Genomic DNA, 60948 nt, shown 5'->3' with positions numbered 1-60948 from the left:
GGGGCAGGACGTTCGCCCACTTACACACATAGACACACAGACACACCCACTCACTCCTGGAGTGGTTCCAGTGAGGCTCTGGCATCTGCTCTGCCAGGGAGATGTCAAGGATGTGCTTCATTAGTTACAAGGTGGATGGTGATGGTTTTCTGTTCGCTTTACTGAGGTGCCATTATGGTGGAGACATGCTGCGGCGAGGAGGCAGTGCTTCTGCATCCTCTCCTTGGGGCCTGGGGCTGCACAGGGGCTGATTTGCCCCAAGCTAGCATCTGGGGGTCTTGAGTTGATTTCTAGCTGAATTAGGGGACAGACCTGGCTGGCACAAGGGTGGGAGTAGGAAGATAAGGCCAGCAACCTCACAGCATGGTCACTGCCCCTCTCTGCCTGGAGCTTCGGTGGGGAAGGGTCCAGCCTCAGGAAAAACAGCACCTCAGGGTGGGAAGTCCTGCCTGACTCAGGTGTCCTTGCAAACATGGCCTCCAGGGACAGCGGAAGAGAAATGCCAGCTCCTCACATCCTTGCAGTATGACAGGCTGTGTCCTGCTCATCCCCATGATGCTGTACCAGCATGAGGTGCCCTGGTACTTACCCATCCCAGCAGATGCAGAGCCAGCTTACCCAGGGTGCAGAGTCCCATGCTGTAGTGGTTTTAGGCTGATCCAGCAACTAACACTCACACAGTCTCTCCTTCTCCAGTAAAGTAGAGAGGAGAGGAAAAAAAAACCAAAGGGACTGAGGGCTGAGACAAGAACAGAGGGAGCACCCACCAACCATGGTCCTGGGCAAAACAGGCAGAGCTTTTCTCAAAGCAAACAGTTTATTAATGATTACTTAGAAGGACAAAGGGAAACAAAAAACAATTACTTGAGAGGACAGAAAGAAACAAAACCAGATCTTAAAACCGACACCTCCCCCCCCACCCCCTTTCCTTTTCCTCCCGGCTCTACCTCCTCCCCCCAGCAGCACAGGGGGCAGGGACTGGGGGAGTGCAGGTCAGTTCATTCCGTGCTGTTACTGCTGCCTCTTTCTTAAAGGAGAAGGAGTCCTTACACCCTTTTCCCCTGCTCCAATGGATCCCCTACCCACGAGGAAAAATCCACAAACTTCTCCAGCGTGAGTCCAGCCCACTGGAAACAATCCTTCCCCACAGATTGCTCCGGTGTGGGCTTTACCACAGTCTCGGGTACTTAGGGAGCTGTAGCCACTCGCTCCGGCGTGGGTCGTCACTCAGACTCCAGATGCCTCTCCACCTTGTCGTGCGTCCCAACACGACCATCCTCAGGCTCAGGCATCTTCTCCCCACGGGCTGCGAGTGGGTCGCTGCTCCACCGAGGCCGTCCTGGTTGCAGGGGGGCCGCCTGCTATCTCACCATCAGCCGCAGGGGAAACTCGGCTCCGGCACACCTCCTCCCGCTCCATCCTCACTGACCTGGTGTCGATGCGGCTGTTTCTCTCAGATCTCAGTCCTCTCCAGGTGAACTCAGCCCAGTGGGCACCCCGGGAGTGGGGTGCCCCCGAGTTCCCCAGCTGGCTCCACCGCCGCCATCCTCCGTGGGCAGCGCCGGCCCGACGCAGGCAGCTGCCCGGCCGGGAGCCAGGGAGCGGGGGCAGTGCCCTCCTCCCTTCTCTGCTCGATCCTGGGCGAAGCACCTTTTCCGGTCCCTTTGTCCTGACTTAAATAGGGCAATTCGCAGAGGCGCCCTATTGGCTCAATCCCGAGGGGGATGACAGTCTGATCTGGTGGCTGGAACCAAACCTAACCCGGTTCCAAAACCGGGGAGGTCGCAGGGAGCAAAACCCCTCTCCTGCCACCAGAACCACCCCCCCCTCCACATCAAACCATGACACATGCACACGTGATACGTGGCCCCAGTACCTTGGGAGCCTCACGAGGAGCATGAACAGATGGGGTGAAGGGACTGTGCTGTTGAGGTGAAGGCATCTAGAGCCCAGAGCAGAGGGCAGGTGCTGGACTCCATGCTGGGCACAGCTCTGACTTCATTAGCTGTCAGACTTAAGTGCTGGGATGTCTTGACTGTCCCAGAGCAGATGGGCAACCTCTCCCAGGACACAGCCTGGGCTCCTCAAAGTAAACCTTAGCATGCCTCAGTTTCCCCTCATAACTCCATCACTGTTCACTCTGACATCAATACTGGCCTGCAGAGCTGGGGTTCCCCTGTGGGTCCCATGCCTGCTTCGGGCTGGGAGATGCTTTTTCCTGCTGAGCCAGAGGCTCCTTTTGTCCCTGGGCCACATAGGCTTTGCCTGCACTGCCAGCATAGGGCAGCACGTCCGTCTGGCATCAGCCCCAGCAATGTGGAGGCAACTGACAGGAAAGCCAGGACAGGACTCTTTCAGCTGCTCGGTGCCTGCCTGTTCCCAGTCCTGCTGCCTGATGGGCCCTGGATATCTCCCCCTCGCTAGCCTCCTGAGACCAGCTCATAGGATGGAGCCAGTCACCCTGCGGGCACCATCCTCTGCTGTATGGGTGTCCAGCTTGCTGCTTGGCCCCCACAGCCACACAGTACAGACTGGGCATGCTGGAGTGCTGTGTTGGCACCTGAGCATTGTCCTGTCATGCCCATGCCATCAGCCTAACCCCCCCCCGTCCTCTTGGGATGGGCTTTTGCCATGGCCATAGGCAACCCTGGGGTGTCACCATCCCTTCAGTCCCAGTGGCCCTGCCAGGAGCACCCAGTTCACCACTGCACTGCACTGGCTCAGGCTGCTCAGTGGTGTCATCGCGCCACACTGCAGAGCTCTGGGATGGAACCAGATGAAGCCATGGAGGTGTCTGAGTGATGCCAGCCATGTGGGAAGGAAAACCCTGGAGGTAGTCATTCATCTCTGTCCTTCTCCAGGCACTGCTGTTCGCAGGGGTAGGGACCTGCAGGGTTCCAGTCTCTGTTCTCTGTCCCAAACCAAGTCACTGCACCCCACAGCAGGCTGGAAACATCCTTTATCAGCACCATGGGGCTGGAGGGTTTCATCTGGAGGCCACGTGGGGCTGTCATTAACGCCTTTGCAGGGAGGTGTTTCCCTCCTCTGTGCCTAGCATAACATGGCCTCATTGGTGGTGGGTGGCTGGTGACAGCATGCGGGCTGATGGCTGTGCTCAGCACCCCTGCTTCTGCATGTGTGCACACCCAGCAGCACCTGCACCCTAGGCGACATGCAGCGGTCTCTTGCAGGCTGCCCAGCTCCTGCTGCTGCCGACGAGCCGCCTTTGCTGGCCCCTTGCTGCAACGCCCTGTGCTTGTCTGCGAGTGGGGAGCTGGGAGCCACCTGGAGGGCTGCATCCCAGCAATGGTGGGAATGGGCTGGAACATCATGTCCCCTCCTTGTGTCCCACTCGTGCAGGAGTAGAGAGAATCCCAGTGTCCACCTACATCAGCACTGAAGCCACTGTGGCTGGTTGGGAGCCGCTCCCATTTATGCCTGGGGACAGAGGAGCTGGGTGACAGGCAGAGGCTTAGGAAGAGGACAGAGCAGGAGGGCAGAGGGAATGAGATCCTGTGTGGGACTCGGGTGCTCCCGGGGCTGCTAAGGGAGTCGGGTGTGGACCAGAGCTATGCTGGGACACACTAGGCAGCACCTGTCTGCACTGGGATGCACTGGGCTGAACTGGGCTACACTGGACTGACCCAGCCTGCACTGGAGTGGCACTGGGCTGATAGGGAGCTGATGGCCTCCCTAGGCCCTCCCAGCCCCCTGGAGTCCTTCCGGACTAAGATCTGCGGGGGCCCCGCTCCTTCCTGAGGATGGGCAGCACCCACCTCGCAGGGCCCTGAGCTGCTCTCCCACCAGCCCTGGGCGATACTGGCTGGGGGACGCCCCGTACAGCACCGGTACAGTGCTGAACAACCCCAGTACAGACCCGAACAGCCCCAGTACAGCCCTGAACAGCCCGGAACAGCCCGGAACAGCCCCGGTACAGCATGGAACAGCCCCGAACAGCCCGGAACAGCCCCGGTGCAGTGCGGAACAGCCTCGTACAGCCCGGAGCAGCCCCGGTACGGCGCGGAACAGCCTCGTACAGCCCGGAGCAGCCCCGGTACGGCGCGGAACAGCCCTGTACAGCCCGGAGCAGCCGTGCGCAGGAGGAAGTGGGGCCGTTGGCCCGGCGGGGGGCAGCAGGGACCGGCGGGGGGGGGGCTGGATGCATTTGTGTGATGTGTGAGGGTGACTCGGGGGGGGGGGGGGGGGGGTACCAGTGTGTCAGTGTGTGTGTGTGTGAGTGCGCGTGTGTGTGTGAGAGTGTGTGTGTGTGAGGCGGGGGGTGGCGGGGAGCGTTCGTGTGGAGTGTGTGCGGGTGAGTGAGTGGGGATGTGTGGGGCGGGGCGCACATCGCAGCCGTGCGCGTCTCCTTGTGCACATCCGCGCCCTTTCCCCGCGTGTCGACACTGCGGCTGCGGGGGCGTGTCCCGCCCGCCCCGCCCCGCCCTGCCCGGCACCTGGAGCCGCCCGCCCCCGCCCCGCCCCCTCCCTCCCCGCTTTCCGCCGCCCGCGGATGCTGTCGGGCAGCGCGGGCCGCGGTGCCCGGGCGGCGGGGGCATGGCGGCCCCGGACAGCTGTGTCAAGGTGGCCGTGAGGTGAGTGCCGGAGGTGGGCTGGGGGGAGGGGCCTCGGTGCTTCCGGCGGGGAGGGAGACGCGCGTCCCCGGGGGGCGCTGGGAGCTCGGTGCACCCCTCTGGGGCACGGGGGAACTCGATGCACGCGGGGGGCCCGATGCCCACTGGCGGGTTAGGGGCTGCAGCTGCGTGTGCGCGGTGAGGGGCTTGTGGATGCTGAGCTTAGCGCTGCCCATCGCCGGGGCAGTGAGTCCCTGTCGACTCCGGTTTGCTGCCGCCGCCCCCCCACCCCCCGCTCCACTGCTGCCGCAATCCTCCCCGCCCCCCCCCCTCCCCCCGCATCGATTCGGGGCTGCTTCCCCCCCCACCCCACAGGCTTCCCCGCTGCGCAGCCCCGCGATGCCCACTTCCCCTCCCTTCCCCTCGGCCGGGAGCGGGGGGCGAGGCTGGGAACCTCTGGCCCCTCACTCGGAGGCTCTCGCACAGCCTTTGCGGCTCGGCAGCTGCTGGCTGCGTCGCGGGTGGGTTTGGCTGCCCGGTGGTGTCAAGCGAGATGCCGGGGGGGCTGTGTGCGGGGTCCCTGCCTGGCCCGCCCTTCCCCGCTAGGTGGTAGGGAACGATGCGGCATCTCGGTGTTCTTTGTGCTAACTCAGGGCCGGGAACAATGCGCCCTACAGATCGTGCACCTTGATAGAGGAGCTGCCGGCGGCATCTAATTCATGCAGGGGCTGCGGGAGCTCAGGGGGCGCGGTGGTTGGGCGGCAGCCGGCGAGGCAGAGCCACGCATCGCCTGCAGAGCCCCCGGGGTTTGGGTGAAGCCGGGGGGCTCTTTGTCAGCGCCGTGCCAGGCCGGGTGTGTTCCGCGCGCAGCCGCTGCGGTCCCGCAGACCGGCGTCGTTTTGCTTCTCTCTGCCCCGAGAGGAGGATGGAGCCCCCGGAGGAGGGGGGGTACAAGCCCCGCCGAGCGCCCTCCCGGCTGCCGCGGCCGGAGCCGCTGTTCCGCGCCTGAGGAAGGGCCCGGGCGCGCGACTTCCCCCTGCCCGCCGGCTCAGCCCGCGCGTTCCGGACGAGCATGAGCCCGGCCGGGCCCTCGGCGCCCCGAGCTGCCGTGCGGGATGTTGGAGTGCAGCCGGGCGAGGGGACGACCGGGCCCCCGTGGGGACGCGGCGCGACGGGCCCAGCCACGTGCGGTTGCACCGATCTGCCCGTCCGGCCGTGCGGGCCTCGGCTCCCCCCGGGAGTTGTGGGGTCGCCCTGGGGAGGGCAGAGCATGCCATGCCCCCCTGTCCACCCCCTGAACGGCATGCGACAGATAGGGTGCTGATGGCAGTCTGCAGGGTGGCTGTGTTAGTCCTCAGAGGAGGACTTGCAGATTGGCTGGTCCTGGCCTGCCTGGGCAGAGCAAGAGCACAAAGGCTGCTGGTGCGGTGTCAGTGATGGAGGGAGAGAGGATGAACGTGGGGCTGTGCGTGCTTCGGCGTGTGTACACCAGGACACCTCCCAGTGCTGCCTGCCTGTCCAGTCGTCCTGTCTTGGGAGCAGGCGGTGGTGATTTTCTGCCTTGCTCCATTCGAGAGGCTGAGAATCGGGGCCAGGCTGTGGTTTTAAAGGATAGGGAGCTGCAAGGGAGGTGACAGCATCCCTTTCGTGCGGGTGGTGCTGGAGTGCCTGCGCAGTGGCTTGGCTGGGCTGTGCCAAGGCCAGGATGTCTGTGCCAGGACACTGACCTGGGAACTGAGTGATGCTGGTGGCTAGGGGTGGAGATTTCCTGCTGGCCAACTCTTCCCATCCTCCATCCTGCATTTCTCTCGGGATGATGCCTTTTAACAAAGGCCCGGCTCAATGCCAGAGTCCCTTTTGCCCAGGAGATAGAGTGGGTGCTGCTGAGGATGGCAACTGTGGAGTTGTTTCTGCTGGGCTCTTCCCACCTAATCCCTTTGGTCCCTGCCAGCGATGGGGTCGGGGACTGTACAGTGCACAGGGAAGGAATCCCAGTTGGGAAGTGACTTGAATATGCAGCAGTGCAGTGGGGCCGGGGTGTCCATGGTGAGAATCCGGGAGTGGGGGGAGGTTCAACTATCTTCCACCCCCCTCCTTGAGGGAGTGAGCTGGCATCCCACTTGGTACAGCCGGTGGGTGCCAGCCAGCGGGGGCGATGCAGTGGTGAAGGTGGGCCGGCAGGATAAAGGAGGAGAGCTGGGAGCGAGGAGGCTGCGAGACAAAGCAGGCAGGTCGCAGCACCTTGTGGGAAGGTGGCTTCTGGGGCTGAGCCCCAAGTGCACAAGGGCTGAGCCACTCTCCCGGCGGACAACCTGACTTTTCTGCCAAAGCAGCCCCAGGAGCCTGGTGGTGAGTCCCCTCCTGCCCTAGGCTGAGAACAGAGAGAGCTTTTCCTTTGTGAGTGCTTGTGACACCCTGCCAGTGGAGCAGCCAAGCTGCGAGAGTCTCCAAGACCCTTCACCCTCTGAGCAAACCTGCCTACAGATCCCACCTCCCTTGGCCATCAGAGCATGGAGAAGATCAAATGCCTCTGGGGTGCGGCAGAACACAGATCAAAGCTTCCCTTTTGTCCCTTTATAATAACATGAATGTGCCAGCTGTGCCATTTCTTTGAGGTCTCTGTGTTGCTGGTGGGAACGAGGTGGGACCTGGGGAAAGGCTGGGGGCATCGGGAAATGATGGGGGCTTTGGAGAAAGGTGCTGTGTGCTGCTGGGCTTAAACGGCTGTGTCATGGGGATAGTGCAGCCGATGCCAACAGGTGCTGCAGCCACTTGGGCCCATTTGTGGGGCCTCACAGAGCCCTCTGCTTGGGAGGTACGGGAACAGAAGAGCAGGGGTTGTGGGGCTATGCTGTCCTTAGGGGAGACCCTGGTTCTTGCTGGTTCTCCTGGCCTGGCCAGAGGAGGCTGGAGGTGTGACATTTCATTATCAACTTCACAGGCTACCGTCTTCCCCTCGGGAGAACTCCAGCTTCCCCGTTAGCACTGGGGGTCCAAAGGACCTGAGTGCCGGTTCACTGATTGGAGCATGGGGGCATTATTTAGGCTTCCTGCGTGCCAGGAGTGAAATGGCTGGTACCTGGCTGGCAGAGGGAAATGTGGGCCCAGTGGCTGCTCCTGGCCTGGGGGCTGATTTGTACCTGCACCTTGTACCTGCAACTCAGACCTACATCATCTGCAAGGGCAGGGCTGAAGCCTGTCCTGATTCCCATCCTCCCTGCAGGCAGGGTCTGTCTTCGCTTGCCCATTAGCATTAAGCCTGGCGTGTCTTGACGGGCACGTCTGAGCTTGCCCTTGCCGGCTCTGGCAGACTCCACTGGGGAGGAAGTTACAGGGCTAAGCTGCCATCAGCGGTCGGACTGGGTGCCTGCACGCCCTGCAACGGTGTAACGGTCTCAGCCAGGAAGCTGCCACTCGCCGCAGGGTGAGCGGGGCGGCCCGGGAGCCCTGGCTCTGGGCTGCCGAGGCGGGTTTCCTCCGAGACTGGGGGAGGCAACAACTGCGGTTTCCTTCTGTAGGTGACCTTCAAATGGGCGGCTGCAATGCAGCCAGCTTGGCAGCTCCTTGCTTGTGCCCTCCATCTGGGAGCACAGCCATCGACTTGAGGCTTGTGCCTCCCCTTGAGCTCCCGCGGCACCCCTCCCCGCGGCACCCCTCCCCGCTGCCAGGTGCTGTGGGCTCTTGCAGCCGCAGCAAGCAGTGGTGCGGGGCAGTGGGCCTTGCTGCGCTGGGGCAGGAGGTGGGCACTGGCCCCGCTGTACATGAGTGATTCTGCTGTGTCAGGGAGGGGCTGACGGCGTGTTGAGCTCCTTGACTGGGGCAGCTCTGAGGAGCCAGCCTGGCTGCACAAAACGCTCCCTGAGGGTACTTCCAAGCTGCACAGCTCCTCAGAGAGAAAGTGGCACCCCCGTCCCCACCCGTGGTGCCAGAGCTGCCCGCGGCACCCAAGCATGCCTGGCTGGCTATGGAGACACAGGAAATGGAGCTTGTGAAATTGGGGAAGGAAGTTGAGTCGGATTTCAAGTTTATTTAAACCCCGCAACCTCCAGTGCTCTGCTGCTGTCATAAACACTCCTGCCGCGATGCTCTGCGCTCCATGTGAGCAGCCTGGTGCGGGCTGTGTCCTGCCTTCTTCTTGGGAAGAAGGGCGGGATGTGCTGCTCGGGACGGGACAGGCTCACGTGCCTATTGCCATGTGCCCCGGAGGGCCTTGGTTCAGTGGGAGCATGCTAGCAAAGGTCAGGTGCCAGGATCAGCTGGCTCCCAGCCCTGCCAGCGTTCTGGCATCTTTGCTGCCATGTGGCTGGGGCTCCTCTGCCTACTGGGATGGTTTCTGCGAACCTAAAGCCTATGGGACCAGCTGGGGTCAGTTCCTGAGGAGGTGGAATTGTTGTAGCCCTTCCAAACCAGCTCCCCTGGGGCAGTTTTGGGTCCAGATGGAGAGGTGGTGTGAGCCCAATGCGTGCCATGCCAGTGCACGTGCTGCCCGAGGTCTCCAGCGTGGAGAGGAGTGGTGCAGCCCAATACCCACTGCCCACCGTCACCACAGTGTTGCTGCAGCTCCAAGCCCCTTCGGTGTGCTCTTGAGCAGACACTGTGGGCCATGGGAGCGGCTCATGGGACAGTGCCTTCTGCCAGGTCTAGCTAGTGTTGGGCTGGTTTTGCTTGGATGTCACAGGGCCGTGCAGGGGAGAGATGAGGCAAACTTACTCCACTGCATGGGGTGTGTCCAGCTCCCGTGGTGTTGGGAGGGACTGCCGACCTGGTGTGACGGCACAGCCTAGCCTTGGAGTGCCCCATCTCCCACCTGTGGGGGCTGGGAGGCTCCCTGGCAAGCAGCTCTGATCCCAGGAAGGAAATACCTAAGGAGGCTACTACAGCCTGTGAGTACTGGCCAGGCAGAGCACTGGCGTGGGCACCCCAACTGCTTTCCCCGTCCTTTGCCTGCACTGAGAGCAGCTCAGCCCTGGCAGGGGGAGCCTCCTGTGCCTTGTGGCTGTTCACTGCCATGCTGAGCCCATCCGGGCAAGCTGCTGCTCTTCGGTTTCACTTTGGGGCTTGTCATCCCTGGTGCTACACAGGGTGCGTGTGCTCTCTGCTCCTGGCGAGCAGGGTTAAATTGACCTCCCCAGTCTGGAGAGGGATGTTGGAGGTTGTGGCGGCTAGGGGGCCCCCAGGGTCTCGGAGGGAGGTGCTGAGCCCAGGTGTGTGGGCGCAGGGGTTTTCCTGCGCCTGGCTTCAATCATGCACGTGCTCACTGGTTTTTACAGCAGAAATGTTAGAAAGGGGATGGAGATGGTGCCGGTTTGAGGGGGCAGCACCACACAGACACGCCGTAGCCTGCGGCATCACTTGAAGCAAAGCAGATTTTGGTGCCTGCACCCATCACCCATCAGCAAGGGATTTAAACATGTAATGCCCTGAAGTCTCAGGAATTTGGGAGATTGGGGCTGTCTGAGCCAGTTGTGGCTTTCCTGCACGAGCAGTGAAATTGGGGTCAGGAGAAAATTGCAGGAGATGAAGCCCTAAACAAAGCTGTCAGGAACACGGCTCCTGGGCCCCAGAGAGGGAAGGCGATACCCCCGCCGAGCCTGGCGCTAACTCGAGGAGCCAGCCCTGGCCGGGTGGCTGTCATACTCTTCCCGCTGGTTTGGTCCTGTGGGGCTGTTTTCTGCCAGAGGCTGTTAAAACAGTCCCTGCGTTGGTTAAACAGCCGGCAGGTTTGTGATGTGTGGGACTGTGAAGGCAGCTGCCGCCGGGCTCTGCTGCAAGAGATCAGCACGTGGTGGGGTGACTCCCCACCCTGTTCAGATGCTGATGGATTTCTGCTTTGGCTTGGTGGGAGGGAAGGTGACCAGCCTCCTGCCATGGCTTCCTCTACGGGAAGGCTGGGAGCTGGTCCAGTGATGCCCTGGCATGTTGCCGCATCCCCATTGGCTCTGCACAGCGGTGAGGCCAGGGGCAGCTGGCAGCCTCGTCCCACTTGGCGTCTGCCTCTCTGCCCTGCTCCGTGTGGATACAATGCAGTCGTCGTGCCCGTTTCCAAGTGAGGGTTCAAGGCTGAGCCCGAGGTCCCAGGGATTCTCGCAAAATCCCTTTGCCTTCTCTGCAGCTCCCTGGGGCCAGGACATGCGCAGGGAGGTTTTTGGTCACGGCTTGCTGTAGTGGAGCCCGAGATCCCGTGGTCCCCTCAGCCCACATAAGCCCTCAGGGCTGTGAACATTTCCTGCCCATCCGCCCATGCCTGGTGTTTGTTCTCGGTGGGTACCCCTGTGCGGTCCTGGGGGTGTGCCTCAGCAGCCCCCCCTCCAAGCCATGCGTCTCTTCTAGTGTTGCCAGCACCGAGGGCAAAGCTTTGGAGACTGGCACTGGGGCAGCCCAAAGGGCATTCCTGCACCGGCCCTGCTCGAGGCTGAAGGGTTTAATGGAGGTCCTTCTGCCCGCCTGCCCCTGGGCTTCGCTGCAGCCACAGCCCCATAGGCTCTCAGCCCCCACCCCGGAGAGCGGTGCAGCCTGACCTTTAGCACCAGGGACAAAACTGCCTCCTCCTTCTTCCCCAGCCTCAGCCTGCGGTGCATCTGCATGCTGGAGCCCAAGGACCCAGGCAGGGGTGCTCAGAGGAGAGGGACAGAGGTGCCAGGGGCAGGAGGCTGACTGGGGCAGGGTGGGATGTGGCGGGTCTGTTTGGCACACGCTTCCCCAGAAGTTGCAAGGGTCTCGTGAGCTTCATGCGACCTTCTGCACTGCTGAATATAACTGCAATATCCTGTTGGCAGAGACCTTTGGGTGTGCTGGGGGTATGTGGCTTGGGTGGCAGGAGTGGGATGTCTCCATCCCTGCACTGCTCTGGGAGGAGATGAGCAATGCTGGCAAAAGATGAAGGGTGGCATGTTGGAGGAGAAAGGCAGGAGCTGGACTCCTGGTGCTTGTGTTCCTCTCTGCCCTCCAAACGTTGAGCAAGGGCGCTTCCTTGGCCCAGTGTTGCAGGGCCAAGAGGCATGACCCAGCCCCTGCCCACGTTAGGAGGGGAGGTCTCTCCAGTCATTTCACTGTGGTCTCTCTCTGCTCATTTATGATTTCATGCTACATCTGCCTGAGGAGGATGGTAGGGCAAAATGGGCCTGTTCCCTTCCCAGCTGTGGGACCAGGTTTGCTCCTGGGTGCCCCATACTGCTGGGCAAGGGCTTGGGATTTTTGGTTTTTGGGGGGTGGCGAGTGTACAGACACCTCTTTTGTGCCACCTGCTCTCCTGTCTTGTGGGCAAGTTGCTCCAGATGTGCCCTGTGGGCTCTGGGGTTGCAGTGTCTCTTGCCAAGATCAGGTTGTTTTTCCAGTGGCAGTCAGACTGTGCTGGGGGGGCTACAGGTGTGCCTGCTTTCGGGGCACCAGGAAAGCCTAATCTCCAGTATGGGCATACCAATACTGGTGTCGGACTAGGACATGGGGATCTCACAGGGCACCTGAGAGAGGGAGAGACCCTATGGGTGTGATTCACTGGCTTGGGAGGAAATGGGAGCCTCAGTACTGGGGTGCAGAATTGGGAGGAGGAGCATGTCCGTCTGTCTCTGTCAGACCAGTGGCATCTCTGTGCCCCTGCAGGGTCAGGCTGATGGCTCGGCAGGCCCTGGGTTTCCTGGCAGACGATGGTTTCCTGTCACTCTCCAGTAATTGCCAAAGCTGCTGCCGAGCTGGTGCTTGCGTGCCGTTCCCATGCAGTCCGAGGGGCACGAGGGCCCTGCCGGGATATGCGCCCAGTTATGTGTCTCCTTGAGCTGCCCACCCTGCCTGGGCTCTGCGCCCCTTGGCGGGTGACTGTCCTGGGTCTTCCGTTTGCAGACACCCTCGTGGTGTATTCCAGCCACTTCTCTTGAGCAGGTCTGGCACGGAGCTGACGGCGTTGCCAGTTGCTTATGGGAGTGAAGGAGTCCAGGGGGATCCTGAACTCGCTCCGCTCATGCTCCCCTCTGGGCTGGGTAGAGCATGATCCCATTGCTGGGTGTCCCCGGGTGCTGGGTCCCTCTGCAGGCGTGTCCCTCCTCCCCAGCCCGCAGTGGGTTGTGGTGCGGAGCAGATGGCGTGGCTCAGCGCCGGTGTGCTCCTGCTAGAGCTAATGAGCAGCACATGGCAGCTGCCAAGGCCTGATTTAAAGGTTTCCCTAAGCCTGGGAAAGCCTAGAGCAGGAGGATTAGGGGGCACCCCAGGGGTTCTAGGGTTCAAGGCAGCGGAGTTTGCCCCGCAGGGGAGCAGGCTGGGCAGCCAGGAGCTGGACACAGCTGGCACATCCATGCGGAGGATCTGTATTGAGGCTGCTTCCTCCGGGTGGAGGCACGTCCTTCCAATGAGCTGTGTCCAGCATGCCCCTGTGCACGCCCTAGCTCCGCGGGGACCTGCCCAGTGCTGCAAGGGGTGGGGAGCCAGCAGCCAGGGAGCTTTGTCTTGCCCCCAGCGCTGGTCCAGCCGTGCCGGCCGTGGCACCCGCTGCTTTGGTGGTCTTTGGCTGGAGCACAGTAGCACTGGCAATGCGCAAATGGCTCTGCAGGCAGGCTGAGCCTGGTACTTCCCCGCGTTGTGCTTGCTCCTGCTAGGAGGTGGCTTGCTGTATCTCTTAATTGGAGCATTTGACCAGACCTGGCAGTCCCCAGGGGGGCTGATTCAATTTTCGCTGATTGCTGAGCTGCTTCTCTGCCGTGGTAATTAAATGCTTAACTTTGTCTTGATTTGAGTCCAGAGCAACCTGTGTGCAAACAGCCAGCCCTTGGCAGCCAGCCCTCTCCTGGGACGCTGCACTCAGGGGGAAAAGGGCCGGGGGCATCCTTTCTAGGCAAGGGGGCAGATCCTCCCGTGGGATCAAGCCCCGCTGAGCCGAGGTCTGAGGAGCTGTCATCCATTGGTGAGGGTGGGAAGCCCCATGCTTGCTGTGTTGGCCTGGAGCTATGGGAAAACCTGGAGCGCTTTGCTCTTGCTTTACCCTGGGGATGCTGGCAGGACCCAGCTGCTTGGCCAGGCTGAGTGCCCCATACACCACCACGCTGCACCCCATCTGCCACACGCTGTCTCGCCTGTTGGGTTTGCAGTGCCCTGGGTGTCCCTGACCCATAGGTTGTCTGAGAGGAGAGCAGGACAATGTTAGAGCTGCTCTCCTCCTTGCTTTCCTGTGCTGCTGGATGGGATCTCATGGAAGCAGCAAAGCATGGAGGGCAGATTTGGGACAGAGGAGAGCAGAGCATGGGGGAGCAGAGCGGATAGCGAGGCTGGCAGACAGGCTACGTGTGAGTCTGGGCTGTCTGGCGGATGCTGCTGCAGCTCCGGTGCTGGGGAGGCTGGAGGGAGCGTGAGCAGGGCGAACGTGGGTGATGCAGGGAGCAGGGATGGGGCAATGGGGTGAGTGGGGAGGGGAGTGGGGCGAACACAGGTGATGCGAGGATGGGAGCAGGGCAAACATGGGTGAGGTGGTGGTGGGAGTGGGGTGAATGCAAGGTCCTGTGGGGAGGGGAAATAGGGTGAACACAGGCAATGTGGTGAGTGGGTAAATGGAGGTGATGCAGGGAGCAGGGATGGTAGCAGCATGAATGTGGGCAATGTGGGGAGCAGAGCCAGGCACTGCCTGGGCTTGCCGAGCCCGCCTGTCTTGGCAGGCACATCGTCAGCAGCCGGGCTGTGCAGCTGGTCAGGGTCTGCCAGCTCCAACCTCTGCCAGCCCACGCCGGCAGAGATGCCCGTGGCCAGGTGGGGTCAGTGCCCCAGCCCCTCACATTGCAGCATGCAGCCTTGCCCCTCTGGAGACAGGGTGGAGGAGAGCAAGTGACTCTGAGCCCCCGGGACCTGGCACAGAGAGGGGAAACACCGTGGAGCTCTTCCGCCTGCTGCTCTCTGGCTCAACTGCCTGGGAAGCCAGCCCTGCCTGGCTGGGCAGCCTTCTCCGCTCCAGCCTCGGGAGGGGAGAGGAACAGCCTCTTGCAGGGGGTCTGCAGGCGACTGGCCTCCCTCCCAGAGCAGTCTCAGAGGGACAAGCTCGCTGCTGCAGCCGGGGCAGGCTCTGCCCACCACAGTGGCCAGATTGCAAAAGGCAGAGAAAGGCAGCAGTGGGCGGGGGCCTGCCTGCACCCTCAGCCTGGAGCGGCTGTACTGCAGCCCCCTGCCAGCACTGAGAAACCCTGGTGAGTGGGTGTGTGCTTGGCCTCCCCGGGAGCAGGGACAGCCCCTGTTTGAGGTGGACGGTGCTGGGTGACTGGTCTCAGAGGGGCTGGATCCCCCCGTGCCCATGCTGTCCTGCTGGGCAGTGCCGGTGGGACGGCTGCCCTGCCCCAGGGTGACTGTCTCAGCAGGGTGGTGTGGCCCCGGGGAGAGCTCGGCATGTGCCTGACTGTGGGTGCAGGCAGTTGTGGGGGTGTGGGGGGCTCTCACCATGGGCTATGGGAGTGTGCTGCCACAGCTTTGGCAAAGTACTGGGGGCCAAAGGATGCTCTGGAGTCCCTTGGGATTGCCATAGTGGTGAGCTGGAACGGGTCAGGTGAGCAGGCAGGAGGACACGAGGACATGAACTCAGCAGCCCATGTCAGCTGAATTTTGCCTTCCTGTGCAAGGAAACAGCCTCCCTTCAGCGCTCAGGGTGGGGTGGTGTTGGGTGGGTCGCTGGCAGGTGCAGCCCCAACGTGGGGATACTGGCTGTGCCCGGCATGGTGAACCCCGTCCCCTCCACCAGTTGCAGGGCTTATGCTGGGATGGGCAGGTCTCTCCCAGGGCCCTGCTCCTGCTGGGGTGGAGGGACCCCCGAGCCCACCCTACAAGGGCTGCCTGTGGGAGCCGCTGCTCCGCGGTGCCTGTCCATCGCTTGGCTCCCAGCCTCAGTCGTCTCCCACCTCCCCTGCCCCCGCCCGTGCCTGAACGCTGGCGTAGGGCAGCGGCACCGAACAACTCAGCCTTTGTGCTGGCTGCCGAGCACGCCCGTGTGCCCGCTGAAGCTCCCTGCCCCTTGGGGTGCAAGACCCGCTCCCCCCTTCCTCCCAGATGCTCGGTCGCCCTGGCAGCCCAGCCATGGAGACGGCGCTTTCACAGCCTGCCAGCACAGCAGGGAAGAGAAGGGGAACGACGGAGACTCTCGGCCGAGGTCCCCTTTGTGAGCCTAGAAGGCTCTCCCTGGCACACACGCTGCTGGGTTTGGATTCTGATGCTGGAGCAGGCAGGCTCCTGCCACACCACCTGTCATCGCCCCAGCAAGAGCTGCAGGTTTGGGAAGGAGCGGACTCCACCCCTGCCTGCACCTCTGTCTCTATCTGTGTGTCCGTCTGCCTGCCAGCCCCGAGTGTCAGCCACTCAGGGCTGGGAAGCGGCCAGGATTGCTTGGCAGGAGCACTCGGCCGCAACCATGCAGCTCCGTCCTAGGCATGTGCTCCCTCGTCACTGTCCCTTCACAGAGAGCCGAGTGTGGCGGGACTGGAGGTAGTGGCTGGGCTCATGGTGCTGTCGTGGTCCTGCCGGCTCTCTCCTCCCTGGGTCCGTTGCCTGTGCTGGTTTATCAGCACAGGCAGAAGGGAGATAGGGCTGGCGCTGATCGTTTTGCTGGCCCCAGGACAGCGTGTGTCCTCCCCACACTGGCTTTGAGCAGAAGAAGCAGTTCCCTGTGCCAGCTTGGGGGCAGCTGGGTGCAGGCTGCCCGGTGGAGCTGGCATTCTGGTCTGTTCCTGCCTGAGCTGGGGGGGTGGCGAGGCAGCACCCCACTGGCTAAGCACTGGTTTATTTTGGTTGCTGCTTAGCAGGTAAGTCCCCAGTTGCCACATAGCCATAGGAGCATATGCCGTGGGCTCCCAGGGGATCAGCTGGGCTCTCTGTGGATGTCCCAGCCCTTCAGGACAGGGCACCTTGGTGTGTTTGTCTCTGCAATGGGTCCTGGTGCTGGGCATAAGCTGCCCTTCTGGCTAGTGGCCCATGACCAGGTGCAGAGCAGGTTGTCTGGCTGTGTCCAGATGCAGGTGAGGGAGGAGCTCCACTGTCCCACAGGTTGAACCCTGACAGTATCACACCCAGCTCTTGTGGACCCGTGGACAGACAGGACGTGGTCAGCGCCTTTTTTAGTAGAGGTAGGGACAAGGAGTGCTAGAACACACTCAGATGTGACTTTATGACCACCAAAGTTGTTATCTCTATTGCAGGGCAGGGAAACTGAGGCAGAGCATGGCAGGCACTGCCAACTCTCCCAGCATCACTTTGTGGAGTCAAGGACAGGGTCAAGGAGAGAGTCTGTGCTGACTCTACACATGCTTATATCATGTTTGGAGGAGGTATCATAGTGCCTGGGCATGACTTGAATTACATGTGAACACCTATCTGGCCCAACCAGGATCTTGCGTTGCCCAGTGCCTGGTATGGTGATGTTCCTCCTGGGAGGGCAGGGATGGAACCCTCCAGTGTGGGAGAACTAGGACAGTCAGATGCTGGGGAGATGGAGGAGCAGCTGCACTGGCCTAGAGAAACCCTCTGTGATGGCTCTTGGTGACCATGTAAATCTCCTGAGATGCCATCCAGCATCACTGCACCGTCCCATGTGAGGCTGTGGCTGCTGGCGCTCCTCGCTGCCCTCACCCATGTGCACATATTTAATTGCCTGGGGGGAGTGGGAGCTAAAAAAGAAAGAAATCTTTTGCTGAAAACCCTGTTCTTATTTTTCTTGAGAGGACAAAAATTTTCAAAAAATACCATGGTTCCAGTTTGTTTCTCTGCCTGTTCCCTGGGGATGCTGTCACTGTGCATGTCTGGGGTGGGGAGGTGCATCATGTTGGTCAAAAAGTAATTAAAGCTGGGGTTAATTTTCCTGGAGGAGGGTGGGACCCTGGGAAGGCGACAGGAGCAAGTTTCGGGCTGAGCACATCAAAAGCTGCTTTCTATTGTGGCTGCTGAGCTAAATATACCCACGGATGCACGTAGCTGTTCCCACCTGTCTGCGCGGTGAGCAGGGTGCTGGTGCTGCCTCCCGTCTCGCTGGGGATGCCCTGTCCCCGCAAATGCAGCGGGCTTTGGCCCTCCGTGGCTTTGCCCGCCGCCGCTGGGGCTGGCCCGGAGCAGCAGCTCGTGCAGAGCCCCAACTCGCACAGCAGCTGCTGCGGTTGCGGCACCAGTTTGCCAGCGATGCGGCTTTGGAGGAATTAATAGCTGTGTTTATGAAGCACCCAGAGAGGGGAGATGTGCAGTCATTAGGCTGTAATGAGAGCTGTTTGCCATGGCGCTTGGCTCCACGTTCCCTCTTTCTCCATGAGTCCCCCGACACCAGCCAGCTTCCTACAGCTGACATGTCCGCAAAAAAATGGAGCTGCTGCAGCTCTAACGTGCGCCAGTGCCCATGCCGTAGCAGAGCCTGCACAGGTCTGGCTTCTGTACCCCAGTGTCTTGGGGAGGGGTTGAATGCAGTGGGTGTGATGTGGCAGGTGGGTTGTGCATGCTGTGAAAGCCAGAAGCCCTGCAAGGCCTTGCCTGACCTGTTCCCATTTGCCGAGTCCGTGGCTGGGGACAGCCATCGAGCTGGGAGGTGGTTTGGTTTAGGCGGTTGTTTTGGCGCTGGAACTGTCTTGTCGTGTTTTTACATTTTGCATTTCAAGCCTTTGCAACTGTGGTTTGATCTCGCTGCCTCTCGAGCGAGCGTGGCTGGCAGCAGCACATCCCAGCTGGTGGCAGCACGTCCGGCTGCTTGCCCATACCCTGGCAGTCCTCATCAGGGCTGCTTCCCTGTATTGATCAGTGTCTACGCACAGCCCAGAATTCGCTGCCTGGCCAGGGGCGTAACAGCGAATGAGCAAGCACAGGCAGGGGAGGCTGGCTGGCCCCTATGGGCCGTGCTGGGCCGTATTCAGCTGTTGGTGCAAGGGCGGTTTTAAGTGTAGGCTGTGTCGTTACCGGGTCCTGCCTGTGCCATGGTACTCAGCCCTGCCTGTCCCCTCGGCTGCAGAGGTGGCTGGTGGCATTGTTGGAATGCACTGACCTTGTTTCTCAGTCGCAAAGAGATCAGGTTATCGCTGGGTGCAGGAGTTGAAGCATCCCCTGCACTGTTCGTGTTGCACCGCAGGCAGTTGCCGGTCCCCTGCCTGGAGCAGCAATGGTTCCAGCACGGGCCATGCTGACATCCTCAGGACCAGGCTCACGTCCCCCAGCACCAGAGTGAGCCCCGAGGTTGCCCTCAGCCCACTTCTCTTCCTGCAGGATCCGTCCCCAACTACCCAAAGAGAAAATAGAGGGATGTCACATCTGCACCTCGGTGACGCCTGGCGAGCCCCAGGTGCTGCTGGGGAAGGACAAGGCTTTCACCTACGACTTTGTCTTTGACCTGGACACATGGCAGGAGCACATCTACACGACGTGCGTGGGCAAGCTCATTGAAGGCTGCTTCGAGGGCTACAATGCCACCGTGCTTGCGTATGGCCAGGTACCTGCTCTGTCTGCTCCTTGGGCTCTGTCGTGGGTGTTGGGCTGTCCTGCTCCGCTGGGTGCTGGGGATGCTGACATGGCACCTGCAGAGGTTAGGGAAGGTGGGAGGTGTACAAGTTCCTGGGTGTGGAGGGGACAGAGAGTTGTCCCTCAGCTGGGTAGGAGCTGGGGCAGACAGTGTCCTTGGGTGGGAGGAGAGGGAGGCAGAGCTGAGGTGGGAGCATGGGAGCCAATGTGACAGTGAGGCTCAGAGGGGCTCAGCAGAGGTGTTTGGGGAGCCTGGGGTGGCAGGGGGAGGTGTGGGGCGCCATGGGCAGAGCTGAGCCTGGGAGGGCCCCACCAGCTACCCACCCACTGCCTCTCTGCAGACTGGTGCTGGGAAGACGTACACCATGGGCACCGGCTTCGACATGAACATCTCCGAGGATGAGCAGGGCATCATTCCACGGGCAATTGGCCACCTCTTCAGCGGCATTGAGGAGCGCAAGCAGGCGGCACAGAGTCAGGGTGTGGCAGCACCCGAGTTCAAAGTCAGTGCCCAGTTCCTGGAGGTGGGTGACAGCAGGTCTGGATGACACTGTGGCCTTGCCCTGTCCTTTGCTCACTTCCCACGTCCTGGGCTCCTCCAATTCTCCATGTCCTGGCTGCTCCCTGGCTGAGCTGGACCCCAGAGCAGGCGTGTGGCCAGGGCCAGAGCAGAGGAGGCTTAAAGCACTGAATGTTGTTGGCCTCATGATGGCCACAAACTGGGGTGGCACTTTCTTGCCTGCAAGGAGCCGCACCATTGGGAAGGGGTGTGCGCCTTGGTCCCCTGGAGATTCAGGAGACTCTGGGCTTGCGTACTCCTGTTTGAGGTTGAGGATGGCGACATACCTGCTTCCCTGTGTCTGGACCAGCGTTTGCACTGAAACAAGGGGAGGAAAAACTGCCCTTTTTGGGGAGATTAGAGGAAGGGCTGTGTTATTTCCCATGTCCTTTGCTGCTTCATTGCATCCTCTCCCGCCTCTGCTTTGGCCTCTCCGTTTCAAAAGCCTCTTCTTTTAACTGCTTCTTTGCCTGGAGAAGTTTGTCCCGGAAAGCCTATGGACCTTGTGTGTCTGCAGCAGTTTCCCTGGGGGCTGGTCCTGGGACGAGGGTGCAAAGTTCGAGATGAGAACTGGTTTACGGTCCTGGTGAGAAAACACAGGGTGGTGTTGAGCAAAGCTGAGCTCCTGAACATACTTCATCTGTCTTCTGTCCCAATCTGGGCTACAGCCCAGAGGAGACAGGCAGGCAGTGAGAGAGGCCCTGTGCTGTGATCTTGCCTCCACATAGGTTTGGTGGCCAACACCTCCAGATGTTAGTGGCCTGGAGAGGGGAAGCAGTGCCCAAAGTCACCTCCTAGCCTGGAAAGCTGACCTCCCTACTGAAAAAATCTTTCCCAATCAGCTTTCCATCTGCAGAGCCCTTGTTAGCTCCCACGATGCTATTGTGCCTGGCCACATCCTTCCCTCCCTACCACTCGGCCTGTCCGAGCTCCTGGCTGCCTTCCCACACATCCTTAGCCTCGTGGAGCTGCACTCTGGGGAACCTGTGGGCTGGGATGGAAATAGGGACAATTTCCTGCCTGTTCTGAAGTCCTTAATGGAGGATGAAGCTTGTCATGCTTTCTCCCTGCTGCAGAGTCCCCTAATCCTGTTGGGGCTAGGGCATAGACCCGCCTTCCCTGGGCGGTAGGAGCAGATACTGGCCCTCAGCACAGTGTGCATCACCTTACCCTATGTGACACACTCTCCCTTCCCTCTCAGCCCCCTCTATCTGCCCTCTAGGAGATCCTCTGCTGCCCAGCTATAGTTTCTCTTGTTTTTCCCCCTCACTTTGGGATGACCTCCACTGCCCTAAGGAGGTGGGTGACCTGAGGTTGGTCATGTGAAGGATAAACACTGGGGAGGGGACGCCTCTGCTCCCTCTTTCCCAGGCCATCCTAGGAAGCATGTTCACAGACCAAAAGGTCCAGTGCAACCCCAGAAGGGTGATGGAGCAGTGGCCCGGCATGGGATCACACCAGCTGCCATTGGGATTTCCTGTAGCCTTTCTCTCTCTTTACCACCTCTGGTGGTTTTAGCTTGGAAAATCGTAGAATCACAGAATGGTTTGGATTGGAAAGGACCATAAAGATCATCTAGTTCCAACCCCTCTGCCATGGGCAGGGACACATTCCCCTAGATCAGGTTGCTCAAAGCCTCATCCGGCCTGGCCTTGAACACTTCCAGGGATGGGGCATCTACAACTTCTCTGGGTAACCTGTTCCAGTGCCTCACCACACTCAAAGTAAAGAATTTCTTCCTTAGATCTCATAGAAATCTCCCCTTTCAGTTTAAAGCCATTGCCCCTTGTCTTATCACTACACGCCTTTGTAAAAAGTTCCTCTCCAGCTTTCTCATGGCCCCTTTACGTACTGGAAGGCTGCTAGAAGGTCTGCCTGGAGCCTTCTCTTCTCCAGGCTGAACAGCCCCAACTCTCTCAGCCTGTCTTCATAGGAGAGGTGCTCCAGCCCTTGGATCATCTTCATGGCCTCCTCTGGACCCGCTCCAACAGCTCTATGTCCTTCTTAGGCTGGGAGCCCCAGAGCTCAACACAGTACTCCTGATGGGGTATCATGAGAGCAGAGTAGAGGGGCAGAATCCCCTCCCTCCATCTGCTGGCCATGCTTCTTTTGGTGCAGCCCAGGATACGATTTGCTTTCTGGGCTGCCAGTGCACATTGCTGGCTCATGTTGAGCTTCTTATCTGGATGGCATCCCTTTCCTCCAGTCTGTTGATCACACCACACAGCTTGGTGTCGTCAGCAAATTTGCTGAGAGTGCAGTGGATCCCACTGTCCATGTCGCTAACACAGATATTCAACAGCACTGGCCCCGATACTGACCCCTCAGGAATGCCACTCGTCATTGGTCTCCACTTGGACATTGAGCCATTGACCACAACTCTTCAAGTGTGACCATCCAGCCAATTCCTTATCCACTGTGTGGTCCATCTGTCAAATCCATGTCTCTCCAATTTAGACACAAGGATGTCATGTGGGACAGTGTCAAATGCTTTGGGCAAGCCCAGATAGATGATACAGGCTCTTCCCTTATTCACCAATGCTGTAACCCCATCATAGAAGGCCACCAAATTTGTCAGGCAGGATTTGCCCTTAGTGAAGCCAGCTGGCTGTCACCAGTCACCTCCTTTTTTACCATGTGCCTTAGTATAGTCTCCAGGAGGATTTACTCCATGATCTTGCCAGGCACAGAGGTGAGACTGACTGGCCTGTAGTTCCCTGGGTCTTCCTTTTTTCCCTTTCTAAAAATGGGGGCTATGTTTTCTCTTTTCCAGTCAGTGGGAACTTCACAATACTGCCATGACTTCTCAGACATGATGGATAGTGGCTTGGCAACTTCACCCGCTAGTTCCCTCAGGACCTGCGCATGCACCTCATCAGGTCCCATGGACTTGTGCACCTTCATGGTCTCGAACCTGATCTTCTCCTACAGTGGGCGGTCTTCATTCTCCCAGTCCCTGCCTTTGCCTTCTGTAACTTGGGCTGTGCAGCTGGAGCTCTTGCCAGTGAAGACTGAGGCAAAGAAGTCTTTGAGAACCTCAGCCTTCTCCATATCCTGGGTAGCCAAGTCTCCTGTTTCCTTCTAGAGAGGGCCCACATTTTCCCTAGTCCTTTTATCAACAACATACAACAGTTTTTCTTGTTGCCCTTGATGTCCCTGGCCAGATTTAATTCTATCAGGGCTTTAGCTTTCCTAATCTGGTCCCTGGCTGCTCCGATGATTTTTTCTGTATTCCTGCCAAGTTACCTGTCCTTGCTTCCACCCTCTCTAGGCTTCCCTTTTGTGCTTGAGCTTGGTCCAGGAGCTCCTTGTTCATCCATGCAGGCCTCCTGGAATTTCTGACCAACTTTCTCTTTCGTAGAATTATAGAATCATAGACTGGCATAGGCTGGAAGGGACCTCAGAGATCATCTAATCCAACCTCCCTGTCATGGGCAGGGACGCCTCTCAACTAGACCAGGCTACTCAAGGCTCCATCCAACCTGGCCTTGAACACCTCCAGGGAGGGGGCATCTACAACTTCTCTGGGCAATTTATTCCAAAGTCTTACCACCCTTGTACTGAAGAATTTCTTCCTAAGATCTAATCTAAATCTGTTCTCCTTCAACTTAAACCCATTTCCCCTTGTCCTATCAGTGGACACTCTTGTAAAAAGTCCCTCCCCAGCCTTCTTTTAAGTTCCCTTCAGGTATTGGAAGGCAGCTATTATGTCCCCCCAAAGTCTTCTCTTTTCAAGGCTGAACAATCCCAGCTCCCGCAACCTGTCCTCGTAACAGGGGATGCACTACTCCTGAGCTTGAAGGAAGTGATCCTCGAATATTATCCAGCTTTCTTGGGCTCCCCTTCCCACCAGGGCTTTATCCCATGGAACTCTACCAAGCAGATTCCTGAAGAGGCCGAAGTCTGCTCTTCTGAAATCCAGGATAGTGAGCTTGCAGAGCACCCTCCTTGCCGCCCTAAGGATCCTGAACTCCACCATTTCATGGTCACTGCAGCCAAGGCTGCCCTTGAGCGTCACATTCCCCACCAGCCCCTCCTTGTTGGTGAGAACAAGGTCCAGCAAAGCACCTCTCCTCGTTGGTCCCTCTACCACTTGGAGAAGGAAGTTATCATCAATGCATTCCAGGAACCTCCTGGATTGCCTATGCCTTGCTGTGTTGTCCCTCCAACAGATAACGGTGTGGTAGAAGTCCCCCATGAGGACCAGGGCTTGTGAATGTGAGGCTGCTTCTGTCTGTCTATAGAGATCCACTCGGTCTCTTCCTGGTCAGGTGGTCTGACCCCCACTACTATGTCCCCTGTTCCTGCCCTCCCTTTAATCCTGACCCATAGCTCTTGGTAAGCTCCTCATCCATCCCCAGGTGCAGCTCCATGCACTCCAGCTGGTCTTTGCCAGAGCCTCAGAGATGTTTGTCCAGTGGCTGTGGTGGAGGCTGGGAGCAAGGCTTCCTCTGCTGTGTTCCAGGGGCACCCGTGGTCACGCCCCTAGGCCAGCTGTGCCCTGTGGGACACTGGCAGCTGTGGCGTGGGGGTGGGTGGGGTGCATCTGCCAGCTGGGTGCAGGCTTGAAGGCTTTCTAAGGGCCTCATAACATGTAGGTAGAGTAAAAAGCTGTTGCCTGATGGCCTGGTGACCAAGGCTGTTGGAGCCTGTCTAGGGCTTTGCCCACTGGTGCACCCTGCGGGCATGGACATCAAACCAGGAGCTCTTGTGCCGCTGCACCGAGGCCTGTCCTACAGCCACCCTTGTCCTGGTATCCCACAGAGGGTTTTATGGCCATAACGGCTCTCCGGTGCCGGTGTGGGCAGCAGCCGTACCACATGCTGGTTGCCAGCCCTGCTGTCACTGGTACAGGACTTGGCCCTGCTGAGCCGCGTCCTGTGACTGCCCTCCAGGGAGCAGGCTGCCGGAGCAGGGCTTAACCCTGGGGAGCCCCTTTGCACCTGGGGCGGCCAGGGACGGATTAGGCTGATCCACTCCGCTGGCCAGGAGCCTGCGGTCCGTAGGTGACCCTGCTCTGCCTTGTGCCGCAGGCGCAGGAGCGTGACATGTAGCGCTGAGCAGTGGAGGTGGGGGGACAGATGGGCAGGGGTGTCCCAAGAGAATGCTGCAGGGTCAAGATATGGATGGGGGCATCCTCTGTCAGCTCTGGGTCCTCAGGGTTTTCTCTGGTTGTCCCGCCCTCCCTGGTCTTCCTTGTCCCCTTCCCACCTGACAGAGGTGACCGCAGGGAGCAGTGGTTTTGCTGTCTTGTGTGGCCAGGGGCTGCCTGGGCAAGCAGGGAAGGCCAGAGGGATGTGTTGCTCCCAGGTGTCCACTCAGGCCAGAGACAGGACAGCTGGAACCAACCCAGTCTGCAGCGCAGAGCTTCACGGGGCAGACGTATACAAACAGGCACACATGCACCGTTCCTTCTGGGCATCCTGTCCCAGCTGGGCACCCGTGCCGAGGGGTCATCATCATCTATCTGCACACACGTGCTTCTGCATCCTCTCCTGCCCTCGCACACACACCAGCTCTCCTGGTCACCCTGGCCTAAGCACATGTGTGCATGTATGTGCGAACACACGCACACCCCCAGTTGTGTCCCCTGTCCTCCTGGTTGCCAGGACTGTGGCAGCAGGATGGCAGAGGGCAGCTCTGTGCTGGGCTCCAGCAGCCTCCTGCTTGCAACTGCTACTCACTCCGCACCCGCTTCTGTCCCACTCAGCTCTACAATGAGGAGATATTAGACCTGTTTGACAGCACCCGTGACCTTGATGCACGCCACCGCAAATCCAACATCAAAATCCATGAGGATGCCAGTGGGAGCATCTACACCACGGGGGTCACGTCGCGCCTCATACGCTCGCAGGATGAGGTGGGTGCGGGATGGGGCACGCATGGAGAAGGGATGGCAGCTGGGTGCCTACTGGCCAGGGATGTGCTACATAGGGACAGCCAGGCAAGGGGGGGATCTCACCTGGGATGGGACAAAGCAGCCCTGGAGTAATGCAGGGGAGAGGTTGGTGTGCCACTGGGCTGTGGCAGGATGCTGTCCTAATGCCCTAGAAGGATGCTTCAGAGTTTTGTTCTTCCCTGCCCCATGTCATTGTAGCTGATCCAGTGCCTAAAACAGGGGGCTCTTTCCCGCACCACCGCCAGCACCCAGATGAACGTGCAGAGCTCCCGATCCCATGCCATCTTCACCATTCACCTCTGCCAGATGAGAGTGTGTACCCGCCCGGAGCTGGTGAGATGTGCTCCTGCCTCATAACTGGGCTGTTCCTGGATCTGGTACCCAGGCGATGTGGGAGGGTCCCTTGGAAAGAGGAGAGGGTTTGAAGTCCTGCAAAGAGAGGCAAGGCTTTGTCTGTCTTCTTTCCAGTGATAGGCAGCATTAGCATTTAATGAGGGCTGAGGTCTGCCCTGAAGAAGCCCCATCCAAGGCAGGGATGGTCTGGCCCATGGGATGGCCCAGAGCACACTGCTGTTGGGATCCTCTCCCCCATCCTTGAGGGGCTGGATGTAGAGGGTGAATGCTCAGGCTTTTGCTGACGTCCAAGCGCAGCCAGGGGAGCTCCTGCCTGCTCTGGGTCTGTGGTGGTGACCATCTCCATGTGTGCCTGGCTGCAGGTGAACGGGGAGGTGACCAGCCTTCCGGACGGAGCCCAGCCCACCACCGAGTACGAGACCCTCACGGCCAAGTTTCACTTCGTAGACCTGGCTGGCTCAGAGAGGCTGAAGCGAACGGGTGCTACTGGCGAGAGAGCAAAGGAGGGCATCTCCATCAACTGTGGGCTGGTACAGCCCTGGGCACCAGCATGCAACGGGAGGGGGGAGGCAGGGCCTGCCTGGGGGTGCCTAGGACACCTTTGGGTCCTGCTGTGGGCTGTTGGGGCTGCCGCCGTCTCTGCTGGAGTTTGTGCTTCCTGTCCCTGTAGGCAGGAATATGCACAATCCAAAATACCAGTGGTGAGGGCGCAGCTCTGCTGCTAAGGGTTGCACTGTGGGGAGGGGTGCAGCTGGGCACAAGGGTGCAAGTCCCCAAAAGGTGGAGGTCTGCTAACTTGAGCTTAAAAAAAACTCCAGAGCTCGATGCTGCTCGTCAGTGCATGTGGGGAGGGAGGCACAGTCCAGGGAAGAGGGGCGAATGCTGAGACTGGCTCCATGCTTCCGCCTCTTGCGCCCCAAAGCTGCAGCACGCGCCCCAGGCCTGTCGTGCTGGCTACGTGACAGCTGTGCTCTCAGCAGAGGCTGACTTTGGGCGGTCCTTTCCTTTGTGTTGGTAGCTGGCCTTGGGGAATGTCATCAGTGCCCTTGGAGACCAGAGCAAGAAAGTGGTGCACGTGCCCTACCGTGACTCCAAGCTTACCCGCCTGCTGCAGGATTCCCTTGGGGGCAACAGGTAAGGGGGTCCCAGGCCAAAGCTCAGCCCTGGGACTGGGCTGCAGGGGCTGTGCCCCTGCAAACAGGGCCGAGGGTCTCTGGAGCCGTGTAGTAGCTATTTCAGGACTCCAATAACTCATGGGTGCCTGGTGGGGAGGGGGTGTCTCCTGGCAGGCAGTGCGTAACTTTGCAGATATAAAGACCTTGGCTCTTTATAAGTCCCAGGCACAATTAGCCAGCTTTCGCAGAATTAGCTGGTGCAAAACACCCTGGAGCCTTTGCAGATCTGGGACTTGGCAGGTGGCTGTGCCCATTATGGGATGGATTGAATTCCCTGCCTGCTCTGGGGGTACTTCTCTGAAGAGCCCATTCTTCCCCAGCAGTACCAGCGTGTGTGGGCTGGTGGAGATTGGCTTTGCTCAGTGCTGTGTGATGTGTTGCTCATGAGGTCCTGCCAGTGCTCTGGCGGGAACCGAACCCAGTTTATACCTTGGTTATAAAACACAGAAAGGCCAAGGATGGGTGTCTGGCGGCATATCGCCTGTGCTGGATCCCAGGTTTCCAGGTGCCCAGTTTGGCGCAGGGTGGAGGAAACTGTACTTTCATCCTGACCTTCACCTCCCCAAGCCAAACCATCATGATTGCCTGTGTGAGCCCATCTGACCGGGACTTCATGGAGACCCTGAACACGCTCAAGTATGCCAACCGGGCTCGCAACATCAAGAACAAGGTGGTGATGAACCAGGACAAGACAAGTCAGCAGATCAGTGCCCTGCGGGCTGAGATAGCGCGCCTGCAGATGGAGCTGATGGAGTACAAGGCGGTGAGTGGCCGAGCGAGCCTGCAGCAGAGGTGGGGTGGAGGCATGAGCAGAAAGCCCCCTCCTCGAGTTGGAGTTGGGGCAGTTTTAGCGGAAAAGACCCTCCTGCCTACCATGCTCTGTCCCTATTGGTTGAGGTGATTGCTAGGAGAGGCCAGGAGGCTTAAGAGAGAGGGGCTCATCTCTTGCCTTGCCACAGGCAGGACTTTGGACCAGCTAAGGCAGGGAGAAGCCTTGAAGCATCTCTTGCCCTCTGCCTGTTGAGCTCAGGCCTTCCTAGCCCTTAGAGTTGTCCCTGCCAATGCTTTGGTGGCTGAGGCTGCCCCCAGGAATCCAGTGGTGGGCCCCCATGTCCCAGCTCACCCTGCACCCAGGGACTCCCCTTCTGTCCCCACAGGGCAAGCGGGTCATTGGAGAGGACGGTTCAGAGGGCTACAGCGACCTTTTCCGCGAGAATGCCATGCTGCAGAAGGAGAACAGCGCCCTGCGCATGCGGGTGAAGGCCATGCAGGAGGCCATCGATGCTATCAACATCAGGGTCACCCACCTCATGAGCCAGGAGGCCAATATGATGCTGGCCAAGACAGGTGAGGCTGGGCTACTGCATGGCGTGGTGGGTCAGCCCAGCAGCACAGCCTGTATCTTGCCTTGATCCACCTGTACCTCTGCTCCTCCAGGTGACAGCAATGAAGCCATTGGTGCCCTCATCCAGAACTACATCCGGGAGATTGAAGAGCTGAGGTGAGTGGGGCACAGGGGCTGGTGAGTCATCTGGGTCTCCGGGCCGGTGTGTGCCGTGGTGGGGTCTGAGCCCAGGTGTGGCCACAGCTCCGTGCCTTCATTGTTACTGGGGTGAGTTGTGAGCCCTAATGGAGTAGCAGCTGACTGCAGTGCTGCTGCACTGGGGCTGTAAGTGTCCAAGCCTTGGTGCTGGGCAGTGCTGTGGCCATTGTCATTCTTTGCATGGCCGTTGATGAAGGGGGCGATCTTGACTGGAGTGCCTGCTGTCTCCCTGGGAGTGCTAGCCCCCTGAAATCTGATCCATCTCAGTCTCTTGTGCAATCCTGGGACCCTGTCTTGCAGCATCCTGACCTTGTGACTCAATATGAGTGGGAATGGCTTTGTGGTGACTCTGCCCCTGGCTCACTCTATTCTAAAACCAGGCAAGATCCCCTCCTCTGGGGACAGTTGGGATGTCCCCTCTTTGACCGCATCCTGTCTCCACTCCCTAGGACGAAGCTCCTTGAGAGCGAGTCCATGAACGAGTCTCTGCGTCGCAGCCTCTCGCGTGTCTCTTCCCGGCCCACCTATCCCATGGGCTCATCTCCAGCATCTGGCTTGGCTGGCCTGTGCAGCCCCCCTGCTCCGGTGGAGATGGAGGCCTCTGATGTTCTCCAGCGGGCCAAGCAGGACCTGGAGCGCCTGAAAAAGAAAGAGAGGAGGCAGCAGAGGAAAAGGTAAGGCAGATGCTGTGTGATGTTGGGAAGGGGGAGGCTGTGTGTTGGTCCTTGTCTGTCCTCATGGGGTTGGGCATCCTGCTCCCCTGATCTGTGCTAAAGCCAGAGCACCAAGACAGAGCCCAGATGCCTGGGGCTCCCCTCCCAGTGCTGCCTCACTCTTGGTCTCCTTTTCACCCACCGCATGATCCTGGAGGCTATTTTCCCCAAAGGGTCCAAAAGCAGGACCTGTCTCCAGGCTCCCTCACACTGAGACTCACCAGCACCCCTCGTCTCTTCCCCAGCCCAGAGAAGGAAGCGTTTAAGAAGCGCCAGAAATTGCAGCAAGGCAACGGGGAAGAGACGGATGAGAATGAGGTGGAAGAGGTGAGCAGGCTTTGTGCTCGAACTGAGCGGAGTTCTTGGGTGGGAAGCATTGTCATCACTCCACGTGGGAGGGGGACCAAGCCCAGCCTGGCCCTGTAAGCAGGCTGAAGGACTCCATGCTGGAATAGCAGGGAGCTGGATGCTCCTGCCTGCCTGCCCTGCTGTGGAGTGAGGAGCCCATATCTTTTGGGTTTGGTTTCAATAAGTGTAGATGAAGGCAGGATTGGGTGATGTGGTGCTACTCAGCTGGGAGGGGATGGGTGCAAGAATGGATGGGGCACAGAGCTGCTTCTCTCAACAGTGTACGCTGAAGGTCCAGAAATCATGCTGCAGCCCCTGGGCGTCCTGTGTGGGAGGCTGAGTCCCGTTGCAGGGGCTGCAGCCCATCTCTGTGGGCTGAGCTCAGGTTCAGAGGACAAAGAGCTGCAGAGAGAAGGGCAAGACCATGCTGCAAGCTGAGGTTAGGCACTTGTCTCTTAGGAGGAGGAGGAACAGGATGAGAGTGGCTGTGAGGAAGAGGATGGACTGAGGATGAAGATGAAGACCTCGGCAGTGAAGACAGCCTGGTGGACTCGGACTCGATGCAGAGGAGAAGGGTAAAGTGCAGAGCCACACATGCAGCCCAGTGTGTAGGGAGGCATTTGCTGGTGCTCCTGGCACTGAGCTCTGGTCCTGGGAAGGGAGAGTCTACAGGAAAACCCTGACCACGTCTCCTCTGGGGGGCTTGGGAAGAACCAGAGTTGCTGCAGGGAGGGTCCAATGCTCTTTGCAATGCTGCTGCTCTGCAGCAATGTGGGTTCCCATCAGCTCCCTCTGCCTCTCCCTGTGCTGTGGCTCAGTGGGGCCATGGGAGTGATTCTCCCCCATCACTCCCAGCCTGACTGTCTCCTACTGGCCTCCAGCCGTGAATTTCCAGGCCGACCTGGCAGATCTGACTTGTGAGATAGAGATCAAGCAGAAGCTGATTGATGAGCTGGAGAACAGCCAGCGGCGCCTGCAGACCCTCAAGCACCAATACGAGGGAGAAGCTGATCCTGCTGCAGAACAAGATTCGGGACACACAGCTGGAGCGCGATCGGGTCCTGCAGAACCTCAGTGAGAACCACCTCGCCTGTGGGATCCCATCCCACAGTGTTGGGCCCCCATCCCGGCTCCTGCCACTTGACTCAGAGCCACAGCACCCATCCCCTGCATGCAACACTGGCTCTGGTAGAGCTTTGCCATCTGCCTGCCTCTGCCTGAGCCCTGGAACCCCTCAAGGCCTGCTTGTCTTGCCATGAGAACAGGACTAGTCAGCTGAAGAGCTCCTGACCCCATGGTGCTGGACAGGTGGCTGGAAAGGATGGCAAGGCAAAGCCTCTTCTAGCCTTGAATGCTGCTTCACGATGTTCCTGAGGTGTGGGAACATTTTGGGGAACTGAGGTGCTGAGAGGCACAGGAAGACCCCAGAGACCCAGCAGTGTGGCTGATGGCGAGGCTCAGCAAGGCAGGATCACCTGTGCACAAGGCTGTAGGTCTTGGCCTGCAGCTCCCCTCAGCCCAGCGGCTGTGCTGCGGCCCACTGTGCCCACCCTGTGCTGAGCCCTAACCCATCTCTTTGGGCAGGTAGCAGGTGCCCCCAGGCAGAACCCTGCCTCTAATGGGGCCAGAGCAGAGGAGTCAGGGAGGGGTCTGGCGCAACGGGGAGGGAGCAGTTGCTGGTGTCTTCAGGCAGGGTGTGTAGGTGCAGGAGGGGCCCCAGTCATGGCTATCGTAAGCTGTCTCCTCACTCCTCCAGGCACCATGGAGTGCTACACGGAGGAGAAAGCCAACAAGATCAAAGCAGACTACGAGAAGCGGCTGAAGGAGATGAACCGGGACCTGCAGAAGCTCAGGCTGCCCAGAAGGAACACGCTCGCCTGCTCAAGAAACCAGTCCCGCTACGAGCGGGAGCTGAGGAAGCTGCAGACAGAGGTGGCTGAGATGAAGAAGGCAAGGTACGTGGACATGCCAGGTAAGGGAGGGCATTCCCTGGCCAAGTCTGGCTCCCTGCTCAGAAGTGATACTTTCCACTCATGGTGGCAAGTGCAGGACATCGGTCTGTCTGGTGAGTGGGTGCCCTGGGACAGTTGGGTGCCTGCTCTGACATGCGGTACCTTCCTGTTTCAGGTTGCACTGATGAAGCAGATGCGGGAGGAGCAGCAGCGGAGGCGGCTGGTGGAGACGAAGAGGAATCGGGAGATTGCACAGCTCAAGAAGGAGCAGCGCCGGCAGGAGGTGAGCACCAGTACTACCCGTGTGCCACTGGGCCTCCCTGTGCAGGGGGAACTGGGCTGGCACGGGGATGGGCGCTTGTGCTGCTCTGGTACTTTAAGGCGCTCATAAATATCAGCCAGTGAAGTTCAGGGCCCGGCTGCACCCGTGGCCTCACCAGGGCCGTGCAGCCCCGGCAGAGCACACCTGGCCAAACGGCTCCCAAGGGCTTCCCACAGCTCCTGGGGTGGTTGAGGGAGATGCTGGGAGACCCCCACCATGCTCAGGGGGGTGGTCAGGGCCAGCCACAAGGCTGGAAGCCTGCTTGCCATTAAAATCAGAAGTGAAACTGTTCATGCCAAAATACCTGCTCCAGGCTTTGGTGGTGGGAGCCCTGGGACTGCAGCCATTGCCGGGCTGTCTGGGCAGGACCCCAGGGATCTCTCTCTCTCGTGCAGTTTCAGATCCGGGCTCTGGAGTCTCAGAGCGGCAGCAGGAAATAGTGCTGCGGAGGAAAACCCAGGAGGTGAGGGACAGGGGCGGTTTGGCCTCCACACAGCTTCCGGTCCCCACGGACTCCCGGCCCCAGTGCTTGGCTTGGAGACACTGCGTGCTTCAGGCAGTGCTAACTCCAGGAGCAAGTTTCCCAAAAGGTGGGAGGGTTTTTATGGCTCGTAACCAGGTGGGAGGTGGTTGCAGGCAGTGGAGGAATTGCCCCTTTCCCAGGGCAGCTGAGCCTGGTGACTGGGGATGGACTGCCAGGGAGAAAGGGGAAACCCATGGAGCACAAATGGCCCCCGGGCTCTGGCTCTCCAGAGCTGCCGCTCTTGGTTCCGTGGGGACCTGGGGATGATGTGACAGGTTTGGGCTGGGGCCGCTGCCTTACTGCCACCTCCTCTGGGCAGGTCTCTGCACTGCGCCGTCTCGCCAAGCCCATGTCAGGACCGGGTCGCGGGCAGGACAAGCAGAAGCCAGCCATGCGGGACTCGGGCGCAGAGGTCTCGGCCAGCACCACCTCCTCTGAGCTGAGTCCGGTGCTCGCTCCGTCTCCAGCATCGTACGCCAGTGGAACAGGAAAATCAACAACTTCCTGGGAGACCCTCATCCTCAGTGAATGGGCTCGGACTGCCAGGTCAGGGCGGGACTGCTGTGGACGGGTGATTGAGGCAGCCCAGGACTCCCACGTCTGGCTTTGGGTGGTGGTGAAGGTTGAACACCAGCTTCTTATGTGTGGTTTGACCGGTGTTACACCACTGATCCAGTCACAGGCTGTGCTGGCAGCGGGTGACAGATTGTCACCTGGCCTTGAGCACAGCGCTGGAATTCCATGAGTATTAAACGCCATGGCACACACCTTCTGGGCTCGTCCCTTGTCCCTGTCTTTGCTAAGGGGCGATGGAAGAGTTGGGCAATCCAGAAATGATGCAGATGCCTTCTCCGCTTCTGGCCAGCCAGAGCCCAGGTGTCCTTTTGGGATAAGCACAGCTTTCCAGGCTGGTTGCCCACGTGCCTTCTTCTCCTCTCCGGCCATAGGAAGAAGTTCCCCAAGAAGGGGGCGAGCCATACCTTCAGCAAAGCCGCCCGCCTCAAGTGGCAGTCGCTGGAGCGGCGCATCTTTGACATCGTCATGCAGAGGATGACCATTGTCAACCTGGAGGCCGACATGGAGAGGCTCATCAAGGTGATGGTGGCATCGGGGACAGAGAGGGCTGGGTGGTGGGTGCAGGGAAGGGAACAGCCGTGCTGACGATGCGATCTCCCTCCCTTTTCCCCCAGAAACGTGAGGAGCTGGCACTGCTGCAGGAAGCATTGCTGGGCAAGAGGGCAAAACTGCAGGCAGAGAACCCCAAGGAGCAGAAGGGGCTGCAGGAGCTGAACGAGGAGATTGAGGTGCTGGGGGCCAACATTGACTACATCAACGATAGCATTTCCGACTGCCAGGCTACCATCATGCAGATCGAGGAGACTAAAGTGAGTGCCCGGACTGGGCCCAGCTGGCAGGGAGAGAGCAGGAGCATCCTGGGAGGCGAGGGTGCCCTCGGGCATGGCCAGGCTGGGCGCCCCGCAGTCCTTCCCTGAGCGTGCCACACACTCTGGGAGGGTCCTGCACTTGCACAGTCATTTCTCATTAGGTGTTTAATGAGGAGGGGAGTGCTGCCAGGTCCTTGCATGTCCTTGGACAGGCTGCCAGTGCCCTGTGCATCACCACCCCAGGAGGCAGGGAAGCGGCACCCCCCGTCCTGCCCATGGGGCTGGTGGTCATTTGTCCCCAGGGGAGTTTCACCTAATCAGCTGCGGGTTCAGGTGAGGCTGGTGTCCACAAATCCGTGTGTAGTTAAGTGTTGGCACCAGAATGCCCGTAGCAACACAGAAGCCCTTCGGGCTGCGTTGGCCACCCCTGTGCCAGATCTCTGCAGTAGCCACTGGGATGGACTGGGGAGGGCGAGTGTTCGGAGCGAGCAGCTGGCAGGGCAGTGGAGGCACTGTGCTGCCCACAGTGCCCGTTCTGCCATCCCGGCCCAGCAGCAGAGCTCCTGTGCTGTGTCGAACACCTGTCCCCCCACGTTTCAGGAGGAGCTGGATGCCACGGGACACCTCGGTGGTCATCAGCTCCTGCTCCCTGGCCGAAGCCCGGCTCCTGCTGGACAACTTCCTGAAGGCATCCATCGAGAAGGTGTGGGGCTGAGCCAGGACCTGGGCACAGGATGGGGTTTGCTGCATCTGGAGGGGGAGTGGGGTGCCAGGATGGGGACCTGGGGTGGGGCACCGCTCGAGGCCCAGCGTGGCCATCGTTCCCCAGGGGCTGCAGGTGGCACAGAAGGAGGCCCAGATCCGCCTGCTGGAGGGGCGCCTGCGGCAGACGGACGTGACCAGCGCCTCACAGAACCACGCCATCCTGGATGCCCTGCGGGAGAAGGCTGAATTGCACCCTGAGCTGCAGGCCCTTATCCACAATGTCCAGCAAGGTGGGACCCAGGGCTGTGCATCCGTGGGCCGGGCGTGCTGCCCATGGGGCAGGGTGCCCACCTGTGCCGGCCTCCCAAGGGGCACCTGGAGGTGCCGCGGCTGGGACCAGCATGCCCAGGGCTGCCCCATGGGCAGTGTGAGATGGGGACATGTGCTTCAGCCACCGCACAACAGGGACGAGGACTGGCCGCTCCTCCCAGCTGCCCCTCTGCTGTGCGGTTCAGATGGGGCTCAGCACAGTGGAGTCCCCCTCTGCACTGCTGATGTGCTGTTTCCCTCCTGCACAGAGAATGGCTACACCAGCACAGATGACGAGGTCTCAGAGTTCAGTCTGGCTTCAGATGGGAGGTGAGCACCCAGCCCAGCCCTGCCTGACCTGGGGGTGGCTGGGGAGGCTGGGGTTGGGGTGGGATGGGATGTCTAGTGCCACCTGCAGAACCTCACAGATGGACATGGATGAACAAAGCCTCATCTAAGCTTTCCTGTGGTGCCCAGCCCTTGGGGAGAGGAGCAGAGATGTCTCTTAGACACAAGCAAGGAGTGAAGACTAGGTCATCCCTTGGAGAAAGGGTGCTGGGAAGCAGGGGGTGACCCAAGGAGTCTGGTGGGCCAGTGGCAACCAGCTCTTTGAAAGGGCTTTGGCACTGAAGATCCATCTTTGCTCCCTTCTTCTTGCAGCATCTCCCAGTCTTTCACTATGAAGGGCTCAGCAAGCCAGGATGACTTCAAGTTCAAGGTTAGCTGGCCTTTCTGTGTAGCCCTGTCACAGGGCATGGGAGGAGGGATGGAGGGCATGTCGTTCAGCGATGCTCCAAGCTGCTGCTCTGTAGTCTGACCCTTGGAGAGCCAGGCTTGGCATAAGGCAGTATGGCTGGTCTCTGGGTGGGGTCAGCTCTAGGCAAGAGGGAACCCAGGCCTCCTGGTCCTGTGGTTCTCTGAAGCACTAGAGACTTGGGAAACATCCACCACACCAGCCAATACCCTCCAGATTTGAGTGGGCACCAAGAAGGTCCTTGTGCAGTGCTGCATCCATCGTGGGTGCAGGCTGTCACGTTTGTTTAAGAGTATGGAGAGCCAGCACTGTGATGGGCATCCCATCACAACACAGGAGGAACTCAACCTCCTGTAGCCAGAGAGCATGAGCCGCTCTACTCCACAGCTCTCTGGCTGCTCCTGCTGTCCTTTCCCCATGCTGCCTGTGCCTGAAACCTCTGTCCTGCTCTAGGGAGAGCCCAAGCTCTCAGGGCAGATGAAGGCAGTGTCAGCTGAGTGTCTAGGACCCACACTGGACGTCTCCACCAAGAACATCACGAAGTCCTTGGCCATCCCTCATGGAGATCAAAGAGGATGGGATCAGCTTCTCTGTCCGAGACCCTATTACAAGGAGAAGGTGTCACGCACAATCAGCCTGCCCACACGAGGAAGCACCTTGTGAGCATGGAGTGATGCATGTCTGGGCTTTGGGAGGTTTGTGGAGGCAGGGGCCAGCAGGTGGGAAGCTGTGCCCTGGCTGTGGAGTTGCAGAGCGGTGATGGTGAGACCAATTCTGCATCTATCCAGGCTTGTCTTCAGCAAGCAGTGGTGGATTTCTCTAGTGGGCCTTGGATGGTCTCCAAGAGTATGTTGGTATCCTCTGCAGATGGAGACATGGGAACTCCAGGAGGAGGGAAAGAAAGGGGGGGCATGCGAGGGTCCCTGGCTTGCTGCCCTGGGTTATCAGCCTTCTTGGAGGCTTCTTGGGTGACCAAAGCCTCTGTGCTCATGGGATGACTCAAGGCATTCTCTGATCTTGTAATGGTGACTCCAGGGCAGCCCAACTTTTTGCTTCTGCTGAGGAAGGACATGGGTGTTCGGCACAGAGGGGTCCCAGCAGAGGGGCAGGCACTCACTCTACTCTGTTTCACTTGCTTTAGTCCCAGGCAGTCTCGTGGCTCGGACACTTCACCTTTGACAAGGAGAAAATCCTACGACCGTGGGCAACCTGCCAGGTGAGCTTGGGAGCTGGAGAAATGGCCACCTGGGCAGTGAGAGGCTGGGCGGCCCAGAAGGGATTGGGGGGGATGCTGGCTGGGCCAGCTCTTGCTGGGTGCTGGTGTGCCAGGCAGCCACCAGGTGAGCAATTCCCAAGTCATGTGTCCCTCTAATGCTTCCTGGCTCAGGCCTCCAGATGTTGGCTTCACGCCTCCCTCATCCCCACCCACCCGTCCACGCAACGACCGCAATGTCTTCTCTCGTCTCACAAGCAACCAGAGCCAGGGGTCTGCCTTGGATAAGTAAGTCCTGGTGTGGTGGGAGGGTCTAAGGGAGAGGGACCCATACCATAACAGCAAATGGCACGTACCAGGTCCCACAGTGAGGTGTGGGAGCACCGGACATGAGTTGGCTCCAGCCAGCCTCATGCCACCATTTTCGCTCCCTGCTCTTCTCCATGAGGGAGTAGATGCTCTGCAAGGGCCGTGCTGGACCCTTGCCCTGTCCTGCCTGCTGTGTGTCCCCTCTGAGCTGGCCACTTGCAGGAACTCGCAATCCTGGCCTCTGGCTAAGCCCTGCTTGGAGACAGGGCAGTGCCAGACTTGGATCTCCGGAAAAGGCTGTGGAGCGGGATGGGGTGAGGCGGGATGGGGGCTCGCAGGAAGCTGAAGGACAGGCACCAACCCACAAATACTGCTCCAGCCTCCCAGCCTCCCCCTGCAGCAGGTCGGGCAGCTGCCCTCGTCTCAAAGCATTGCCAGCAGCACTGACGTTCCCTGATGGAGACCTGCTGTCTGATCCTCACATGCTCTCCTGCTCCTCTGCCCTCTCCCCTGGTTCTCCGTGTGTGCTTCTCTTTCTCCCTCCTCTCCCCTCCTCCTTCTCTCTGGTCCTACACTGGCTTAGATTGCAATAACAATCCTCCTTCTCTGACTCCTCTGCTGCCTCTTCTAGTCTGGGTTTTCTCTCCCATAATCCTGCTAATTTTCTGCCCCTAGGTCTGATGACAGCGATTCCTCTGTCTCGGAGGTGCTGAGGTATAGACAACTTTCTATTTATTATCCCTTCCTCCTCCTCCTCTCTGTCTCACAAGTCTGCTTTCCCTTGTCCCTGCATGCTTCACCTGCAACTCGCTGCTCTCCCCCAGCTTGTGTGTGCTGTCCCCTCCTGGCATGCTACCCCCAGTGTCTGACACTGTCCCCTCAGTTGTGAGTTTGAACTGTTCCTGCTCTGATCAGCCCTTGGAAACGTGGCACTGGGCTCACCTGTGGGCACTGGCTGGTTTAGGGTGGCAGCATGTTCTCTTCTATCTTTGATGGGTTATCATCAGCATGACACTGCCACATCCCATCCCGTACCCCAGCTCTCCAGCAGGACAGTGTGATGCTGGGGAAGGGGGCAAGCAACCCTGGGCACTCTCTACGTGTCCTCTTGCAAGTGTTTTCCAGGTGAATATCTCCAGGTGCTCCCCACACCTGGTTTGTGCTTCCCTGGTGCTGGGTTGTGGGGGGGTAGATCTCTTTCCCAAAGAAGCCAAGTCAGATTGTGGTGTGGAGCTCAGCCTTGGGGTTAAGGTGCTCCTGGGCTTGTCCCGCTGCACCCTCTTGCCTACAGAGGTTTCCCAACACGAGGGCCACCTTTCCACCATCCTTCAGAACTATCAGCCCTCCGACACCCGGGTGTCCCCTCACATTGCCCATGTCCTGAGTTCTCACAGTCACTGGGGAGGTGGCACCAGGTGTGTCTGTGCCGCATCACCTTGGGCAGTTTGCCGTCAGGCAGCCATGCAACGGCAATGTCCGTCTGTAACATCTCGCCCTGAGGATCGGGATTTCTGTTCAGATTCAGTGTCACCTCGAGACTGGTGGAACCACCAGGGGCCAGGGGAGGGCTGTTTAATTTGACTTGGTAAGTGCAGCTGTTAACTGAGAAAGATCACATGCATGTGATTTCCAAACCCAAGTTAATGAGCCTGTGTTTGTCCTCATGACTAATGCAAACCTTACGTGGCCTCGGGCCTGCCCTTCTCCAGCCTGTGCCTCAGTTTCCCTGCCTATAAGAAGAGACTAGTGCAGCCCAGAGCCCAGCGGCCACGAGCAGGCTGTGCTTTGGGACGCCAGCTGGGAAGAGCTGTTGGTGGCCATGCATGCTGGGGTCCGTGAGGGTAGAGCTGTTGGTCCTGAGCACCACTGAAGGTGGAGGGCATTGGCAGGTGCTGCGTCCAGAGGGACAGGCAGCAGGTGTCCCTTGAAGGAAGGTTTGGCGGGGACATGTTCTCTCCTGCCCAGAGCCAGTGGTGCATGCAGAGCTTCCACAGCTGTTGCAACAGGGATGCTGGGTGCCAATACCGGTGCTGTCCTTTGTCACCCTTGTGGTTGTACGTAGAGGAGTGGGGCCGTGTCTCCAGACGTCACCAGCCACCGGCTGACAGCCACAACGGAACCGGGTGGCTGGATACCGGTACCCTGGAACACTCATCCCAGCAGAGCGTCAGGCTGAGCTGAAACTTCAGAGCTTCAGTTTGCCGCAGACTGGCCTGAGGAGCGATGAGCTGGCTCTCCCAGCTCCGTAGGTTGGTGCTGGCCAGGCAGGAGAGGTTCAGCAGGAGAGCAGAGGCCACCAGGCAGGCCCGCCTTTCCCGGTCTGTATTGTCGGGGCAGAGGCAGTAGGCAGGGGCTGCTCGTGGGGCGATTCCCAGGTTTTCCATGAGGAGCTTTGCTCAGACATGCCGGGTTCGGACCAAGGGGCCCGTTGCACCGCCAGGCAGTGGAAGACACTTGGGGTGAGGCAGCTCTTGCTCTCCCCTGCCCCTGGCACTGTAGCGCGGTGCCTTTCCACCCCCGCCCACCATCCTTTTTCTGTCTTTCCCACACAAGGGGCATCATTAACCCGGTGGGTGGCACCAAGAGCACCCGGACAGCCCCGCTGCAGTGCATCTCTGTGGCAGAGGGACACACCAAGCCTGTGCTCTGCCTGGATGCCACCGACGAGCTGCTTTTCTCAGGGTCCAAAGGTGCGTGATGGACAGAGAGTGCGTGAGGGTTGCTGGCCCACATTCGCTATGGGGCAGGTCAGCACAGGGGATTATGGGAAGTGCCGGGCACTGTGGGCCTTTTTCCTCCTGGGCCTCTTTCCTGTCCTCAACATTGAGCTGTGCCCTGCACTGCCTGGTGCTGGGGCTGGCTGGCTCCTTTCCTCTGGCCCTGTGAGTGAGGGGAAGGGATGCTCAGAAGGGGTGCCCCTGAGGCACCATGCCCTCAGAGGGAGACACCCCCCAAGCCTGACACCCCTGGACATGTTCCTCCTTCCACAGACCGGAGCTGCAAAATGTGGAACCTGGTGACGGGCCAAGAAATTGCTTCCCTCAAGGGTCACCCAAACAACGTGGTTTCCATCAAGTACTGCAGCCACACAGGGCTGGTGTTCACCGTGTCCACATCGTACATCAAAGTGTGGGACATCCGGGACTCAGCCGGTGCATCCGCACCCTCACGTATGTGGCAGACGGGAGCAGCTGTGGGGGACCCTGGGCACTCTGGGCATCTCTGGCGGGACCTACTGTGGCTGGGGACAGGGCCAAGTACCAGTTGCTGTAATGCCAGTCTGAAGTGCTGTGTCCTTAGGGAACAGGGAAGTTGGGCGAGGGCTTGGGGTGAGGGAAATGTGGGGACATCCTGCAGCAATCGCTCAGGGTAAAGAGCTTTGAAGAGATTAGCAGCTACTTCTAGGGGTGGTCAAGACAGCCAGCAGCTCCATAGCCCCTACAGCATCGTGGCTGAGTAAACCACAGGCTCTCCAGTGGGAAACTCAGATCTTTTTGAGGAGTTTGAGGACTAGAAGGGAGCATGGGACAGGTTGTAGCTGTGGTCTGCCAGTCTGGAGCAGGGCTCACATGTTAGGAGAGTACTGTAGGCCAGCTCGCTCCAGCACAGAGCTCCTTTCTCCATCCAGCCTCAGCTCATCTACCTTGGCCTGAAAGATGTGTCTCTGCTGGTGCAGAGGACAAGTACGTCTGCCTCCCTGTGCTGACTGCCAGCACTTGCCAGCTCTTCCTGCAGGAAACAAAGAGTAACAGGAGGAAAGACGAGCAGCCCTCAAATGGAAAACAGGGCGGTATGCTCCATGTCATGCACACACTCAACACCCTTGGCTCCCTCTACAAGCAGGGCACCAGCCTAGGGGACAGAGGTCTTGTTGATCTTATGGTGGACAGAGAGACGGTGATATCTCTAGCGCCTTTGCTCGATGTGGCACCCATCTGTGCCAGCCTGAAGCCAACAGCTCTGTGCAGTTCCTTAGTGGGGCCTCAGTCACTCTGATCTCTGCTCATCCTCCCACCTTGACCTCTCTCTTGCTTAGATCTTCTGGACAGGTGATCTCTGGGGACGCGTGTGCTGGGACCACCACCCGCACTGTCACCAGTGTGCAGGGGGAGCACCAGATCAACCAGATTGCTCTCAACCCCACTGGCACCATGCTGTATGCTGCCACTGGCAACTCCGTCCGCATCTGGGAGCTGAGCAGGTGAGGGGCTAGTGCTGGGGTGGGCAGGACAGCTTGTGGATGCCAAATGGACACTGTCTGCTCAGTGCGGACTGAAATGACTCCCCCCGGGGAAAGCAAAAGCCTTTTTAGCACTGGAAGTTGCCTGGAATAAGGACTTTCAGGATACTTTCCCATGAGATCCAAGGGGTGATGAGGAACAATGGAGCTACTTGGGGTGGGGGGTTTGTCTCTGAGCTGAGCAGAGCTTAGGAGAAGGCGAAAGACATGTGGGATGAGCAGCAGTATATCCCCCTGGTTTTGCCCTTGCCCCTCCTCCCTGCCAGGTGGTCAGTGGGCTGCTGACCCCTCACTGCAGCCTAAGCTCTGTAGCCAGATGTTGGCATGCCCCAAGGCTGCCCTCCTTCCCTGGCATCACTAAAAAGAGGGGTGTCCCTGCTCACAGTCCCCAAAGGGAACAGCCCTACTGGGGGACTCCAGGACTGTGGGGGTCTCTGCCTGGGAGAGCCCCTTGGAGGAGCTCCGGCACCCAGGAAGGGGCTGGCTGACCCATGTTGTTGAACTCAGGTTGCAGCCTATCGGGAAGCTGAGTGGCCACATCGGACCTGTGATGTGTCTCACAGTAAACCAGACGGCGAGCAACCATGACCTGGTGGTCACAGGCTCCAAAGATCACTACGTCAAGGTACTCTCCTCCTTGGAGAGCAGAGCCCTGTGTGCCATAGGAAAGCCCAGATGTTGGGAACCCCTAAAGTCTCTTCTGTCCTCTTGAAATCTGAGTCTAGATTTCTGTTTTCACCTCTGCATGTGAGATTTTTGCATATCTCCTCCCCCCAAGTCTTGCCTTTTGCTTGGTCCACAATACAAATGCACCCGTGGAGATGGATTTGCATCTCTCATCCCCTGGGCTCTGTGGCTGGTATTTGCATGTTGGGGCTGACCCAGATCAGCAGCTCACCCTGTTCTGCTTGATTCTCCTCCCTGGTACAGGTGCTTTACACCTGCTCTTTCACAGATCCAGCACAGCAAGAACTTGCCCCTCCCTTTTAGGTTTTTGCTGGTTTTTAGCAGGTTGAATTGAAGCTGGCACCAGGGGGAGTGAAGAGAGATAGTGAGATGATGAGGGAGGCCAGATCCCACTCTTCTGACAGCTGCAAGCTGTTAGCTTGTTTCATGGAGGTGTGCGAAAGCTCACTATGAATAAAATGCAGCAGGGCAGGGGCTGTCTCTGGTGGCAGACCTCCCCTGATGGTGGCAGGACCCCTGGCGAGACCTCAGCCCCAAAAAAGCCTCCACTGGCCAATGCCTACTCCCCTCTCCAGCATCACTCTGAGTGCCCTGAGCCTAGAAAACAGAGAGTGATGGCCAAGTTCTTCAAGGGACAGTCACCTCTGTTTCCAGTGCCATCTGAGGTCTCTTGCCCACTGTTTTTTCCCCAGGTGTTTGAGATTGCTGAGGGCATGGTGGGCAATATTGGTCCCACTCACAACTTTGAGCCCCCTCACTATGACGGCATCGAGTGCTTGGCCATCCAGGGAGACATCCTCTTCAGTGGCTCCAGGGACAACGGCATAAAGAAGTGGGATCTGGAGCAGCAGGAACTTATCCAGGTCAGGAGGGGAGTGTACAGCATAAGTGCTCAGGGTAACATGGGGCAGAGGAGCATTGCTGCTCGGGATCTGGGGACACCTTTGTTCAGGACCTGGTGCCAGTGTCCTGAACTGAGCTAACCAGGGAAGCCAGTCCCATTCCTGGGAACCTGGCAGTGCACGTGCAAGGTGGCTCTGTGCCTCCATAAGTTTGTGCTGTAGGGCACTCAGGATTGCCAGCTCCCCCTGGCACACAGGCTGCAGCATCAGTTGCACTGCCAGGTGATGTGTTCCTCTCTGGAAGCAGGATTGTCATCTCCTGCCCGGGGGTCAAACCAAACCCTGACCTTTGAAGCCATCCCCTTGGCCTCCGAACTTTGCATCACTAGCCCCACGATCCAGATCAGCCCCAAGGTGACAGTGAGGATCTGAGCCCCCCAGGCTGGGTGCCTGAGGCTGCTAGTGGTGCTGCAGATGAGGCTGGCCACAATCTCCACTCTGTGCTTGTACCTATAGCAAATCCCCAATGCCCACAAAGACTGGGTCTGTGCCCTGGCCTTCATCCCCGGCCGCCCCATGGTGCTGAGCGCCTGCCGAGGAGGCATGATCAAAGTCTGGAACGTGGACACCTTCACCCCAGTTGGGGAGATCAAAGGGCACGACAGCCCCATCAATGCCATCTGCAGCAACTCGAAGCATATCTTCACTGCCTCCAGGTGAGCCTTGGGCTTTCTGCTGCCCGGAGCCTGTGGGATGGGGGAGGCCCCTGGGTTGGACTGTCATCCCTGAGCCTGAGTGGGTCTGCACTGAGTGCACAGGGAGCAGGGGGGAGGGCAGGGGGAGTCTTGCAGCTTTCTGGTCCCTCCACTCGATTCTCGTTGCCAACCACAGCCTGCCCCATGCCATGGCCTGCCCGCTGCAGTGCCAAAAGCTATTCCCTGGCCATCCCCTGCCCCCGCTCTGGTGATGCCCTGGGTCATCCTCCACACAGGGACTCCTCTCCCCGGGGGCTGGACATCCTCTGCTGCTCTCGGGGAGCTCTTGGCAGCAAGACGCTGATATCCTCTTTTCGACCATGTCCCTTTTCTCCCTTCCTTTTTCTCTGTCTCTCTCTGTCTCTCCTCCTCCCCACCCGCAATCTGTGCCACAGTGACTGCCGGGTAAAGTTATGGAATTACGTGCCTGGGCTCACCCCTTGCCTTCCACGACGCGTCCTTGCCATAAAGGGCCGTGCTACTAGTCTGCCTTGACTCTCCTGCTCTTTCTGACTCTCTCGCTCATGCACTCTTCTTCTGTCTTTTCTTTCCTTTTCTGTTTCTCTCCATCTCTTTCTCCCTCTGCCTTTCTCTCTGTTGCTTGCTTTTGCTCCTCTCTCTGTTTTTCTTTCTTTCTCTCTGGTCTGAGCTGCTTCTTCACGGTATGAAACTATTTTGCGTTTTTCCTCACTTGATAAATCTTTGCTAGAAGTGACTTGCCCCTTTGTCCCAGCCATACCCCCACCTTGTTTCGATTTGCCTTTTTTTTTTTTCCTTGCCAAGTGCCCATATCTACTGTGGCAGCTCCGTGGAAGCCATGGCTTGCATGGATGGTGGGGTGGGAGTCGGCAGCCACCCCGAAGCAGCCCATGCCCTGGGGAGACCAACCCCAGCAGCTCCCTGCAGTTCTTTGGCCTGGTCAGAGCTTGTCCAAGGGGTGCAGGAGTCCTGTTGTTGGGGTCAGCCGTGGAGGTCACCATTTACTTTGTCCCCAGTTGCTGCCAGTGGGGCGAGCTGGAGGCTGAGCCTTACTGGGCCTGTCTGCTCCCCAAAACAGGTGGGGCAACCTCCCACCGAGAGAAGAGAGCCTGGGAGTCTGGTGGGCTGCATGCTGCCGTGGGCAGGGGGTGGGAAGTCTTCGCAGTGCCTCTCTGCAGCGCACCTGTGGAGCTCTGCAGGAACCCCTGCGTCACGCTGTCCCTCTCACCTTTGTTTCTCAGCGACTTGACGGTGAAGCTCTGGAGCGGGAGAAGGTTACCTACGGGGTCCAACTAGGAACAGCAGAAAGACTGGAAGCCGTGACGGGAGGGCAAAGGTCTGGGTATCTCTCCCTTGCTATCGAGGCCCTGTCATCTGTAGGAGCTCGGCCTGGGACAGGGGTTTCTTTGTGCCTGACCCAACGGGGCGGATGACGTCCCATCTGGTACTGTAAGCACTGCCAGCTCCTGTGAGGAGGCAGCTCCGTGGGGCACTGTCAGCTCCACCTTCCCTCCTGCTGAGGTTTCTTGATGGTTTTCCAGTGGCCAGAAAGCGTTTAATCTCTTGTCACCAACTCTGCTGCACCACCTGCCGGAACTTTGGGGGGTCAGGGCTCCTTGGTCTGTTTCAGAGACACCCAATTCCCTCCTGCCACTGTGGACTCATTTGGCCTCTACCGTAATGTGCTGCTCTCTCCCTTTTGGCTCCGGGGCTGGTTCCTGCAGGAGTCTTTCTCCACTGCACAGCCATGAGGACATTTGGTGTCTGCTGGCGAGGACCACAGCTTAGAGGGGCTGCTTCTTTGGAGACATTACTCGTAGGACAGCCTCTCTGCTGTGGAGAGTCTACAGGAGGACTTTCAGGTAGTCCTGTCATTCCTTATCCTCCATCTACCTGTCTCCAGCAACTGGAGGTGTGCACCTCTGAGGTCCTTTGCCACATCCCAGCCATGGAGTCACGGCAAGCCTGGGAAGATCTTCGTCAGGCAACTTCCAGACAAATCCTCTGCAGTTCCCTTTGACGTTCTCCAAACCACAGTTGTAAACTCAGCTGACTCACAGCTCCTGGGCTCTTCCCCATGTGCCCACCCTCCTCTACAGTGGGGAAGGGAAGTGTTACTTAGTCCTGCTCTTGACACCTTGGCCCTCAGCAGGGGTTTTGTGGTGGGTTCCTGCAGTGTGTTATCCCTCCTTGAGATGGAGAAACGAAGCAAGAACGGAGGCTGCAGGGCAAAGAAGCCAAGGCTGGATTTGTCACACCCACCCCTGTGGCCCATCTTGCTTTGCCATCGCTGGGAGCTGGAAGCTGTAACTCCTTCCCCCAGGCTCTGCTCTCAGCCTTCTGCTGGGGAGGGGGCTAGCTCAGGTTTGGTCCGTCGGCCCCTGTGAATCTGGGAGCCAGTGAGGACCCTGCAAGGCATGGAGCAGCTGGAGTTTGGGCCAGGATGGAGTCAGCCATACCGGGAGCAGAGTGAGGAAGGGGTTGCATATACTGGTCTCGCACAAGTCCCCTGATTCGCCCCATGCTTGAAGGACAATCCTGCAGAGGATGATCTTGCACAATCCAACCTCCATGAAAGGCTGGGTGCTCCGTCCACGAGTGTCCCCAAGGATGCAGCTTCTTCAGGCTCCTTCCTGTCTCCTGTGCAAGGGGCTGGCAAGGCCCTGGTCTCACACTAGGGCTTTCCTTCTTCTCTCCTGTGACTCGTTGGACCATCCCCTGCTCTGTCCTGTCCTGGGCCAGGCAAGGTTTATTCTGGTGTGGCTGTGGAGACCCTGGGACTCTTGCCTCAGCTGCTCTCGCTTCCCCTCTGTCACAGAAGAAGCAGCATTTGAACTCAAATTTAAGGATTTATCCACATGATCCCACCAGCACTGAACTGGGATCTCAGAGGCCAGGGTCTCCAGGACCTGCCCCAGAAAGCACAGACCGTTTTCCCTCTGCTTTGTCCAACCATGGTGGCTTGTGAACCAGCCCCAGGTCATTTGCCACCAGCCCTTGTGAAAAGCGTTCCAAGTAGAGCATGGGAATTCCTCCGCATCCTGAAAGGCACGAGCATCTCTGTTGATTTGGTGGGGATTTTTTGCCCTTTGTGGGGGAAAAAAAAATACCATCCTGCTGCCTGGCCTCGGTGGAGGGCATGTGTGGGGGTAACCTTGCCCAGGACAGTGACCGGTCCCTCATGATCATGGCCGAGCCCTGCACAGCCCGGCCTGAGGAGCCCTCCTGCCGTAGGTGGTGGAGAAGCAGTGCCAGCGCCAGCAGCACTGGGCTGTGCGCCCTGCAGCACTGGAGAGGGCAAACAAAAATGCACAGAGCACCTCAGCTGCCAGAGTAAAGCACAGATGTGGGGGGGCTGGAGGGGGTGTTACCCTCCATGCCTGTCTTGGAGAGGGTTTCCCTGCTCATTCCTCAGCTGGTTTAACCTTTGCTTAGCTGGAGGGGAGAGTTGGGGCGGAGGGGGGTGTTATAGCCAAATGTGCCATGTGCATTGGTGTCTGCACCAAGATCTGCCAGTGCCTGACCTGAAATCCCTCACTGCTCCCTGCTGAAGGTGGGGAAGGGACCTGCCCTGGGGGGCTTAGAATCAGACCCGCCTTTTGTTTCACCACCAGTTTCCTCCTGTGTGTCAGCTGCAATCGCCTGCTCAGTTTCCCAGGGCTGAGTGGCCAATCCTAGATGATGCTGAGCATCCACCTTGCTGCTGCATCCAGCAACCCATCAGAGTGGCTTGAAGGCTCTTGCAGCCTGCAGGTGGAGGGAACTGGGTGGTGTGGCACAACAGCAGCATCCAGAGAGGGGAGGCTTTGAAGCAAGGGGCGACTATGATCCCATCGTGCTGTATGTTTGTGTGTGTGTATGTCTTAGTACCTGTGTGGATTAGTATTTCCCATGCAGGAGAGTGTTTCTCGGGTGTTGATCTGGTTTAGCTACCTCACAGTGCAAGCTGGGTGCTGTTGTCATTTGGTTTCATTTTGGGGATGGGGCAGGGAGTTGGTGTTTTTAATCTTTTTTTCTCTTTATTATTGTTATTGTTATGGTTTTGACACTTGAATTCATCCTGGGGACACATGGCCTCACTCCCACCTCGCTGCATGTCTGAGCCACCCCTCGTGTCCCCTTCCCTGCCTCCTCCTGGGCAGCGCAGCAGGACCAGCATCTTGCTCTCCCCTGTTCTCCCAGCTCCCACCTTTGCAATGGGATTCCTCAGCTGAGTTGCAACACTGAGATTTTGCTCCTGTTGCTGATGGGATGCTTGGTCTGAGGCTCGGCATTGTTGCCATTAGCTATCGGGTTGATTTGCAGCCTGGGAGTAGTCCCTCTTCCCTTTGAAGGACGGAGAGGGATCTCCGAAAGGCTCAGCTCAGCCTTTACCCCTGCCTCTGCTCTCACAGATATTGTCTGTGGATGCAATGAAGCTCTTCTTCTCTGGGAACTGTCCGTGCAAAGCACATTGCTGGAATGGTCCTAGTCCCTGTTTTCCAAAGCCTGCTGTAATTCGCTGGCAGCCTGAAGCAGCTGGGAACTGGTGCTGTAAAAGCCTCTGTCCAGGGTGGGAGCAGTCTGTGAGAGAGGCTGATTCTCATGTGTGATGTTTGATTTTTCACCCCTAAAACATAGCTGAATCTAGATCCTGTCCTAGGCACTGAACGTAAACCAGGGTAACCCAGGATTACCCCCTACTTGGGGCTGGGGAACTGGCACAGGGCCATACCCTGCTCCGCTGGCACAATGGGATTTGGGAAGGGGCTCACAGCTCTGAGCCACACTGTCAGGCTGTGACAGTGTGTCAGCTGCCCCACTGGGGCAGGCTGTGACAGCTGCCCCACTGGGGCAGGCTCCCCCAAACACTAAAGCACAAGGTCCCAACATGCAGGTCGTCTAGCAAGGGTGGCGCCTTGGACTCTGGTCCTTCGGAGCTCAGACTGGGGCCATGGGGTTGGACAGCCAAGGTGGAGGTGAGGCTAGGAATGATGGGGAGGGCTCTCTGCCTGCCAGAGGAAGCAGGTGAGCTGTTTCATCATTTTGCACTGTGCTGGGCTGCTCCCCTGGGGCTCAGAGCTTGCACTGCTGCATAGCTTAAGTCCCTTCTTGTGGTCTCTGAACCCCTCTACCAGCCCCTCCATTGCAGGGACAGCTCAGAGCTGCCTTTGCACCATGCACCTCGTTTTGCTTCACCCTTGGTTGGTGCCAAGGGTGTGATGATACCTGCAGTCCAGGGAGGTCTTTCACTTCTCCAAATCATTCGGTGATGCTTTTGTCTGGGGGCCCTGACTCTTGCCCCATGGGTCTTCTCCCTCCAGCACACAGGCGCCAGCTCCAGCCTCTGCTGAGAGCACAGTGCCGGCCCAGAGCTGAGCTTTGCACACAAGGGGTGGAGATGACTCGGAAGCCCAAAAGGACTGGGCCTTCAAACCACTGTGAGCCTACCCAGGGAGCCTGGGCACTGCTCCCTCCCTGGCGCCCACAGCTCTTATGGCACAACAGAAGAGGCTGGCGGTGCGCCTCAGTCTGGCCAGCTCTGAGGAGCTGGAGCACCAGGGTCCTGGCCCCCTCCAGGTACGTTGTTCCTTGCCAGCACCTCTGAGCACAGCTGCTTTGGGGTCTCAGCTGCTGCCTCCTGCCTTGGTACTGCAGAACCAGTGCCTGCTCCCCAGGGTGCTCTCCCAGTGCCCCGATCCCAGTCCTTCCCCTGTCCCATGCTGGACGGGGTCCAGGTACAATCCCTGTAGAGCACAGGGCTCCCACTTGCTTTTCAGCAAGCTCACTGAGGCTTGCTCTTGTTTGCTCTGTCCTGCAGGCTGCACACCCTGAGCCCCCTTTGCCCTCCTGGGGAGGGAATGGGACCCCCGGCCCTGGTCCCTCCACGTGATGTGTGGTGTTCCAGCTGTAACTAGGAGGGACCACAGCACAACCCTGACACCCCAGAACAGCACGGTCCTGTGCCTTCCTCCTGCCCCGGGGGCTTGTCCCCTCATCCCTAACAGCTTTGCTCCTGTGTAACCTGCCAGCTATTGCACATCCCCTGAGTCCTGGGACCACCCAATACCCTCTGGTCCAGCCCTGCAGCAGGGCTCGGGCAGCTGCAGCATTGCGTCACCTGCTCTGTCACCCCTTCCTGCTGCACAAGTGTCACAAATAGCAGGTGCCTTTTCTCACTCAGAGCTGTTTTCTAGAGGCCAGCTTTTGATGGGTTTTGGTTTTTTCTCTGCTGGGTCGTGTGGCCCAGCCCAGCCGTTTGGGTTTGTCAGAGGACAAGGTGTGTACATGTATTTTATACCTCGATGTATTCCTGTAAATAGTGTAAGTTATTTCGGTCTCATGATGTACATGTTTTTTTCAATGGCTGTGTTTGTTCCTTGCCTTTTTGTCTTCACAAATAAAATGTACTGAAGTGAAGTGCTGGAGCAGAGATGGCTTTGAGGAGAGGAAGAGCACAGCCGGGAACCACCCTTCCCATCCTGCTGCGCCCGGCAGAGGGGCTTCGGGAAGGGCTGGGTGAGCTGCTGCTGCTACCGGACCCTATCGTGTGTTGTGAGAAGGGGACCTGCGCCGACGGGCATCGAGTCCTCGGACAGACAGGGCGCGTGCGATTGCACTGGGGAAAACTTGAGGGGCTGAGGTGGAGGAAGCACAGACCCGGCCGGGCTGGCTCTGCCCCTCTCTCCTGGCGAGGAGACAGTCCCGAGCCAGAGTGGCAGCCAGCCCCCGCGGAAATCAGAGCATCCCCAGCCCCGCAGCATCGCATCACCGCCCCGAGGGCTCCCCATGGGAGCCCCAGTCCCAGACCCCGGGACTGCAGAAAGGGGTCGCGGGGGTCGCCTCTCGGAGCAGCCGGCTCTCCAGGGGCCGGGGTCTTGGGAGACACGGGCTCCTCGGGACCCTGGGACCGCCCATCCCGTGCCGGGGAGCGGCCCGGCGGCAGCCGGCAGGTGGCAGCGGAGTATGCAGGACCGCGGTGCCGGAGCTGGGCGGAGCTGCCGGAGCTGGGGACGGCTGGGCCACCCCGGGTTGTCCAGGTGGGGATGCTGGGGGGGGACGGTACAGGCGGTGAGGGGGGAGGTGACCCTGGTGCCAGCATGCGGCGCCCGCTGCGCGCCCGGAGGTGACCGGTGCTGGCACTACCGTGTGCCCCCCAAGACATGGCGCAGCCGATCTGCCCAGCCCCAGGTGCTGCAGGGTGGGGAGGGAGGCAGCGAGCTGTACCCCCAGCTCAGCAGGGCAGGGCCTCAGCCCCAGCAACCTCCACTTTCTCTTTCTCAGCCAGCCAGCGCTGGCTAAACTGGTCAGACGGAGCGCCTGAGTGGGGAACCACCAGCCACGGGCCGTGCCAGCACCGACCACCTCGGATGTGGTTCCTCCTGGCACACACCCCGCTCCCTGTGTGGGGCATCCCACACCATGCTGCCACTGCTGCAGCATGAGAGCTGGGGGCCTCCTGGCCCAGGGCTCAAAACACACCTTGCAGTGCTCCTCTAGAGAGTGGTCCATCCCTAACGGTGTCTCTGGCAGGCTGGTGGTGCCCAGAGCCATACTAGTCCCCAGCACCGTGTCCTGTCACCCTCAGCCTGTGTCATGGCTTATCTCATGGCTCACACTGATGTGAGCCTCCATACCCACAGCCACAGCATGGTGCTGCCAGGGCAAACAGGGTCTGTGGGGCAACAAATGTGAGGGTATCATGGGCCCAATTACTCTCTGCAGGGCACGTGACATCAGTAGCATCCCCCTCCCACCTGGTGTTCCAGCCACTCACTGCATCACAAGCACCTTTTCTCACTGGCCTTCTTGTCACCAACTCATTCCAAACTCATGACTGCCTCTTTCTCGCTGCAGCAAGATGCCAAGCCTGGGCTGGCATTGCACCCTGTGCAATGCTCCCCACATGCTCAAAGGTGGCCTGGGAACTCAGACCAGCAGCTAGAGGACAGCAAGGACACATCCCTGGGAGCCAACAGCTCTGGTGATAAGATTGTGGCAGCCCTCTGCCACCCATCCCTACTCTCAAGGAGGAGTTGCCCTGAGCCCATCAGTGCTGTGGTGGCTCCTCAGCAGTGGAGGATCTCATGGGCACCATCCAGCAGCTTTCTGCTGCCCTGTTGCTCTAGGGAGGGTATGGGGACACCCCAGGACAGGCTTATGTTCTCCCACGCTCCCAGCACAGTATCTCAGCATCTCCCAGGGAGTGTCTTCCACTGTGATCTCCCCACGGCCCATTACAGGGCTTGGGTTGTGGCGTATCAGTTGGGCAGATGGGCAGGAAAGCCATTTCTCCAGGTCAGTAAAGCCAGAGGGTGCCTGCAGGACATTGGGGAGGATTGCTCATGTCCGCTGGCCTCCCGGCTCCAAAACACAAGGGGAATGAGGGGGCAGGCTGGGCCCCAGGAGGACCCAGATGGCTCCCAGCATGTCAGCCACATGTAAGGGGCTGGGAGCTGTCACCCACATGGGCCACCTTTCTCATTGGTGGCTCTGCCCAGGTGCATGGACTGACTGTGGCACTTCCTTGGGGTCTCCTGTGGGTCTGCAGAGAAGGGAGACCTGAGAAAGGTGATGCTCAAGGTGGTCTATGCCAGAGAGCCCCATCAGGCATTCAATCAGATCCCCTGGGGTAAGGGAGAGCCGTGGATGGGCTGGGCAGGGCTTGGGCAGGAGACTCCTAAATGCTACATGCCCTCTCCATCATCCTTTGGCCAGGGCATAGTGCAGAGCTATCATGTCCCACTCTGCTCCAGAGACACCTGCATTTCAGCAGTGAGTGGAAAAAGCTTCCCCAGGGGCAGGTTTCTAACCACAAGCACCTGAAGCCCAGCCGGGCAGCCAGGTCCCTGGGCACAGTGGAGCCCTGGGCTCAGCTCCCGGCTGAACATGGGCTTAAGGCTCCATGTCTGCCCAGTACTGGTGTTTTCCCTGGTGGTCTCGACTTGCCCTGTGGCAGCAATGGCAGAGACTGCTCCTGGGCATGGAGACATCCCTGCACGCTGTGGGATGCTGTGCCCAGGAAACAAAAGGGCCTAGCAGCATCCACTGCTCGTGACTGTGCCACAGAGGAATGAAGCTGGGGCAGGTGATCAGCTAGTGTGACCTGGTGCCTCCTGGCTGGCATGCTGGCCCTGCCTGTCCCGGGGCCACAGCATGGCATGGCAGGCCAGGGTAACGTGACAAGGGGCATGGGGCACCCTGCCCTTGCTTGCCCACGGGCCAAGGTAGAGCATCCATCTTTGCAATGCTCTGTCATCACCTTGTCACATGAGGTGGTTTGCTGCCAGGCACCGGTTTGAAGTGACAAGGATCTAGAGGGGACTGTGTGATGCCAAGGTCTGCCCTGGGCTCACACAGTGCCCTGGGTTTGCACCAGCCCATGCATGGCATGGATGTGGCTGGCTCAGCAAAGTACCAGCACTGGGCAAATGGGTGCAAAGTTGTTGGCTTGGAGTGGCCTGGGGCTCCTCTGCCAGCACAGGGACACTCAGCATGAGGGCCCAAGTATCCCTGCCCAAGAGCTGGAGGGCCAAGAGCCACCAGAAGGTAATTCCCCAAATGTATCCCACAACCTTGCCTAGCCCCTTGGCATGCATCCCTGGTGAGCAAAGTGTGTGCCTGTACCAGGTGCTTGCACAATGGCAGGGAATGGGCTGTCACAGCTCTGCAGCCTGTCCCAGACCTCCCCGCTGGCAAAAATTGGCCCATCCTAATGGAAAGAGCAGCAATACTCAGGCACCTGTCTGGTCTCTGCTCCATTCCCATGTGGACCACCCATCCCCACCTGAGTCCCGCTCTCAGCATCTGTCCATCTTCTTTGGGAGAAGCTGCACCGGTGTCAGACTAAGGAGTGACCGAGCCTGTGTGCCAAATGTGGCTGAGGCACCCATGCAAGCACCTGCTGAGTACAAGGGCTGGGCTGCCCTCCCAAGCAAGGGGAACCCGCACGGTCAGGTGGGCGCCTAGGGCAGTGTTCCTAGGCCTTTTGCTGTGGGCAGAGCCCCAGGGAGGGATGCGCAGCCCCCGGCGCCTGCTCTAGCCCTGCTGGGTGTGTTTGCTTGGCAGCGGGAGCTGAGTGAACCTGCTGCTGCGAGCAAACAAACATGAGCTGGGCAAACGGCAGCGAAGAAAACACCCCGCAAAGCTGGCGTAGGTGAAACTCTGGGCATAGGCAGGGCAAGGGCTCTGACAATGATTAAACTGGCCAACCCAGATTTCCCGGCAAGGCAGCGCTGGGCTGGGACCCGGTGGTTCATATTATGCAAATCACCTGGATCGGGGAGCATGAACGTTTCAGGCTGGAATTCCCCTCGGGCCGCCAGATCACATTACGCCGCCCATGCTATAAAAGAGAAGACGAAGGCAGGGCTTGCCCATCGGCATCAGCCTCCCCGGGCCCATGAGCAGTGGCTAGCGGCTGGCCAGGGCACGCTCCGTCTCCCCTCCTCGCTGCGCTCTGGATTAGCTGCCGCTCCAGGGATTGCCACCGCAGAAGGTACAAAAGTTTTTTTGTCCGGGGCCTGTTGACATCCCCCAGCTCCGGACAACTACTTTGCTCCCCTCCTTGCACGTCTTCGCTCTCACTGGGGGATGCGCTTGGTCTTTTCTCGCTGTATGCCTGTTCTCCCACTGCAGCCCTTTTGAGGGGCTAGTGAGATGGCAGTCTGGAGGGGCCCCTCCTCCAGCCCCTGGTTGGTCAAGTGAACGTCAAGATTTGACTCGTCCATGAGGGCCAGGCAGGGACTTGGTCTCCTCCTGGCTGCAAAGTTACTGGGATGTGCTTCTTGAAACTGGTTGAGAAGAGTGGAGCTGCCGGCACTGGAGTCTTGGCAGCGGCTGTGCCAGCCCAAGCACTGCTGTGCTGGGGGGGCTGGGAGAACGCTCGATGGTTGAGTGCCCTGCAACACCCAGCCCCACAGAGGGGCTGTGCAACACCGTTCTCTGTGAGCCACCTGCTTGCCACTCCTCTGCGCTGGCTGTCAGTGAGGCTGGTGAGACCAGGCTGCTGAGGATGGGGCTCTTCTGCAAGCACAGTGACACCATGCCCCTGGTTTGCTCCAGCTCAGCCTCCCTCGCTCCCGGCCCCCGGGGTGGTGGTGAGTCAGGCCCCAGCCCCAGCTGGTGGGTGCTGGGCCAATGTTTCTGCAGGAGTGAACTGAGAGGTGACGACGAGTAGAGAGAGGGAGAGCCCAGCCTCACCCAGCCTGGTTCTGGGGGTGCTGTGGGTGCTATGGGCTCGGGTCCCCCCCACCCCATGGGGCTGGGGCTCACTGTCGTCTCTTGGCACAGAGCTTGATGGCGGGATCTTGCGAGATCAGCAACATCTTCTCTAACTACATCAGCGCCATGTACCAGCCAGATGAGATGCAGCCAGCCTTGGACATGCTGGGACACCTTGGGGATGACAGCACCCTTGGGCTGAGTCTCCCCACCAGCCAGTCCCCAGCACAGAGCACAGGTAGGACTGGGGGGACCCGTTGTGGCTGCACAGGGGAGCCAGCACGCAAGGCAGTGAAGCTGGCTTGGAAGAGCATTGCAAGGTCTTTGTCTCACTGGAGCAGGTCACCAGCTTCCACCATGCCTCAGTTTCCCCACGGGTGTATTGGCTAAAAGGTTGCTGTAGGAGACCCTGGCTGGTGGCACAAGATGCAGTTGCTTGGAGCACATCAAATGCTCCAAGGAGGATGAGGGAATCATTGCCTCTCCTTCCCCAGCACACCCCAGGGGACAGGCTGCCAGGGCTTGCCAGGAGAGCAGTTTGGAAGTACAGTCCTGGTGACAGGCAAGATCGTCATGGGGTGGCCTGGTGGGAGGCATGGGAGCACACTAGCAGAGCAGGGCATATCCCAGCATGGACAGGACAAATGGCACCGAAACCAATGCGGGGAGGAGCATCAGGTCTTTGCTGTCTCCCAGGGCAGGAGCAGAGCAGTGCGAGGTGACCTGTTAGTCCCATAGCCCTTTGAGCACAGGGCCTGCTGTGCCCCACTTCATTGCCATGGGACTGGACCTGGTGCCCAGTCGCGGCCAGCAGCCCAAGCGTGGCACATAGTGCTGGATGGCCGCCCTCCCCCTGAGCCCCACTCTCTGTCCCTTGCAGACAAGCCGGAGTGGTTCAGTGAGCTCCCGTACTTCTGGACCAAGGTGCAGGTACTGGAGTGGATCAGCTACCACGTGGAGAAGAACAAGTATGATGCCAGCTCCATTGACTTCTCCTGCTGCAACATGGATGGGAATGCGCTCTGCCACTGCACCAGGGACCAGATGCGCCTCATCTTTGGGCCCCTGGGGGACGAGCTCTATGATCGCCTGCATGAGATCAGTGAGTGTCCCAATGTCCCCTTTGTCTCTAGGCTTGGCAGCTTGAAGCATGAGGCTGAGAAGCCCTCACCAGCCCAGGACCTCCTGCTTCCCAAGCACTGCAGAGGGCTGCCTGGGGGAGGTTAGACTGGGGAGGCTGTGCAGGGGCACGTGGGGGCACAGACCACGGTCCTGGCAGGGCTGGGCTCAGCTCCCATTATGCACCATTCCTCTCCATACTGAATAGGCATCGCTAATCCCAGTCCCCCCACCCCCGCAGCCTCTGATGAGCTGAACTGGATCATTGACTTGCTGGAAAAAGAGGATGTGACTTCTCAAGAGACCTTCCTGGACTCCAGCCACCTGGGTAAGAGAGGCGCCCTGGCCAAACCTTTTCCCCATGCAGGCCAAACCTGATGCAGGCAGGGCTAACGTCTTCTTCCCTTCTCCGCCCATTCCAGAGCTGGGAAATCCCTGTGCCAAGGACTCCCTGGAGGACGCGAAGCCCACAAACCCTTTCCTATCCACAGACTTCACCTGCTTGCCTGGTGCCATGTCCCCAGGCAGCTCTGATGTCTCAGGTCAGTGTTTTGCCCAGCGAAAAGCTCCCTTCTCTTGCACTGCTCTGGGATACCAGTGGGGAACTGCTCCACTGCCAAGGGCGGGTTTGAGTCTTGCACCAGGCTGTCTGCAGGGGCTTGGGGCAGGGGAAGCCAAGGGGGAAGCATTTTCAGGTGCCAGCATCTGATGGTCTGAGCCCTGTCTTGTTGTCTCTCAGGGCCTGTGATGTCCCACAGCCCCAACTCTCAGGACTCCGGTGGAAGTGATCTCGACCTCGACTCCACGGAAGCAAAGCTCTTCCCTGATGGTGAGTTGTTTGCTTCCCGCCAAGAGCTGTGAGAAGGGCTTGTTCCTGGGCACTTCCAGCAGCTGCAGAGCACATCCCATCTGGCAATGATTGAGGGACAACACCTGAACATCCATCTTCATACTGGGAAGGAGGGAGGGGGCTGTTTTCCTGTGCATGGTGGGTCTGTTTCTCTCCATAGAGCATGGAGATGGTACAGGTTCTGGGACAGAGCTGGGATGCTGGGGCAGCAGTGAGCTTGGTGGGAAGGAGTCAGTGCTGGCAGCTGGGTGAAGGCTGCAACCAGAGATCCTGGGTGCTGAAAGCTGTTCTCAGTATTGATCCCAGCTGGTGAGGATACTGGCAATGCTGGGGATGCAAGGAAGCAGCAAGGTTTGGGGAACAAACAGCATGCTGCCCCAAGCATGGTGGCAAGGATGAGAGTGGGACGCGGCTGAAGGGAATGGGGAGACCTTGCTCTCAGGGCAATGGTTCCCTGGTATCTGAGCCCCTTATCTCTCTCCTCACCTCCAGCCAGCTCTCCCCTGTGCCTCCGCTCCTGAGGAGGACATCTCTGTGCCCAGGGAGGGGGTAGCTGCAACCCAGCAGGTTCTGCACAGCATAACGTGTCCTCTTGTCTGTGTGCACAGATGGCTTTGCAGGGAGCAAGAAAGGAGACGGCAAACATGGCAAGCGGAAACGAGGACGGCCCCGAAAACTCAGCAAGGAGAGCAGAGACTGCTTGGAGAGCCGGAAGAGCAAGCACTGTATGTGGACCCTCTGGCCCAGGAGCTTGGACTGCCTCCCCCTGCTTGGCTCCATGAGGGGAAAATGGGAGGAAGGGCCATGTCTGCTGGCTGTTCACCTTGGCAAGGGGGTTTAGGGAGATCCAAAGTGCCGAGACTTGAAGGATCTTCCCTCCTCTATATCTTGCTCTCCTCTTCCAGCTCCAAGAGGTACCCACCTGTGGGAGTTCATCCGGGACATCCTGATCCATCCCGAGCTGAACGAGGGGCTGATGAAGTGGGAGGACCGGCAGGAGGGCGTCTTCAAGTTCCTGCGCTCGGAAGCAGTGGCTCAGCTCTGGGGCCAGAAGAAGAAAAACAGCAGCATGACCTATGAGAAGCTGAGCAGAGCCATGCGGTGAGTGCTCTCCCCTGTCCCCGGGGGAGTAACCTGACCCACAGGGCTGCGTCAGACCCACCAGGGTCAGACTCAATCCCCCACAGCAGCTCCCCAGCACACGGGGCTACATCCAGAGCCCTGATTCCACCTCCGTCTCCTCCAGATATTACTACAAACGAGAGATCCTGGAGAGAGTCGATGGGCGACGGCTGGTGTACAAGTTTGGGAAGAACTCCAGCGGCTGGAAGGAGGAGGAGGTGCTCAACAGGAACAAGGAGCTGTAGGAGTCCTGAGTGAGCCGGGGCCTGACGACCCCTCAGGGCCAGCCCCGAGCTGGGCTCCTTGGCAGGAAACTTCACCTGCAGCTGTATCTGGAAGGTGCTGCTCCGTGCAGCGTGTGAAACTCCGACCCTTGCAAGGGCACGTTCGTGTGTGCTGGTGACTGCCAGCACTGAGGTCTTTAAAGCTCATATTTTGGCTCCAGTAGGTTATTGTAAGCTGTTATTTCCCTCACTGGATTCATACCTCCAATTGGAGCTGCAGTGACTTTGGCAGTTTCAAAGCCTGGACAAGCACGAAGGGGAAGAGAAGTTGGAGTGGCAGCTGGCACTGCAGCGAGAGCTCAGCAGGTCTCCTGCTGCCGCCCGCCTCCCACCCAGGCAGCGGAGCAGCACCGCCGTCTCGCCTGCAATCGGAGGGACCTTGTCCCAGCTATGAGATCCTCCCTCATCACTGCTCGTGATGTGCCGAAGGTGCCCACCGTCCTGTTTGCTCTGCGTGGGACGGATGAGGCCTCCCTGTGCAGCAGCTTCTCAGTGTGACACCTGCTGAGAGAAATGGGAACATTGTGGAGCTTCACTTCGCCCTGGAGAGCCCTCAGGGGAGAGAGGACTTGAGACAGCAGGGCCACTCTGCATTTCCAGCCTGGCTGCCTGTATCTAGAAAAAGGCCTTTTCCCCCAAAAGTGGCTTCTAATTTATGTGAGACCGAAACAAAGCACAGAATGAATGTAGAGATCTATTTTTTCATGAGTAAGATGTTCTCATGTGAGAGTGTGCGTTGTAGGGCACACACGTGTCTTGTGGCAGGTGGTGATGCTCAGCTGGACTGAAGCGGTGTCACAGGACGCAGACTGGCTCTGTGTCAGCCACAGGAGGGGGATGCCAGCCCAGCCGGGCACCCAGCAGGTGCCTGTGGTTTCCTCCTTTTCAAATGGGAACACGAGGAATAAATTGTTGTTTGGTTGGGTTTTTTTGTACGTCCCTGTCGTTTTACTTATTTTTCTTAAAGACACAGTGGGGTTCAGACTCATGTTACCTGGGATGTCCCATTGCATGAGCCCCGTCTGCCACCATCCCTCCTGCCTGCTGTGGCCTGGACTTGCCTGGTCCTCCAGGCACAGGGTCTTCCTTAGGGTGAGGTGGGCTGCTTGTTCCTGGGCTGGTGGGAGTGAGATCTGGAGGCCTTGTCTCAAAGCCAGCTGTGCAGGGGCATCTTACAGCTGCTCACAAACCTTGGCCCATCTGGGAACCCCCGAGAAATTCAGCCCTGGCACTCACCTTTGCAGGAGGGCTTTCCCTGAGCCAGCGCCAAGTGGGAGTTTGCCAGTCGTAGGCTGCTGGGAAGTGAATTCCCGGGTGGTTTGGTGCCAGGGCGGGGGGGTGTGTGTGCCTCGCTCAGCTCCCTCCACAGGAAGGTCCTCGGCTCAGCTGGGAGTCACGGGCTGTGGGATGACCTCCAGTCTCTCTCTGGCCAGTACTCTCTTCTGAGATGTGAAGGGACATCGAGAAGAAGCACAAGCACTCCAACATGTTTAAGGCCTGCTCATCTTCCAGTCTGTCTACTGGGGAGCCTCTCCCAGGACCTGGGCGCCTCTCACGTACCACATCTTCAGGAGCGGGGTCTGCTGGAGTCTGGCAGTGTGGACAGCCCAGACACATCTGTCCCTTCTTGCTCGGTGGCAATGCTAGCCTTCCCAGCTAGCCAGGCATGAGGAGGCACAGAGGGTACCCCAGGGGTGCTGGGAGTATCTCCCCAACCCACAAGATCATTTGTGGGGCAGCAAGAAGGAATTCACGTGGTTGGAGGCCAAGCAGGCTCTCAGATACCTTTCTACCAGGAACCTGGCAAACAGTGTTCCTTGCATCACTCCCAGTTGGTGCGCATCTCCTGCATTTCACGACAAGTCTTTCTGAACACTGCTGAGCACCAGAAGGTCGTCGTCACCCTAACCTCCTGCTGGTGTACAGTACCCCACTGAACGTGGGCATGCAGGGGACAGCATTGCTCAGCTCCTGTTCACCTTCAAGGGGAAAGGCCCTGGGACACCTCCTCTGAGCTTGGAGCTTGACCAGGTCTGGGATCCCCACGCAAAAGCAATGCCACATCCTTCTGAATGGTTTCAGCCAGTGCCTGGAGCGACTAAGAAGGGGAGCCAGACCACCAGCAGCGTTGACAGGAGATTTTGGGATGCCCCTAGGCAGTAAGAGTGCCTTGCAAAGACTGAGATGCCTTTTTGGCAGGAGGACGTAGCCATTGTTCCCTGACTGCCCCTCATTATTGCTGGAGGCATGGTACCATTAAAAGTAACTCGTCGCACATCCCACACTTGCAAGAGTGTGACCCGATGAGAGAGAGAGAAAGTCCTTCAAAGCAGGGTCTCACATGGACCATGTGTGCTGTCTCCTGGGCTGCCCCGGCTGCAGCAGCTGGAATTGCTCCCAGTCTGCCTGGCCTCAGCTGGAGCGTGAGGCTGGTGCTCAGAGCATCCCCACTGCTCAGCCACTGTGCTGCCTGGGGCAGCCCAGAGCCCTGCTTCACCAGGATGTGGGTAACAAGAGATGGGTCCAGGGGCTGGGGTAACCACAAACCCTGCTGCAAGTCCCCCATTTCACTTCCAGACTCCCGATGGCCATGGCCCTTGGTGCCCTACTTCTCTGCTGGCAGCTCCCAGGCAGTGGGCTCCGTGGCAGCTGAAGGACCTCCTGCAGATGCTGTTGTGGCATCAAGGGCATGACCCACCTGCTTTGCTTGGGGCAGGAGGTGCCCATGGGCCAGATCCAACCATTTTTGGGTGGGTTCCACTGCTGTTTACATGAGGAGTTGCCCTGCTGGTCCA

At 59.0% G+C, this 60948-nt stretch overlaps 2 protein-coding genes across 3 annotated transcripts; both read left to right on the top strand.

Moving 5' to 3' along the window:
- Nucleotides 1–4554: 4554 nt before the first annotated feature.
- On the top strand, nucleotides 4555–44872 carry LOC104372227 (kinesin-like protein KIF21B). The gene is given in 44 exon segments (XM_086630318.1): nucleotides 4555–4592; nucleotides 18759–18981; nucleotides 19352–19534; nucleotides 25280–25429; nucleotides 25667–25801; nucleotides 26185–26352; nucleotides 26841–26956; nucleotides 27565–27760; nucleotides 28155–28344; nucleotides 28435–28498; nucleotides 28990–29214; nucleotides 29499–29580; nucleotides 30061–30103; nucleotides 30106–30156; nucleotides 30159–30176; nucleotides 30483–30601; nucleotides 30603–30675; nucleotides 31358–31560; nucleotides 31729–31836; nucleotides 32271–32295; nucleotides 32298–32338; nucleotides 32718–32835; nucleotides 32838–32922; nucleotides 33298–33493; nucleotides 33589–33783; nucleotides 34384–34401; nucleotides 34403–34486; nucleotides 34613–34778; nucleotides 35067–35127; nucleotides 35458–35515; nucleotides 36005–36103; nucleotides 36105–36147; nucleotides 36150–36210; nucleotides 36693–36767; nucleotides 36939–37052; nucleotides 37749–37787; nucleotides 39627–39763; nucleotides 40064–40222; nucleotides 40225–40243; nucleotides 41110–41274; nucleotides 41821–41938; nucleotides 42693–42863; nucleotides 43359–43558; nucleotides 44818–44872. Coding segments are annotated over 44 exon segments (4887 nt in total).
- A 9981-nt stretch (nucleotides 44873–54853) lies between these two features.
- On the top strand, nucleotides 54854–58114 carry ELF3 (E74 like ETS transcription factor 3). Of its 2 annotated transcripts, none has more exons than XM_009988895.2 (8): nucleotides 54854–55016; nucleotides 55659–55880; nucleotides 56139–56225; nucleotides 56320–56439; nucleotides 56637–56726; nucleotides 57356–57472; nucleotides 57653–57848; nucleotides 57994–58114. In XM_009988895.2, the coding sequence occupies exons 1-8, from the start codon at nucleotides 54854–54856 to the stop codon at nucleotides 58112–58114; spliced, it is 1116 nt and encodes a 371-aa protein (XP_009987197.1). The 2 variants fall into 2 exon arrangements, with proteins under 2 accessions (XP_009987197.1, XP_086486451.1); XM_086630325.1 differs by having other exon boundaries at nucleotides 56106–56225.
- Nucleotides 58115–60948: the final 2834 nt, after the last annotated feature.

This window comes from Tauraco erythrolophus (assembly GCF_009769465.1).
Source record: "Tauraco erythrolophus isolate bTauEry1 chromosome 27 unlocalized genomic scaffold, bTauEry1.pri scaffold_49_arrow_ctg1, whole genome shotgun sequence".
NCBI lineage: Eukaryota > Metazoa > Chordata > Aves > Musophagiformes > Musophagidae > Tauraco > Tauraco erythrolophus.
Note: the sequence above shows the minus strand (reverse complement) of the source record. Positions and strands in the feature narration are given on the sequence as shown.

Bases quoted from the DNA above. Each gene is read 5' to 3' on its own strand.
- ELF3 (XM_086630325.1), top strand. From the start codon at position 54,854: ATGGCGGGATCTTGCGAGATCAGCAACATCTTCTCTAACTACATCAGC. The intron at 56,440-56,636 runs GTCAGTGTTTTG...GTTGTCTCTCAG, and splicing joins AGGCAGCTCTGATGTCTCAG to GGCCTGTGATGTCCCACAGC. The intron at 57,473-57,652 runs GTATGTGGACCC...CTCCTCTTCCAG, and splicing joins GAGCCGGAAGAGCAAGCACT to CTCCAAGAGGTACCCACCTG.